General features: G+C 37.1%; 1 protein-coding gene and 1 long non-coding RNA gene across 6 annotated transcripts; both read left to right on the top strand.

The window, feature by feature from the left end:
- The first annotated feature begins 24,762 nt into the window (after positions 1 to 24,762).
- Positions 24,763 to 66,933, top strand: LOC136801348 (zinc finger imprinted 3-like). Of its 5 annotated transcripts, XM_067057986.1 has the most exons (5): positions 24,763 to 24,862; positions 25,169 to 26,604; positions 61,133 to 61,279; positions 63,654 to 63,876; positions 64,301 to 66,933. In XM_067057986.1, the coding sequence occupies exons 3-5, from the start codon at positions 61,154 to 61,156 to the stop codon at positions 66,361 to 66,363; spliced, it is 2,412 nt and encodes an 803-aa protein (XP_066914087.1). In that variant the 5' UTR covers positions 24,763 to 24,862; positions 25,169 to 26,604; positions 61,133 to 61,153; the 3' UTR covers positions 66,364 to 66,933. The 5 variants fall into 5 exon arrangements, with proteins under 5 accessions (XP_066914087.1, XP_066914085.1, XP_066914084.1 ...); XM_067057984.1 differs by lacking the exons at positions 24,763 to 24,862; positions 25,169 to 26,604 and adding an exon at positions 52,855 to 53,161; XM_067057983.1 differs by lacking the exons at positions 24,763 to 24,862; positions 25,169 to 26,604 and adding an exon at positions 53,171 to 53,301.
- Positions 66,934 to 67,255: 322 nt separating this feature from the next.
- On the top strand, positions 67,256 to 68,828 carry LOC136801347 (uncharacterized). The gene is made up of 3 exons (XR_010845843.1): positions 67,256 to 67,349; positions 67,714 to 67,819; positions 68,283 to 68,828. It is a non-coding gene; the product is annotated as an uncharacterized lncRNA (long non-coding RNA).
- Positions 68,829 to 69,791: the final 963 nt, after the last annotated feature.

The raw sequence follows: 69,791 nt of genomic DNA, 5'->3' as shown, positions 1-69,791 counted from the left end.
CCTATCCAATTGAAACTGAAGAGGTCTGTAATGTGTTACCAAGAACACTTGATGAGAGCAATGTTATTTTCATGAAGTTGAAACGCAAATTGTGTTACAATGGTCATGTATTATCTGAGGCTGTCAGACCTGACATTGTTTTTTCTATTTTGAATCACCTAAAAAGTGTCAACCCATTATATGAACATGTTAATGTGCAAGATATTTTAACAGAGAATGCTTTCAACATAAGATTTGTTGATGACAAAGATATTGATTTTTCCATTATTGGTCGTGAACAATCCCAAACATCTGCAGAAGTTATTTTAAGATTTATTGATGATAGCAATGTCAAGCAAATTCATAACTTTGAGGAAAAATCCAATGGATCAGCATCGGTTGACTTGTGTTGAAACAACTTTGATTTCGAAATGCCCTCATGCAATTGTTGATGACGAAAATATTGTTGTGGCTCCAGGTGAAGGAAAAGCTCCTTTGAATGTTTTGAAAGATGAAAAAGTGGAAGTATTGGCCTTTCCTGATTTATTCCCAACTGGAAAGTTTGGCTTATCAGAATACAGAGATGTTAAACTCACTCATACAAAATATTTCAATCAACGTCTCTTGAATTACACACAGCGATTTGCATCTGATTCTGATTACCTCTTTTTTGCTAACTTTGTTTCACAACAAACTAATTTGCTTAATCAAATGAATGTGGCAATGCGTAAAGTTTCAGGGAGAAATATCAGTGCAGGTATGCTAAGTAGCAATTTCAAAGAAAATGTGAAAAACTTTGTAGTTAATGAGGAAGCTTACACTTTTATGAATAGTGTCAAAGGTTCTGCTGCTTATTGGAAAAATATGTTATCTGATGTGTTAGCTATGGTCAAACAACTTGGAATTCCTTCATTTTTCATGACACTGTCCTGTGCTGACTTGAGGTGGAACGAATTGCCCTACATAATTTCTAGGCTAAACGGACAAGAGCTATCTGACGAGGAGATAATCGCATTGCCATATTTTGAAAGATGTGAGCTTCTGAATAGTAATCCAGTTCTTTTAGTAAGGCACTTTCAATATCGCGTTGAAGTTTTCTATAAACAGATTGTTATTAACGGGCCATTAGGAAAAGTGAAATTCCATGTAATTAGAATAGAATTCCAGTTCAGAGGTTCTCCCCATGCACATTGTCTCTTATGGGTTGAAAATATGCCAGTCTTAACACTAGAGAGTATTGAAGAATATACACAATTTTTGGATTCTGCTATCTCTGCCAATATACCCACTGAACCATCTAGGTTGAAAGAACTTGTTGAGCAGTATCAGGTTCACCGCCATTCGAAAACATGTCAAAAGTATGGAAATAAAGAATGTCGTTTGGATTCGGTAAATTTTTCACCCACAGAACAATAATCGCAAAACCATTACCTCCAGATACACCTGATAAGGATCAAATTCAATTGAAGCAAAAAGAAATATTTTCAAAATTTAAAAATTATATTGATGAATTTTTAAATCCTCAAAAAAGAAACTTTTTGTACCCTGAAAGACCAAACTATGAAAATATTCCAAATATTGACGAGGTTCTTGAGTCTCTAGATATTTCGCTTACTGATTATGAAGTTGCGTTATCAATATCCACAGATGAAAATGACTTTCAGGTTCACCTTAAAAGAAATACAAATTCTTGTTTTGTAAACAACTATTTTGAAGAGGGACTCTTGGCATGGCAAGCCAATATCGACCCCCAACCAGTTTTTAATCATTACAAAGCAGTGCAATATATGTGTGCATACTTTTCAAAAAATGAAACTTCCAGCTCAAATGCAATGAAGGAGGCTTTAGCAGAGTGTAAAGAACTTGAAAAAGATAAGTTTGAAACAATGCTAAAGTTAGCTCAAGCATACAGTGATAACAGAGAATGTTCTGTTCAAGAAGCTGTCTATCAGTTGATGCCTGAATTTTGGTTGCGCAAAGGATACCCTCAGGTCATGTTTGTAAATACTAATTTACCAGAGGAGCGTTTTCATATGTTCAAGTCTGAGGAGGAATTGGCTGAGCTTCCTGAGGATAGTGAAGATGTTTTGAAGAAAAACATACTGGATAGATATATTGATCGACCCAATAGAACTTTTTCAAACGGAAAATACAGAGAAATTGATAGTTTATGTTATGCACAATTTTGCAGCAACTTTGAACTTGATAAAAAAATTGATTATGCAGAACTTATAAATGACAGTCAGCCTAATGTGCTTGATGACACTGTTGTTGAAGAAAACCATGTTGAAAACCCGCTTCCTAAGAAAATTCCCCTAATGAATTCTAAAGAATGTATGAGATGTCGTAAAGTGAGAAAAGTTCTCCGAACATACACACCAAATCGTCATTTATACCCAGAGAAGTATGCTCATCACCTTTTGATGTTGTTTTATCCCTTTCGCAAAGAAGAAGATCTCAAATTAGATGGCTCATATATGCTGAAATTGTCCAGTCCTGATGTTTTAGAAAAAGTCAATAGAAACAGAGAAATTTTTGAGCCAAACTCCGAGTTGGTTGAAAGTGCCTTACAAAACTATCGGAGTGATTTATTAACAAATCAGAACGCTTTCGCCCAACAAGAGAATGACGAAGTATTTAATCTGCTAAATGAGGAATTAGATAACAATACGGATATTGAGGAAGAACTGCATATTGATGATGAAGCTTTGGAAATTCAGGAAATTAGAAACAAAAAATACACAGATACTGGAGGTATAACTTATCAACTTACTCTAAGAGTCGGTGCTCGAGTTTTGTTGACTACAAATCTGGACATAAATGATAGACTTGTAAATGGGCAACTTGGCACAGTTAAGCACATTAAAGTTTTGAATGGTAAATGTGAAAAAATATATGTCCTTTTTGATGATGTTAAAGCTGGAAATGAAAAAATGAAAAGTGATGACTTTGCACGCCGCAATGGTTATGTTCCAATTGAAAGAACTGAAGCTAAATTTGGTACCTCCAAAAGAAAAGAAATGGTAACAGTAGTCTGGACACAATTTCCTCTTATTCTAGCATATGCTTGTACTGTGCATAAAGTGCAAGGGTTGACACTTCAAAAGATTGTTGTCAGTTTTCAGCTACATAGGCAAAACCAATTTAAACCAGGTCAAATGTATGTTGCATTGAGTCGTGTTACTTCCCTCAACGGCTTATTTCTTATTGGTGATTATTCATCTTCGGCTATCAAATCTAGTAAACTTGCTGATGAAGAGTATGAAAGACTTCGATGTGAAGAAAATATTTTGGAACCACTCAATTCATTCCTTCCCTCAGAAGAGAATCTGGTTTTGACTTTTCTAAATATCAGATCGCTCAGAGGAAAATCTTCTTCACTAAAGCACCATAAAGAAGTTTATGATTCTGACGTTGTTTTCTTTGCAGAGACTCAAATCAATTGTGATTCAAATATTGAAGAAGTGGAATACAACATGAAACCTTTTACAATGATCTTTAACAATGATACAGACAAATTTAAAAGCTTGGCGATTGGATACAAAGAATCTATCTCTATTCTGGAACACGAGCATGTAATCTGGGTTTTCTTATTTAAAACTTAAGAAAAATACATACTGTGACAGGACTTTCAACATTCTTTTACTCTACCGCAGTCATCAAGAAACACTGACCTCTTTTTTTTCTAGTCTACACACAGTGCTATCTGAGTTACCAGATATCGATATTATTTTTGGCGATTTTAATATTGACCTGCTGAAAGAAAGTGAAGAAAAACGAAATCTATTATACTGCCTTCAAGATTTCAATCCACTCGTAGATTTTCCAACACATGTAGATGGAGGTGCCATTGATCATATTTTCCTCAATAGCTCCCTTAATGATGCCTTGGTGGATGGTCTTAAATTTTGCACATGCCTTTCAGATCACGATGTTTTGAAAATTGAAATTTTTTGATAGTTTTATGTTTTATTAATAGAAAACAGGGATTCAGATTTCCAATTTATGATACAATAGGGATGGGTGGGGGATGGGAGTCAAGGGACTCCTTTTAACGCAGTAGGCTTTTAAATGGCACAAGTTTGGGTATCTTCAAGAGTTTCAAGCTAGGACTTAAAAATACAGTCACTAACAACTAAGATATTTCAGTAGCTGCAAACTTATGCCATATAGAATCCTATCTAAACTTTCATCGTTAGGCACAAACCTCAAAGATTAAGGCAGTTTATTTTTGTATAATGAATGAAAGTGACATATAATGGTCATTTTGATCATTCATATAAAAATAAAGAGTTCTTTTATTACCATACAGTGAAATCTATGTTTAAATATTCTCAACTAAAGGCTTGTCGCTTGTCTTATTTAGCTGCTTAAATTTTGAGATATTTTCCAAGAATATAAGGGGCTTTGTGATAGGTCATACATGAATTAAAAAGATATGTTTTATTTGAATGAATTTATAAGATGCTAAAATTAGTATTTAGTTAATATTTTTGTAGAGTTTGTCTTTTGTTATACTGAATTTTAATAGGAATAGAAATCACTTGTAAGAAGGTAAAACGGACTAAACAGTATTGTTCAATGTTTCGAAAAGCATTTCTTGATTATGTGCTTCTTTCCTTTACTAATGAAGCATTTATTAGAGTCGATAAGATTTTTTAAGAATTTTTTTTAGAATTTTTAAATTATTGAAATAAACTTGTGTTATTTTATTATTCTAGTTTTGTATTATTTCTTTGTTTACTGATTTGATTTTTTCATTTAGAATGTCTTATTTTAGTCAAAACTTATATTCTGAAACCTACTGTAAAAATATAAATGAATTGATACTTTTCATGCACCACAGAATGATAATGAACAATGATTAAAAATGATATTTAACTTTAATAGAACAACAAATAAATATGGACAAAAGTGATATTATTGTTGGTGTTTGTCATGGTGAATTTGGATCAAATTTATTTCAAAGTCGTCATTCGGTATGATGTCACCCTCGACAGAAACGTATGAATAATACCTTGTCAATTATAAATCATGTTTTGGATATTGAATTGCATTACAATCGTGAGTATAACAAAATTTAACTATTCAATTTCTAGTCATCTTTATTCACTATGAAGAAATTGGAAAAATGGTTTTGAAAATTTCATAAGGGTATAAGGTTCCTTATTGTTCCGAACATACATCTTGAAATTTCTGTCTGCCACTTTTGATAAATTATATATATATTAAATCTTAGCTTAGTTGGGAGAGTAATTGCCCTCCAAGCGAGAGGTCGTAAGTTCAATCCTAACTCGATTCGTTACCTTTGAGAGAATTGGGAAGTACATTAGTGCGGAATCTATCGACTCTTATAAACGTTTATTTTCTTTTATCAAAAATCCTCTAATTTCATTGTTTGTTTTTTTCATTTTAAGCTTTACACTTAGATGCACATTCATATGTCACGAAAACTCAGCAAAGTCGAATACATATTACACGTTTATCAATCTTCACGAATCGTTATTCATTCTTCATGGTAAACATGCTGCATAAAGTTAAAAACAAATATCAAAATAAAGGTCGGATCTTGATCAAAATGTTGGGAAAAATGCTTGTCATACTGCTTTACATTTCTCCCGATAACGATGTATCCTGTTAACGATATATCCTGTATCCTAATTATGCTGTACCCTGTTTACACTATATCCCGCTAACGTTGTATGCTATTTACGTTTTATCATGTTTACGTTCTATCCTGTTTACAATGTATAATGTTACGTTTCTGGTTTTATTATCACTGGTGAATGTTCTCATGATTGTACCTTTGAATTTGATTGTACTTTTGGAGTAACGGAATTGTATGTTTTGTGGATGATTCAATGTTTGTTATCAGACACTATTTTGCATGGAGAATAATGGACATAAATTTTCACAAAATGATATGATTTTGTAAAGTTTTATTTCGGAATAAACCAGCCGAGGCTGGAAGGTCAGCCAATAGAGCTTAGCTAGATAGCTTTAATAAGTGGGTTAACAGATGTAAGAGATGTACATGTTTTTTTTTTATAAGCAAGTGTCTGCCCCTACATCAGGCTCGCATTATGCTTAGCATTCTATTGTTCTCAAACAATAGAGCCATTGTTTGGGTACCAAAAACTGAGCCTGCATATGCTTATAAACGTTATGCTTATAAAAGAAAAAACATGTACTGAAACAGAGAGTAGACTAATGAAAGAGAAACATAGTGTAATTAAACTTTTTGTTAATTTCATTCCATGTAGTTATATGATACATTTTTTCTGTTGGATGTAGACAATATCCATATCTGACCAAAGTGTTATACTAGAAATAAATAAGAAAATTGCCAAAACGTCAGAACCAAAATAAAGATATCCATCAAATATACATAGAAACTGTACTTTTTGTTTTACTTGATAAAACTCCAATAACACTTTAAACTAACAAGCTACAAACTTTAAGTCACAAAGCGCAAACTCCAGAAAAACACAATTTGCATCAAAAACTTTGCAAAACGTAGTTCATATTTATAACATTTCAACAGGAACTGTATTTTGGTAGACTTGGTCAAATTACAGAAACCATTTGTCAGTTGTCTGCAAAGCCAATGAGGTGCGTAAAAACTGACTGCTATTCAGTCAAAGCCAAAATTTGGCAAGGTCAGAAAACATAATTTGCGTCCAGAACTGTTGAACAAATTGTTTAGTTTTTTAATTATTCAAAGTCAAAAAGCCTTTTGTCGTAACTTTCTGCAATTCCATTAAAAACAAGTGATACATTTATGGACCTACCTTAAAGGAAGAAATTTTGGTGGAAAGAAAATTTGGCAGATTTGGTGGATTCGGCCAGAATCCGCCAAATAAAGTTCCCGCCAAAATTTCTTTTTTCCGCAATCCGCCAAATTAAATCCCCGCCAAATTAAACTTTTTGAAAATATGATCTCTTAAGGTGTTTATGCATTTTTTTTGCTCTTTTTACACCATTTTAAGGATAACTTTTTCAGCAAACGCCAAATTAAATTCCTGCCAAATTTAGTTTTTTCGTCCATCCACCAAATTAAATTCCCTCTAAAAAACTTTTTCGGCCATCCGCCAAAGTAAATTCCCGCCAAAATTTCTTCCTTTAAGGTACCTGAATGAAAAATTAACACGTGAACAATCCAGCAGTTCACATGATCTGAACATGTGGCAAAAGTGTTCTTGAAACAAAACAAAACAGTCCGCACTGAACCATATAAAAAAAACGTGGAGTGGATATACATTATATTATATTTAGCACATTGTTATTCTACCTCTCTATACAAAAATTCAGGAGAATCTGATGAACAGATTGTAGCGAGCCGCATGCTAATGGAGAGTAAACCGAAAACCAGTTTATCCACGGTTTCTCAATTTTTTTTAATTTCGGATAGGACCCTGCCGATGCACTGGACTGTCCGGTGGCAAAAAGTATCCTTCCGCTACACCGGACGCAATAAGTCAGTCCGGTGTTGCATACAGGGAATTTTGGACGCCGGACATTTTATGAAACAAAAAATTAAGAAACACCGGACGCACCAGACTGGTCATGTTCGGTGTTTTGATTGTCCGGTGGAAAAAAATATCCTTCTCCGACACCGAACATCCGACTTCCTTAAGTCCGGTGTAAAGATTGTCCGGTGGTAAAAAAAATTCTCATTTTACACCGGACTTCCGCGTGTCCGGTGTTCGTTAAGTCCGGTGTGTTGGCAGGGTCCTTTTCGGATCAGTCCACACGGATTCCCTTTCAACAAGATGTAGCTGCTTCTTAACAGAAAAATATTTTCGACCAACCGACCGGACGACCCCCACTTTTTAAAGTAGAAATGACGGGAACCAAACAATTTTTTGCGATTCGCCTTATCAAACTACAAACACATCCAAGTCCAAAAAAGCACAATTGCATCCAGTCTTTTTTATCAAATTTAGACAGTAGCTGTACTTTTGTAAACTTTATCAAATTCCAATAACATTATAACACCATCAATCCCCCTTAGAGGCAAACAAGAGATATATGTTTTTATTGCAAAAACTAATAAAAAGCAGCAATAAAAAGTATCAGAAAATTCAACATATAAACAAAAACTTGAGCAAACAGCTTTAAACCTTCAAAAGATGTAGAAAAAGAATCCCCTTGATGAAAATCGTGTGTTTGATTTGCCGAGTTAAAAAAATAAATGACAGAAATTGAAGCTTGCAACAGATTTACACTGGAAATACTTTGGTACAACACTGACTTATCACATCTGACTTATCGCCATCTTGAAACACCACATTATGATCTGTAAAAACAACGCACGCTAAAAGTACCCAAAAAGTTAACCCGATCGGAAGAAAGTTTCGAAATCAAAGTGAGATCGGGAAATCGGATTTTTTTTTTGCCGTCTTATGGAAGAACCGAATTTTACCTATTTGAATGCTCAGCTTAGGCTGACCAAAAATAGAAGTGGTGCATATTTTGTTTTTATGGGAATAAATGAAAGTTGTTAGAAACCTTTCATTACTTATTTTACGAATGGTTACATTTTTGTTAGAACTTGACTTGTGAAAATATTATATATTTATTATAATAGCTGTTCAAAAAATGCTTGAACTAAGAAATAAACAAAAAGTACCATTGAAATACATTTAGATTATTTGCTTCCTTTGTGATAGCTATTTAATTGATCAAGGACACTTGTATAGCAAATTGAGTTAATTTTTGGGGAAATTTTGGAAAATCTTTTTCGAATTTTTTAAAGCTTTTTTTTTTCTCGCTATTTGAGGCTTTTGCGGAGGAAATATTTATCCGCATCTTTGCGGCTCTTGTTTATTTTTCACCTGGGACATTCTTGTTCTAGACCCCCTGTTATTGAATTTAGAAAAAAATATCTAATAAACTTAAGGCTTGGGTACCAGTGGATACCCCTTAAAACCACATACCCCTTAAAACCCACAATGTTGCATTTTTGGCTTTCATAACTACCAGATTTAATTTTATGTGGTATGTTTCACTTTTTTACAACCTCTTATAAATATTCTTTCATAAAATACCAAATTTTAAGGATTTTAAAGATGCTAAAGTATCTTAAAATTCGAAGTTATTCAAAATTTCATCAAAAATCCCTTCAAAAAATCAGGTTTTTTGGACCTAGAAATTACACAATTGAATTTAAGGTCATAAAACCTATACTTTTTAGATACCTATACTTATGGTAGGTATGAAAAAATCATTTTCATCTTCGTGAATAGACCCCAACGAAAATGACAGGCCCTTAAAATTCTACTTTAAAGCACTTTTATGGTGATGATCAATAAAATCTGAAAATCGACTTTCTCAAAACCTGGTCATGTTGCATACCAAAATGTCACAAATTTGATGGAGATTTAGAAAAACATTAGAACCATAGGTCAAAAATGAAGCGAATGAAGGTTTTGGCCTTTCGTAGCCGTTTTTGACGAAAAAACCACACACAATTGCATTATGGGCATGAAATCCTGAAAAATGAAAATATTGTTGTGGGAATAAATTTCTAGCAAGTCTTTGAACCATTGAATCACGAAGCAACACCAAATTTGTATCCATCAGCTTGAGTATCCCGTTAGCAAGGGTCGGACTTTGTGGTTTTTAGCCTTATTTTTGTAGGTTTTAAGGGGTATCTTGATTTTAACACATATTTTTGAGATCATTTAGGTACTAATGGTATATTCATAACATTAGTAACTTTACAGTGAATCACTGTTCAAAATTTGAGGTCAAAAGAACTTTTTTGTAAAAAGTTATTCGAGAAAAACCATTTTGTAGGTTTTAAGGGGTAAATAGCTAAAACTGCACTTTTTCACTTCCTCGTGAGAAACTGAAAACTGTTTTCTACAAAACATCACTGCTAGGGAAGACAATCATAGACAACGTACTTTCAACACAAAAAGTTTCAGCCTTACACTCCAACTAAACAATGAGATAGAGGGTACCACTTTTTATTGTGGGTTTTAAGGGGTATCCACTGGTACACGAGCAGTTTTTTTCGCGTTGATGCAATGCAACATGCAACGATTTCAACGCTGAAACCCTTTTTTTTTCTACCAATAAAAGTGAAATCTCACTTTTGTCCCTGGTTGATTCGAATCAATTTTGCTTCATTGTCCCAGGGACAAAATCAGCGTGTCTTTTGGGTATTTCCCTCACTTTTTGTCTCGTGAAATAAAAAAAAACCATGGGACACACACTTTTTTTCTTGTGTTGGTGGGATAGAGCATGTTGCATTGCACCAACGCGAAAAAAACTTCTCGTGTCCCCGAGCCTTTATTCCTTGGAAAGCAGTATTTTTGGTTGTAAATAATGTAAAGTGTTCCCAGAATGTATATAAAACGTTGTTTTTACTTTGCTTTTTTATGAGAAAGAGAATTATCGTTATGTAAAGCTTTAAAGCAGAAATCTATTTGTTTTTTAATTCCATGGATAATTACCTAGGTTACTCGACCTCGGCCCATAGTTACTTCTTATATCCTCTGGATTATAGAGAAAGAAATAAGATCCTTATCTCTTAGTTCTCTCGATCTGTTGAAGACACGTTTAATGTTATCTCCTGTGTTTGGCGTAGCCTGGTTAACCAAGCCAATTTTTACAATGCCAAGATACGACTGACGACAATATAGCGTTATACGGTGCTTTAATGATTTTTGTGATGTATGAAATTTTAAGTTTGCCTTGAAAAACTGGATAAAAAAAAACAGATATTGAGTCACAACTTACCATCAGATTTTATCAAGTGATTGAATCAATCTGGCTTAGATTTCTAGGCTATTTTGAGATGAGTTGTAAAATCGATACGACTATTGGGTACTTTAATCGCAGAAATTTCAGCGAGACTAATTTTAGCGTTTTAGCGAGTTTTCCCTATTTTCACTAAAATAAATCTCGCTAAAACTACGCCGAATCACCAGATCGCTAAAATTTATCCGCGCGAAATTGCTGGTTATATTGCCTTGATACATTTTTATCAATAGGAAGGGTTTCAGTGCAAAGAAATGCTAGAAATCGAAAGCAATCAATAATGTAATACGAGTATTCGCTAAAATTTATCCACGCGAAATTTTTTGAAATCGTGATTCGTGACTCGCTAATATACGCTAAAATAAGTCTCGCTAAAATTTCTACGATTAAAGTATATGTATTTCAAGAATTCTAAGGGTGTGCGGCCGTTAATAAATGAGTAAATGACGGGTAGGTAGAAAACCTGGCCCACCTCTCTGGCCCGGGCCATATGGCCTACCCTTGGCCTACCCTTTGGCCCACCTTACAACTCTAAAAAAGATTTGATTCTTATCATTCTGAAAATCTGCAAACCAATTCTGAGGTTGGACTTTGGTTTTTCTGGCATTTAGAAAAACAACGAGACTGAAATAAACAATAAAAAATAAAAAGTTTTGAGTCTGCATTTTATACACCTGGCATAGATTAAGGGGACCCCCGGGAGAGGGTCTGGTTAAGTCCTGTACGGGTGCCAAAAACCCCCGTAGCGCTGTTTCTTCAACTTTTCAGGACTTCGGACCCCTTTTTTCAGAATCTTCACCCAAATAAACATAATGTATCAAAACCTGGCGAAAGACTTTGGCGTTCGCCCGAACCCGACTCGAACTCGAGATTCCTAGTGCAAGAGCACAATGCGCTACCATTAGGCTGACTTCTATTAGTATAGATTAGAAATTTTAAGGGTCTTATCCCTTGGTCAGATAGACAAGACCTACGTTAAAAATATTTCACCCTCAATTTTGGCACTTCTTAAGAATAATTGACCCTCTCATCCGAAGTACACTATTCTTATAAAAAATGCGTTTAATTCTTAGAGCATTTAGAAGATTTGACCAATTGTTTGTCGTAAAACGGCTGATTTAATAACGCCAACGCGCTTTATGATGAAATCATAATGAAATTATAGCGCATACCGACGCACACATATCATTATAACCTGGTTGTCCGAGAATAAAATCGGGGAAAAAAATGTTTGAAGGTGGGCCAAGGGTAGGCCATATGGCCCGGGCCAGAGGGAAAGATCTAGTTTCAATCACCAATTCCGCCCTTCTCCTCTTTTTCTCTATTTCCTATCTCTAACTCTGTTTTTTCTGATTTCTGGACTTAGTTTTTTCTGAATTTGACTATTTGAAGCTATTTTGCTAATTCTGAAACTATACTCCCACACCTCGGTTCGAACCACCAAATGCAAGCAACCTTGGTTTCCAAACCCGACGCCTTACCACTTGAGCTATCGTCGCACAGCAAAATCATGCAATTCATAACTATGGTGGCCGAGCTTTGTCAAGTACAAAAATAAAAAAAAAACAATAAAAAAAGTTTAAAAAAAGTAAAAAAAAGAAATTTTATTTTTTTTGGAAAACGAAATTTTGTTTTGTCTCAGCCGAGCGTTGTCACATAGAAAAATAAAAAAACTTACGCCGCCCTTCTTCACCACCCTCCGTGAAAACACGATTTCTCTCGTGGCCGAGAACATTCACGCCAACTTAGAACTCAAATCTCCTCAGGCATTTCCTCCAAGGCCGCCTCCGCCCCTACATAATGCAATGGCCGAGCATCTTCAAAATACTTCGAACCCAGACCTCCGTCATTTTCCCGCAAAAACATTATACATGGTTCCTTTCACGTCCGAAAATAACCTTTTGGTCGTGGTGGTAGGTAGTTGATTTATGATTTATTCAGTTATTTGTGATGGATTGGTGGTTGTTGCTGGCTTTGGTGGTGTTCGGGGTAGGTCTCGAGTAAAGGTTCAAACAACTGCTCTATAAATTAATACTGACAACTTCGAATTCTAACTAAATCTGAAAAAAGTTCAGGCTCAGGGGCAGATAGAATAAAAGCTCAAAATTTCCCAATTTTTAACTATAAATTCAGTGAATTTTGAGTATTAGTATAGCTAGACCATTTTAATAATTATCCAGGCTCGACTAATCGAGCTCCTAGTTCTGTTAGATTAGTTTCCATTAGCGAACTTATAATCGAATTTTAATTGATCGATTGGTTTGATTTTAGTCGGGCCTGGAATTATTGACTCCAGAATCAGAAAAACAACAATATGAACAATGATACAGCCATGCATCACACAGTAATTATACATGACTGTGCATCATTGGGCCATTCCAGTTTTTATTCGTTACCCCCCCAATGGACGACATGGAATTTCCATAGCAAATTGCTTTCAAGAAAGTCCGGAATTTCCGTAACAAATTTACAAAATACCTATCAAAACAGTGGAATTCCGTTACTGTAACCTAAAAAAATCATGGAATTCCAATACTTTAATGCAAAATTAAGTAAAATTCATGGAATTCCGATACTTTCTCTTTAAAGTTTGCCTGGAATTCCGTGCCAAAATTTATTTAAAAAATTGATGTCATCCATTACATTAGGGGGTAATTTTTTTTCTTCTGGAATGGCCCATTGTTTTTCTGCTGGAGTCCATGATTATTCACAACACAACAGGGTGTCGGGATGTCCCCTTTAAAAAAATGGTCTATTTGGCTGGAGGGCAGGTTTTCAAATATCCAAAAGTTCCTTCGGCGGGGGCCCGTTTTCAGAGCATGTCACATGGCTGCCCCCAAGGAAAAATTACAACATTAAAATCCTGCCCTTGAACTCTGTGTACCCACTCAAAAAAGCTGTTAAAAAGCCAGAAAAAGTGACAAAATAGGCTATTTTCCAGTAGTTTTGCCCCTGAGACTAGAAAATTATCAAAATTTTACCCCTGCCCTTGAAAATGGACACACTCTGCCCCCGAGATCTCGAGGATTTCTGCCATACCCTGCAAACTGGGGCGGGGGCAGCCATGACAAGTTCTGAAACCTTATAGAAGAATAATCAGGAATAATTAGGTTTATTTTCTGACCTTTGTAAAATCTCTTGTATATAAAGAGCAATATCTAGTTCGATTGTCAAACTAATAATGTTGCCTGGTTTAAGTTTCCTTTTTAGGATTTATTTTTAAAATGAGCAAACGTAATAATAACAAAGCTGTATTCAAGAACTACCAAAAAGACATGTCTGCTAAAGACAAAGGAATCATATTGTTGAAAGTGATGTTCCAAGTGAATTGACAGTTCAGAACTGTGATCCTATTGCAACAGGCAAAAAAAGAAAAGTTTTTGAACCTTTAGATGCGAGGGTTTATGTATCATTTGCTGAATACGATGAACTGAGCATAAAAAACATCAAATCTGCATGCGAAAAGCATTTTAATAAGCCGCCGGGTACTTGTGACGTTCTTGTTGATACTGAAGGGCCATCTGCCCAAAGGTATGATCAAATCAAGAAAAAGGACAATATATTAATCCGCTTTTTAAGCAATGGAAAATCTTCTTCAGATTCGGTAACACCACAGAGAGTTCAAGCCCCACCTCCCAAAGTTAAGCACGAAATGGCACAACCTGGAGACAACTCTATTCCTCATTCTGAGTTTGCTAAATCAATTTGTATTAGCGATTTGATGAAAGCAGGAAAGCTACAAAAACTTGAAAAGCCAAGCAAATTGGAACTGCAAGAATTTGATTTAGAAATTGGAAATTGGAAATTGTACAAAGACATTGAGTTGTATGTCGACAAAGAACCGTTTGCTTATGGTGGTTTCAGAGCTGCTCACAAAGCCCAAGAACGTCTTACAAAGAAGACCTATGTTGTTAAAAAGTATTTGAAAACTGCTGCCAAAAAGATGGAAACACTAGACATTGAGATAACCAATCACGCGAAAAAACAGTGCCAAATGCACACCGTGGCACGTAATATAACACAGAGATTTGAAAAATCAGTCCCAGAGGAGTTTGGGGATACCTTTTCTTTCGGAAAAGTCTACTTTGCTCTCATGGGTGACACTGAGCCTGTCACAGTCGAAGAGTATATTGAAGGTCAATTTACCAAATATGTCAACAACAATGGCTACTGTTTTAAAATTCCAAATGAATCCCACTTGAAACCCATTTATGAAAAAGCACAGGCTCTTATTCATTGGTCTTATGAACTATCTAAAGGAAAAATGATGTTAACAGATATCCAAGGTGCAGGGTATCAACTTTACGATCCAGAAATCGCAACTGATAAACCCCACGATGAGCAAGAATTGCTATTTTGTACTGGCAACTTATCATTTGCAGCTATTGGTAGTTTCAAACAAAATCACACTTGTAATTACTGGTGTAAAATTCTAAAACTGCGTGAGTTCCCTCCACTAGAAACACCCCACAACTCAACTAGTGCAGCAATCAAAAGTAATTGATCTGATTGAAAAAAACATGTTGAAATTTGTTCCAGTATTGAAATTTTTTAAAAGCTTAAACTTATTTTCATGAGCAAAAACTTGTGCAGATAGGTTAATACCTGTACACGCACTGTTTGTAGATTCAGATTCCTGTTATACTTTTTTGTTTGTATTTTTATCATTTTTTTGTCATACCAGGGGATAATTCGCTGTTGCTCAACCTTTTTGATGATGTCATTTTTGAAATCTACAAACATTTGGTTGATGAATTTTCTATCAGTACATTTTAGTACCCTGGTCAATGTTCGAAATCTTTAACCATTTTGTTTTGAGTAAGAGCTGCCCTATAGCTCATTTTAGTATCTTTTTTTCGTTATTGATATGTTTATTAGAATATTGATATAGTGATTTTATTAATCAGAGCTTTTTGTGTTCAATACTCTACAGCGATCTTTTATTCGACCTGTTGGCTGTAATACATTTATTAACACAAAAAAGGAAATATTTATTTGACCTTGGCAGAATGGCAGAAAATGATTTATATATTTTAGTTGAATATTTGTCTTTTTTGTCAACCAACCAACACTTTTATTGTAATAGTTATAGGATAGTGCAGTAGAAATGTTCCAATTCGTTTTATTTTTTGAAAAAACAACCCAAAGTTTTAAAATATGAGTAAAATTAAATTTTGATTTTGATCTAAGGAAATCAGACCCTGTCAGACCTTATTAAAGAGAGCTGCTACTGTCTCAAATTTATGACGTCAGCAAAGAGGCTACCACTGACCTGTTGTGACGTGTCCATTGCCTCAATAGAAAAACATTTTTCCTTAACTCTAAAATGTTGTATCATTTGATAAAACATCCAAAAACTTTAAAAGTATTAGTCAGGTAGAATTAGATCATAAACCACCAAAACCGGGACAAAAATGGTGCAGAGATGAAATTTTGCACATAGGTCCAAGAATATAACGAAATATAATGATTTAAAAATCGAAAAAAAGTGCTGACTCAGCAATAATAAGCGTTTTAACGATTTTTATAATCGTTATATCTCGCCAACGGCTGATCTAAACATATTGAACCATATATTTTTCTGAAAGCCCGTGATCAGGGCTACATGATGAGCATGTCGTTGTTCCAATTTATTGCTCTTAGTAAAAATGCTGACGTCATCAAAATCGTCATCTTTTTGGACTTTAGAGGTCATTATCTTGGGACCACGTGGTCCAAACTTCAAAAGTGACCCCAATTTTTTCATCTACTCATCAAGAGGGTGTTCCCTGTCTAGTTATTTTTGACATTTGAAAATCATTAAAAATCAGTTATCAAGGGTCCCCCCTTAATTAATTGTAGAAAAAAGTACAATGCTCGCCATTATGGATTTAAGGGTGTTGCCATCTTCTTGAGGGAAGGGCTTTTTTTTTGGTGAATCCTGACATGTTCCTGGACCTCTGTGCAATATTTCATCTCTACACCATTTTGTCTGGGTGGGGTAGTTATGTAATTCTACCTGACTATATGTTCACTGTATTTCGCAAGGAAAGTATTTCTTTTTTAAATTTCGCTGCCTCTCTGAGTCAAGTCCAGAGTACGCTTGAGCTGAGGTGAATTTTTTTTTTAAGTGAATATCTTGCATATAATATAGAAATGGGTTCAGAATGGCCCAATCAGCTGCGATGTTAGTTATTTCTCTTTAAAAAGACAAGACAAGTAATTTTCCTTTAAAAATACAGAAATCAGACGTTAGTTATTTTCCTTCAAAAATACAAGACTGAGATGAAGAAGGAAGGCAGGGAAACTGGTGAATTTTTTCCGTAATTATACCCTAACCCCCCCTGCTGGGAGTTCTACAAAGTTTCAGGCTATAATTTTTTGGGTGCTGGCAGGCATTATGGATGGAAAGATCCATGTCAAATTTCAAGCTCGTACCTTTCCTGGTTAGCTCACAAGTCGGCTATTACAAGAATACTAACCTAAGGTCTTTGACTTGGGAGGAGATGAAAAATAAGTATAGTAAAATTTTGTATCCCAGGGCCCTCCACGAGGAAATTGGAAACCTTAAATCAAAAATTAATTTTCATTTGATCATTTTCATTTAATCTTAATGACTAACCCTTGTTTTTTTTTCTTCATTCTTTCAGAATATTATAAAAAGTAATGAATACAGAGTGGAAAGATGATGACCAGCTTGGAAAGGATATTAGATCATACGTTGAAAGGAATCTCCAACGAACGGAAGTTCTTGACTATATGAGAAGGGATTACCCTCAATACCCTTGGAGTCTGTCGAGTTTAGACAGACGTATGAGACATTTTGGTATCAATTACATTGATTATCGTGTACCTATTGACCGTGTCAAAGAAGCTGTGAGGAATGAGTTAGAAGGTCCAGGAAAGCTTTTAGGGTATCGTGCAATGAACCAAAAGCTTCGTACATACCACAATATTCAAGTACCAAGGGACGTTGTCTATGCTGTAATGACGGATGAAAATCAGGAACAAATGGAAGCACGCCGACTTGAAAAGAAAAAGAAACCTAAGAAACGCCCTTTTCAATCAAACGGCTCGTGGAACTTGGCTTCACTGGATGGGCATGATAAATTATGTGGCTATCAAAATTGGATGTTTCCACTTGGAATTTACGGATCCTTGGATACTTTCTCAAGAAAAATTGTTTTTTTGACCGTAATCTTTTCAAACTCGGATCCAAACGTTATCGGTAGAAAATATTTCGACTTTTTATACACATATAGACACATGCCACGGTACTTAAGAGTGGATAGAGGAAATGAAACAGGAATTATGACTGCCATTCATGCTTATTTGATTGGTCAAGTTGGCGATTTTGATGATCCAATAGATTCTGTTATCTTTGGAAAATCGACTAGCAACAAAATCGAGAGATGGTGGCGAGACCTTCACGAGCGTCTCGAAGGATATTTCAAAGAGCAGCTAAAAGCTCTTTTGGACAACCATCTGTATGATCCAGAAAATGTACAAGATCGTAAGATGCTGGCCTATATTTTCATTCCAGTCATTCAAAGGGAGTGTAACACTTTTGTAAACATCTGGAATGAACATCGAATCCGAGAACAAAAAGACTTGCTTTTGCCAGTAGGTATCCCAGACCATATGTTCGACTTTCCGGAAACGTACGGTGCTTTTAAGGATGGGTTTCCTCTTACAGAGGAAAATTTGAGAGATACTGCTGAAGCTTCGGGTGTGCTAGAAGGATCCATAGATTTTCTTGAAGAGGACGAACGAAACTTATTTGGAACTGTTATCCCATTTCCAGAGACCATTAAATGTTCAGACGCGGTCAAGTCCTACCTCACATTGAAACGAAGAATTCCTTGATTCTTTCTGGCACTTGATTTATTGTTTTGATAATTTCGTAATTAGTTATTCAGAACAGGTGCTGAACCGGATTGATTTTTGTAGTCGAATTCTGTTCCTCAGGGTACTAAAAAGCTCTGTATTTTTCTTGAAACTTTGTATATATTTCATCCTGTTACCCTGTATTATTTAGTACATTATTTTATCAAGAAAGTAAGTGTACGTCAGTTGATATTTTTTATTTACACTCTCTCGATTCACTACTTTCCTCAACCAAATGATCCATTCCCAGAAATTGCTTCTCTTAAAAAATTATCGTTGTTGCCCGATTATTACTACTTTCTTCTAAAATCCTGATTAAAATGTCTTTGATGAATATAAACGTGCTACGATAAAATTTCAATGATCCTACTTATTTAATTTCATGGTCATTTTGTTTGATCCCTGTCAGATGTTTCAAGTTGATAATAAATCTTAATGTACTCTTCCGAAACTAATTCTAGAGGCAGCTAGAGGACCCACGGGGGTAGTACCCTTGTCGACCGAGGGGGTGTTCTGCTGAGGTTAAAAAAATGGACCCTAGGAGGGACTCATTTTTTGGGAAAAATAGCCGAAAAAAGCGACACGACTGAAGTTCAATTTTTCACCAAATCTTCCAAAAAAGACACCCTAAGTACGAGGGGCTGGTTTTTCTATCTCGTTGTTTTTGCGACCCTGAGACTCGTGAAGGTGAAAAATGGTACCCTGACCAGCGGCACATCCCGGTACCCCTTTGAGGGGAAGAAAGGACCTTATTCGCAGCAATCTAAAATCTTACAAAAACGAAGATTTTCAATTTTGTCAGTGGGTCCAATTGACCCTAAAGTGACTCTAAATGGGTCAAGGGCACTTAGTTGTGACTCTCGAGTCCAACCCTGACCCTAACTGGTAGTGACCCAATAAGCGACAAATACGTCACTAAAAAACGTCACTGTGACTCTCGAGTCCAACCCTGACCCTAACTGGTAGTGACCCAATAAGCGACAAATACGTCACTAAAAAACGTCACATCTAAAAAATGGATTTGGCCGTCCACAACCCCGACCGTAAAAGTGAGTCCACCCCTCCCTGATTATTTGACTTGGTTCTAGCCATTAAATATCCACTACCGGTTGAAAATTACGCATGCGCAGTATTATGAAATAGAATTGCGAGAAAGGTCCTTACTGCCTGTGCTTTTGGCCCAAGTACCCCCCGTAGGGGACCTCTCATTTCCATTTATTACCACTACCTCTTCTGTTAATGACTTTTCTAAAATGCTTCCCTTGTCGTATCATAACGATTTCCCAGTCGTTTTCTATTTTCAATAATTATTTTCGATGTGCTCTATTTCAAGGAAATTATTTTTGTCCACCGTGACAATGCTCGGCCATGTCAATTTTTTTTCAGTTATTTCCCGTTGACTTTTTTTTTTTTTTTTTTTTTTTGCAAAAAAAAGTTTTTTTTACAAAATAAAAAAATAAAAAAAATTTCAAGCGATGTTTTTTTTTCTTTTTTGCTTATTTTTAGCGTGACAACGCTCGGCCACCATACATAACATATTATACCAAACTGGCAAAAGACGGGGGTAATGTTATTATAATATGGGTAAAAGTACCCCTTTTTAAACCTGACTGAAATTCGAGCCGTTACTAGCAACCCTGCGGGGCCCAAGGCGCCGAGTATGCATCCGGCACAGTGACAAGCCGTTACTAGCAACCTAGCTGACCCTAACTGATAATCGAATCCTGACCCCCGGAAAATTACCACGGACTAGAAAGAACGAAAGAAATTGAAGGGGCGGAATTGCTGATTGAAACTAGTTTTCACCGGGCCAGAGAGGTGGGCCAGGTTTTCTACCTACCCGTAAATGACGCAAAATCGGCGTAATCCAGCATCATCGAGAAAAGCTTTGGGCGGGATCGGGCGGTCGCGGATAATTTCAGTAGGTTGCTAGTCTAGGTCAATCTAGCTTGGAAACTATAAATTTTATCCTTCAACAAAGTTTGGTGTGGCAACGTTGCTTGGAGATGCTTTTGATGTTTGAGGAAAGGTAAAGTTTCTATTTTTGTATTTTCTTGTGGTTTATTCAGAATTATTTAGTAAATTGTTCTCTGTGATGTTTTGCTGTTTTTATACAATCTTATTTTTTTGTTTTTTTTGCGAGCTGTTTTTCTTAAACTGTCGTTTAGGAGTTAACCTGACTGACTGAACACTGAAGTGAAGCGGCATAATTGCACTTGAGTCCCCCGGGGGGACTGATTTTTTCAGATCTAAATTGATGATCTTATTTGTGAAAAAATTGGAAAGAAATAAAATGAAAACTCACTTATTTGATGGCTACTATTACTCTTGATAACCTTCACTGTGCACTATAAAGCTAAACTAAACGGCAAATTAACGCTTTAGAATAACCCCTTTCTATAATGCTTTTAAAGAACGGACAATGATTGGGTATGGACCATCAGATATAAAAGTGTATCTTCCGTTCTTTAGAATAACCCCTTTCTATAATGCTTTTAAAGAACGGGAAATAATTGGGTATGGACTATAAGATATAGCAGTGTATCTTCCGTTCTTTAGAATAACCCCTTTCTATAATGCTTTTAAAGAACGGGCAATAATTGGGTGTGGACTATAAATTATAATAGTGTATCTTCCGTTCTTTAGAATAACCCCTTTCTATAATGCTTTTTAAAGAACGGGCAATAATTGGGTGTGGACTATAAATTATAATAGTGTATCTTCCGTTCTTTAGAATAACCCCTTTCTATAATGCTTTTAAAGAACGGGCAATAATTGGGTATGGACTATCAGATATAAAAGTGTATCTTCGTTCTTTAGAATAACCCTTTCTATAATGCTTTTAAAGAACGAGAAATAATTGGGTATGGACTATCAGATATAACAGTGTATCTTCCGTTCTTTAGAATAACCCCTTTCTATAATGTTTTTAAAGAACGGGAAATAATTTGGTATGGACTATAAGATATAACAGTGTATCTTCCGTTCTTTAGAATAACTACTTTCTATAATGCTTTTAAAGAACGGGCAATAATTGGGAATGGACTATCAGATATAATAGTGTATCTTCCGTTCTTTAGAATAACCCCTTTCTATAATGATTTTAAAGAACGGGAAAAATTGGGAATGGACTTTAAATTATGACAGTGTATCTTCCGTCTTTTAGAATAACCCCTTTGTATAATCCTTTTAAAGAGCGGGAAATAATTGCGTCCCGCCAAAACTATATATACTTGCAGTTTAGTCCCGCCAATTACTATATATATACTTGCAGTTTAGTCCCGCCAAATACTCGGCGGGACTGTATTTCAGTCCCGATAATTTAATGGCGGGACTGAATTTCAGTCCCGACAAATACTTAAAAGCCTTATAATTAGTGCGTATTATTTATAATTAGCCCCGTTCTTCCCTGTTTTCAAAGTTCAAGCCGCCAATCCTTCTTTTAAAGGGACTAAGCTAATAAAAGGAAAATTATTGTTCAGTTACTATATATATACTTGCAGTTCAGTCCCGCCAATTACTATATATATACTTGCAGTTTAGTCCCGCCAAATACTCGGCGGGACTGTATTTCAGTCCCGATAATATAATGGCGGGACTGTATTTCAGTCCCGACAAATACTTAAAAGCCTTATAATTAGTGCGTATTATTTATAATTAGCCCCGTTCTTCCCTGTTTCAAAGTTCAAGCCGCCAATCCTTCTTTTAAAGGGACTAAACTAATAAAAGGAAAATTATTGTTCACTTACTATATATATACTTGCAGTTCAGTCCCGCCAATTACTATATATATACTTGCCGTTTAGTCCCTCCAAATACTCGGCGGGACTGTATTTCAGTCCCGATAATTTAATGGCGGGACTGTATTTCAGTCCCGACAAATGCTTAAAAGCCTTATAATTAGTGCGTATTATTTATGATTAGCCCCGTTCTTCCCTGTTTTCAAAGTTCAAGCCGCCAATCCTTCTTTTAAAGGGACTAAACTAATAAAAGGAAAATTATTATTCAATTACTATATATATACTTGCAGTTCAGTCCCGCCAATTACTATATATATAATTGCAGTTCAGTCCCGCCAAATACTATATATATACTTGCAGTTCAGTCCCGCCATTTTTCTTCTTTCTTAACGAAAATTCTTAAAAATTTCGTCGGGATTGAATTACAATCCCGTGTCGGGACTCAACTACAATTATGCCAGTGAAGCCATAGCTGTCAACTCTCCCGCATTGAGCGGGAGACTCGTGAAGAAAATTCTGCCAAATCTCCCGCATTTTTGGGATTTTCTCCCGCATCTCCCGCATTTCCAAAAATTTTCTGATTTTGGAAAAACCAAACGGCAAAATTTCTGGATTTTGAAAGATCGGAACAAAAAATTCCCCAATTTCCTGAAAAAAATTTCCAATAAAATCGGATTTTACGAGAAAATTTCCCCGATTTCCCGATTTTCCGATTTTGAAAAATCGGATTATCGGGGAAAATTTTTCCGACTTGGAGCTCTCCCGCATTTTTGTGAGGCGAAGTTGACAGCTATGTAGAAGCTGACCTGACGCCGTGAAGGTATATTATTGAATACACAGTTTAGGAATCTATCTCCACCGTAGAAGCTGTAGGTAAAAATGCACACTTTAGTACTGTGGAAGGTTTGAAGAAAGTAAACATTGTCAATTTTTTTCTTTTCTTTTTTCAACTTTAAAAAGAATGATTTATAATTATAGATATTTGAACATGCATGATATCAATGTATATACAATGATAATTTTATGGATCTCTCTTGAAAATTTGACAAAAATTTATCTAGAGAAAAAGAATTATGATTTAAGGAGTTCTTTTTACCACACCCGGGGGGTACTTAGGCGGTATGTGCCGCCCTTAAGGGTACCTTGTTTGGACTTTGAAAGTCCCGCTAAGGGTTGGAAAAATCAGAAAATCAAATTTTAGTCCCACTAAGGGTCCGAAAAATAGGAAAATTTCAACTTTTTGCCCCCTGAAAGATCGAAATTTGGTCAAAATTGGTCAAATTTGTCCCGCTAAGGGTCGTAAAATTCCCCAAATGTTCCTTTTTTTTCTCCTTTTTAGTCCCGGTAAGGGTCCAAAGTTTGAAAGTTGGGCGGCACCCCCCCGTCAGCTCGCAACCCTTGTACCCCCCCCCACCCCCGGGCTACCACCATGCCATTTCTCTTGCTGGGTTTTCTTACGAGAACCGGAGACTATAAAAGGAACAAGTTTTGGTTGGAAAAATTTATATCGTTCACTGTACTGCACCAATTTTTTTATTAATGTCAGACGTGCGACAAACTGTGATATTTTTTGACTTGGCAAAAACCAGTTGAGTATGGCAGAAATCATTGAGATCTCGAGGGCAGAGATTGCTCACTTTTCAAGGGCATGGGCACAGTTTTGATAATATCTACAGTTCAGGAGCAAAATCATTGAAAACTGGCTATATTTATAACATGTTTTACTGGCTTTTTTTGTGGTGGGAAACAAATCTTAGGAGCAGAGTTTTATGTTGGAAATTTTCCTTGGGGGCAACCATGACATGCTCTGAAAACTGGGGCAAAAATATTGCCCTAAGTTTATTTATGTAAAAATTAGAAAATTTTATGAGGTTTTTGAAGAAAATCTTTAACATAACAAGAAAATGGATTCAATTAGCTTTCCAAAGATACATATACCGTGAAGTCGGGTAACCATAGTGGGCACCCCCCCCCTTTAAAAAGGGGGGGGGGTTGAGAATTTTACTGAATTTAAAAGAAGGGGGGCTTGTGAAAATTTCAAATAAAAGGGGTGGCTTGTACAAAAAGAGGGGGTTAATTTTTTAAGAGGGGGCTTGGAAGATTTGGCAATTTGCAAAAGAGTGTTTTCCATTCATTTTTAAATTTCTCAACAATCATTATATCATATATATTTGTATTCTTCATTTTAATAACCTTGGAATATAGTTAGAGATTGTAAGAGTTTGTGCGTAAAAGGTCGAAAAAAAGAGGGGGGGTTGAACTTAAACCTGGTTATATAAACCATAGTTATTATGCAGATCAATATATTTGAAAAAAGTAGATGATGATGTTTTCATTTTGCCAACATTTCATTTTGAAGCTTCAGTTTTTTTGTTAATTTGTTAATGTTGATAATAATTGTACATTGTTAATGAACTTTCTAGATTTGAAAAAGTTGAAATAAAAATGTAATATGCAGTATAATATTGGAATACTGCTGATAGTATGGTGCCTCTTGCAGCAGACAGGTATGTACCGTTGTCAAATGCTCTTGGATGCACCTCTGTTTGGAAAATTTAAATTATTAAATTTTACTTCAAAATCGACTTTCTGTAATAATTTATCATGAACTTATCAAAAGGCATTACCTCCTGATTGTGATTCTTTCTCTTCAAGAGCTTTGACAGATCTTTGTTTCTGAGTCTTGAAAGATCAAAATGATATTTTCACTATACAGCAGACTTAAAAGATTATCCAAAGCTAGACTTAAGAAAAATATTGGCCCAGTCAAATGTAAGATTCAAACACTTACTTTGAACACTGTTTTTTTTTAGTTTCACATAATCGAACAGTTTACAAGTATATCAGAGATGGGTGTATTCAATGCCGTCAAATCAACAGGGTCGTTGTTGAACAACAAACGAATGGTTTAAGAAGCTTCAGGTTGGATCATTTTCTCAAGCAGCTCCACCTTTATCATGATCATTCTACCGGGAAATTTTTCTCGCTTAGAAACACTTGCCGTAAACTAAATCAGAAGTTTACAAGACATAAAACTGTTTTACCTCCCTTGCATCCATTGAGTGTGGACAAAGAACAATCACCTTTATGGGATGTTAAAATTCTAAATCAAGTCAAAAATGAAAAGGTCACTCGGGAAAAGGACAGGCAACCTTCATTTTATTCACCACACTTATTGTTTTTGAAATTGACAAACTTTGTCAAAGATCTTTTCAAGAGAGAGGCAGTTTGTTTACAATGTGGAAAACATGGAAAGTTTGTGCCTCCTTACACTACTAAGACTTCCATGCTCAAGAAATTCATGCAGTTGGTTTTCGGACCCTCTACGAGAAAATATATGTGCAATACCTGTTTTCAGGACTGGAAAAACAAGACTTCAAAATCGACCATTAGCACCTGTTGAGCATGAAATTTTTCAAAAATCGCCAATATTTATCAATAAAAGTGTAGATAAACTCTCAGTGACAAACCTTTCTTTGGATGTAACTGTGCCTGTACTAACAAACACGACTTTCGCTGCACATAGAAAGTCTGTAACTCTCACACAGACATCTCTGCTGAGAAAAACGATCAAAAACTGGTGGAAACTATTTTCACTTTTTGAGAAAGGTCAATGTTTCGTTAGAAGGGATAACTTGCCTAAAGAGTCTGGATGGTGGAGCCTGGTGGAGCTCGTTCAATTTGTTTGGGAAAGATGCTAGAATAAAGGAGAGCCTTCCACAAAACTCTCATGATAAAAACATTACTGTTAAGAAAGTTCAGTATAACAACTGGTGGGCATTAGTTTCATTACTTAGTAAAGGTGTCTCGCCGTCGGTTATCAAAGACGTCGAATCGCCAATTGAACCTGTGGAGGAGGTACCAGCTATGAAAATCGTGGAAGAGAAAACGATAAAGAACGAAACAGAACCTGCATCGTTGGAAACCAATGAGACAGAACAGAATACTGAAGAACCAGTTCAGGACAATACAATTGAAGAGGAGAGTAGAAATTTTGATGAATCGAATCAAACTTCGGAACTACTTGTTCAAAGCAAAGACCTTCAAGCCTTTGAGGATGAAAAGGAGGAAGAATTCCTTACTGACAGCACACATGAACAACCATTATTAGTCACACCACAAGAAGAAACGCAAACTAACAACAACAAAAGCACATCAACGTCTATCGATATCGTACACCACACACTACACACCATACCACTCAAACCAAAAATGTTCATTTTGAAATGGCAAAAACGATATTACGGAGGTTAGTGAACTATTTTGTTGTTTTCTCCAATGATTTTCTTTTGCATCACCTTGTCTTGTGGTCCAAGACTTCAGAAGATTTGTATCGCTATATTTTAACATTATAAAACGTTGTTGACAGAACTTTCAACCTTTTACCCATCCACCCCCTTCTCACAGACCCGAAAGGATTTTTTCAGCTAGTGGGGGTAAAAATAACGGACCAAAATTCGATAAGGATTGATATTCCCATATTTTTTATGACCGGGGATTTAAATTCTTTTGTTTTCAAGTCAGAAAATTCAGTGGGGTGAGAAAAATAGCATGATATTTTGTGGTGAGGATTGGTTTAATTGATTATTTTCAGTGGGGATAAAAATCTGGGGATAATTCTCCCCCGGGGACGCTATTTTTTCCCAAATTTTCTAGGGGGAAAGGTTCCTAGTGGGTCTGTGAGAAGGGGTGTAATTGCTCCCGAAGGGAGCCTATGTTGCTTCACGAGGTGGGGATCGAGCTGGCGAAAAATTGTTCAAGAAAAAACGGGACGATGTAACCTAGTGACCGCATCTAAAAGATTGCCGTGTGGTGAGATTATAAGCTAGCTCGACCGCGCGAACAGATATTTTGCGTTTTTGGCGCTCCAAAGTCATAGTTTGGAATACAACAACACCGCGTGAACAGAAATTAGCGTCTTTAGCGCTCCAAACTGCTCCAAAGTCATAGCTTGGAATATAACAAAAAGCAACGAAACTTGGGACCAGTTGGTTTCAGAAAGTAGAAGGTATAATCCCACAGACTGTTCTGCAACTTTGATAGTAAGTATAATACTATTTTATCAAAAGTAATGTTCCAAATGTTTCAGATAGGATGTATGATTGAAAATTTTTTTAAAGAATTTCTTTTTGCTTTGTATCCTTGTTGTATAATCAGGCATCATCAGTTACTTTACTGTTACTTTTGTGTAATTATTATCAGAAATTGGGAAAAACTTTGCATACCACCATTAACGAACCTTCTGTTTATCTCCAGGCGATGTCAATTGAATTCAATTGATCCAAATTTTCGTAATTGAACTATCAAATTTTATCAAATAGAATCAAACTATAGGTGTTTGGTTACTGAACCTGATCGAAGACGACCCTGTCGAACGAAAGAAATATTTCTATCCATGTGTGATCGCCCAATTGTTTAAGTACGTCTCGCAGACCACGCGTTCAGTCCGGGTTAAGTCTCAAAAAGTAATATTAAAATCCTCGGACAGGCAACAAGAAAATCCCTGGAGTCCGGGTAATCGGCAGGGTCGTTCGAATATAACTCAACTTTACCAGAATCTTTTAGTTTCGTGACTGTTCGATTTGGTTGCGGTAATCTAACACCTATCGTTTGATAATTTTATATTAGATTGGTACCCGTGAAAAAGGGTAATTTGCATCATTTGAGGGAAACTTTACATTGCCTCCAAACTGCAGACCTTTCTTGGTCTGCACTTTTTCTAAGCTAAAATGTAAATTAAATGTTTTTGACTTTTGAATTTTTAAAATTTTATTACCAGAAAGCTCTACTATTTGGAGGCGATACCAGTTTCCCTCCAGTGATTACCCTTTTTCACGGTAATCAAACAGTCTGATTGACATCACCTGGATATATTTATTACAAATTATGAAGAAACTTAATGATAAAAATTAATAGAAGCATTTTTTATTTTTGTTAAAAATTTTTACAAATTATCTATTGACAGTTTCTTCTTCTCTATTCCTATTTCAGCTTTATGGTTTTGCCTTCCAGCCTTCGTTCATTCACCATGACAAATACCATATTAACCATTAAAGTAGTTTTACACGTTGGATGTACCGTCAACTGCTTTAAAGCCAGATTGACATTATATGTTTTTACGAGGTCTGAATCGATGCTTCAAATACGCTGAGTTTGCACAAAATAGCAGTTGTAAGTCCACGCACACACACAGACAAGAATTTGTAACGTTGATTGAATTGATATTGAGGTTCAAGTTCAAACTAAAAAATAAAATGAATGAAAATTCCTAAGTTTCTAATTAACAAAATAAATTGAGCCTTGAATTATAAATGTATTTGACAAGTAGAGCCTAACTTAACTTAACCTAAGGCCTGAACAGTCACTATGCAAAAAGAAACAAAGAAAACAGAAAAAGTGCAAACAAGAAACAAGAAAAACCTACCAGCTGGCCAAGAATGTGTGCTGGAAATGTGAGCCAGTGAAAATACAAAGTTGAAATTGAAGTAAAATTCTGATTATTGTCATTTGTCATTTGAAGTCATATTGATGTTGACTCTCTCATAGTCAAGTCACAAGTGACTGAGTAGCGAGTGAGAAAAAGTTGGCCTTTTTATAATAAATTTGATACAAAAAAACTAGTTTGACAAGATATAAAAACAATGAATATATAACACTCTTGAGAAATCAAATGATAATTAAATAAAATGCGTGTGAAATAATTAATTACTAAATGACTAAATGACAAAATGATAATAACTGACAAAGTGTTTGAAATAATTGATAACATAGATAAATGACTTTAAAACATAGAACAAAACAAATGACGCATGAAACACGAGAATGCACAAGAGAGAAAAGACGCTGAAAAAGAAAGCACTGGGAAAACAAAGGACGCTGGGGACAAAAAGACACTGACAAAAACAAGACACTGAAAATTGAACTATAAAATATTTTTGCTTTTTTAAATATACTAAAAATTTGATGAATCACATTACACTCCCACCAAAAAAGCAAACATTTACCATAATTTACGAATTCATTTACGAATCAAATCAACATATAAAGCCATTTCACCCAACTCTTTCATCATATCACAATCGTCCACGTGATGAATAACGACCAATGATCGAACAGCTCGCTTTGTTTCTCGAAATACGTTTTCATTTTCGTTACGATATCGAATGATGGCCTTACGTGCCACGCCATCACGACCGAATTCGAGACTCTTGACGATTCCATAGGTGTACGAGTTTGACAGAACTGATTCGTTTTTGGTGAACAAGATGATATCGCCAACGTTGATTTTGTCTGATGTAAACCATTTTGGCTGGTGCATGAGTTTTGGCACATGGACGAGAAGCCAAACTTCAAACCAGGCATTGAAGATGAATTGGTTCTCCTTGATGATATTTGATGGGTTGGTAGATGATAGAATGCCAGTGGGGCAACGATTATTGTTTCGTCCCAATAGTAAACGATTCGGCGTTATCAAGTCGAGACATTCGAAGTCTCCCACAATGTTACCAACAGCCAAGGGCAAGTTGTTAATTTGATTGCCAATAGATGATGATAACGTTTCCCACTGAAGGATTGAAAGACGTTGGTTGTGAACAGATTTTTCGATCGAACTGTTGATTTCACGAATTTTTCGTTCTACTTTTCCATGCATTGAGTGGCCTTGAACTGGACATAATTCGAACTCAACACGTGCTTGTTTCATCAGTTTGGATTTGATATCAATGAAATCAAGTCGCATTTCTTTGCAGGCTTTGATGAGTTGACCTCCTTCGTCACAAAGAAGTCGTTTCGGGTAACCGTGGTCACAGGAGAAGCGATTGAAAGCAAGGATGAATGATGTCGTTCCATAATCGTCCATAACCTTGATTTTGACAGCTGATGTAGAGCAACAGCAGAAGACAGCCAACCATATTTTAACTGTCTTTCGTTTATGATGTGGTGTGTAGCATACAAACGGTCCAGATAGGTCGACTTGGGTGTAGAAGAATGCTGGAGCTATGGTGATATTGCATCTGGAGATTGGACCCATAGCCATGTCGATGGTTCGTTTGGCCAAAAACTTGCAACGTTGACACGAACTTTTGATGGATTTGATAAGAATTCGACCTTCAAGGATGTAAACTTTCTTGAGGACATAGCGAAGTGTGGACTCTATCCCAGCATGACTGACTTCTGGATGATTCCAATGTGTGTCGAGGATGATACTATATGCAATTGGTGATCCTCTGTCTATAACTGGTACACAAAAGGATGTCGAAGATAAATCTTTCATTGATTTGGTGAAACGTCCAACTATGGATACTTGATCATCGGCGAGGATTCGACCAGTGTACACCAAGATTCCATTGTCGTTGAGTCTGGTGATATTTTCATATTTTGATTTTGGAAGGAATTGAATTATCTCTTGTGATGCTTTCCTGTAGAAATACGTCTCAGCAGCTTTGATCTCGTCATCGTTAATGAGAATGGTTGATTGTTTCATCATGGTGAGTTGGGAACGAGATTTATCTTTTGTACGTTTGATTAGAGTGTAAATATACTTGAAGACGATTGCCATGATACGAATAACTGTAGAAAACTTGTGTTGATTTGGGTTCAGAAGGTATTGAGAGAATTTATACCTTTCAGATGTTTCTTTGAATGATAAGATGTGATAACTTTGAACGATAGTATGTTCCTTGTTGATTTCAACCATCTGTTTGTTGGAGATCGTAACTTCAGATGCTGATTGGATGGGAAATGATGACTGTGATTGCTTCATCCACTGATGTCCATTGATCCAATTAGATGATTGGTCGATATCCTGGAATGTGGCTCCTCTTCTGGTGCCAAGGTCTGCAAGGTTTTGATCTGTTGGAACGTAGTACCAATCTTTCTTGTCCGAGAAACGAAGGATTTCTAAGACGCGACTTCGAACCCACTTTTTCAAAGGTTTGTCGTCATTGCTTATCCAGTACATTGCAATTTGGCTATCGGTCAGCTTGATAGATGAATCATGAAGACTTTTCAATGATCGTTTAACGATTTCGCTTGTGTGAGTGTTTACAAGAGCAGCAAATAATTCTGCCCGAGGTAGAGTGTAATCTTTTGGTACGACTTTAGTTCTGGCGAAAATGAGTTGTGATGAAAATTCCCCATGAGGTCGAGGAAAACGAGCGTAAATTGCAGTGCAGATGAGTGATTGAGATGCATCCCCAAAATCTACGGTATTGACTTTTAATGAAGTTGCATCTGAGGGAATAACAGCACGTTTGAATTTGATATTTGGAATCTCTTGCATCATCTCGAAATGATCTAGCCAGATTGGGCGAAGTTCGTCTGGAATCTTATCATCCCAGTCGAGTTGTCGAGTTGAAAGTTCGTGGAGATTGAGCTTGAGAGTAGCAACAATTGGTGCGATTCGTCCGGTAAGGTCGAAGATTTCTGCGACTTTAGAAGCACAGTGACGTCTTGTCAATCGTTCTGGGATGATATTGATGGTTTCAGTTGATTTCTTCCCTCTACGTTTCTTTGAAAAATTCAATTCGGATATATTGATTGAGAGCTCATCGGTTTTGGGGTGCCATATCATGCCTCCGACGCCAATTGTGACACCATCATCCGTTAGCTGTTCTGGTGGATCAGATCCGGAAAACGTGATTCCTTTTAGCTTGAAATTACCATGACTCAGGACGAATTCAATTTCATCAGCTCTTTGGTGTGCATCTGGAATAGTTGATGCACCTGTTATACAATCATCAACATAGACGTCGTGTTGGAGGATTTCGTCAACTTTGGGATATTGATCTTTGAAGGATGTCGAGATCGAACGAAGGGCGTATTCGGCTTGATTGCCACTTGGACGAATGCCATAGATCAAAGTCTTTATGATCTTTTCTTTTGGAGCTTTGGTTGAGTCAAGTGATTCTTCCCAGAGGTAACGTTGGTAACACCAATGGGATTCGTGGAGTCTAATGGTGTTGTACATTTTTCTAATGTCAGTATGAAAGCCGATGGGATGGATTGTCCAACGGATGAGTATTTCCTGGAGTTTATTGAGACTATTGTGACCTTTAGCCAGTAAATCGTTGATGCTAAAGCCAGTTGATGTTGGGTGTGATCCATCGAAAACGATTCTACAAGGAGTTGTGACAGATGAAGCCTTCCATACGACTCTCCAAGGTATGAAGTTGTGGATCGATGTGTCCTTGAGCATTGATTGTTGTTGAGCATTAAGATTTTCAATGTAGTCCACAAAACCAAGATCTTGAAGTTTTGCTTCAGATGAAATGATTTCGACTTTATCTGATGGAGAGTTGTTGAGTTTTCGAAGCTGTTGGTGATATATCTTCAGGGCGATGCTCTTGTTTGGTGCCAACTTGGTGAGAGGGTCTGCAACAAAGGGTAGAGTTGCAGTGACAATTTTCGTATCAGGGTCGATTTTAACAGAAGAATCAATGATGTTCTGCTCATATTCTTCTTTGATGCTGATTTCCTCTGGGATGTTTGAATTCTTACAATCGTTGCATTCTCTGCACTTGATGCACCGATAAGATATGGTTGAACCAGTTGATTCTATCTCTTCGAATTGCTTGATGGGATACGATGAGTAAGAAAATAACTTGTTGACATCTGGATTCACTTGAATTCCAGTTCGGTACAATGATAATTGATCACTCAAAAATCCAAGGAAGTTGGTTTGATTGAAGAATGTTTGATGAATTTTCGTGAAAATCTCATGAGGTCCTCCAATAACCCCACGACCACCATCTTGGTTGTTGAAAACTGATTCATAGATCGTCAGTCCTGACGCAAGTTGATATACGACTTTTGGGTGATATCGTAAATAGCTAATACCAACCATGAAGTGGACATCTCCTCCGATACTTGAAGGTACAGATGGAAGTTGAGTTGAACAATGATCGGATGAGTGGTAGCTTTGAGCAATCTCCGTGTAAACATCAGTGAGTGGATACTGTGGAAAGGTAGCGGTTATCGTATCAAGTGATATGCCATTGAATGATGCTAAATTGCCATCGTGCATTGGGATTTTGACGTTGAAGGTTCCAAATGACTGCAATGATGTTTGACCAACTCCGCCGATGGACGTAACTTGGGATGACATTTTTGTAGCTCTTGAACCAAGTGATTGAATGGCTGAACGTTTGACGATAAAGTCACTACACCCTGTGTCATAGAAGATAGTGTATGGGGTGTTGTCAATTGAGATTGTTTGTAGCATGTAGATACCACGCTGGTCAGTTGATTCTTTATCACCAGATGTCGGAGTCGTCTTGAACGATTCATGTGCATGAAATGATAAACTGATGTTTTTGGAAAATTCTGGCAGATTGGAGCTTCGGACACAGCGTTGTTTGTAAGTTGATAACAAATCTTTGTTGACTTGATCCTCCTTGTGGTCGTTGCAAACAAGGACGTGTTTTTTGATTGGATACTTCTGGTGGATAGGATTTGGGCAGGTGCTTTGTGCTTGGGTGATGAAGCATCAGCACCTGGAAAAAGACACTGAAAGCAGTATCTTTTGCTTCTTAGTAATGAGAGTCTATCAGCTGGACTTAATTCTACAAACTTCTTGCAGGTGTAGTACTGAAGAATCCTGGTGCCTCCAGGACCAAGAGTGGATACATGTTCATCAGTTCCGTCTTTTGCACCACAGATAAAGCAAATGGGCTCAGATTGAGGTATGGAAGGAAAAGAAGAAAATCCATACCTCTGAGTCCCGTTGTTCTTTGATGAGTCTTGATTTGATCCGGTTCGTTTGGATGAATCTTGGTTGTTTGGACGTTTGTTATCGGTCTTGTTGTCTCGAATGCTTGATTTCACTGTCAGCTTCTGGTGTTGGATTTTCAGCTCATCTTCGAGGAAGGTGCACAGTTTTGACCAAGTCTCCTCAGGTTTAAGAGTGACGTTTGATATCTGTGTTAACCATCTTGATAGCCTGGCATCACCAAGCAGGTTATAGACTTTGTTGATTGCACCACCGTAATACAGATAATTCTCGACGTGATGTTCCCTTGCCAAAGATGTAAGGTCCTTGATGAGGTTGACAATATTGGTCATTGATTCAATGATTGATCCAGTGTCTTTGGAGCGTTGAATGGAACTTGATGACGTCAGTTGGTTGATTTTTCTTTGGAGGATGAGCATGACGTTCCCATAGGCTTGATACAGTCGATCCCAAATTTCGTCTATGTCATCTTGAGTTTTGACACAACTCAGGGCTGGTTCCTTCAGATAGTTATTCTTGAGTAAATCAGCAAGTAGATGTTTCGGAGTAGTTTTGAGGTGTAGCTTTTCAAATTTTGACTTGAAGGTATAAATATCGATACTATCTGAATATCCAGAAAATTTCTCAAGTTTAATGTTCAGGTTCGATTCAGAAAACAACTTTTGCTTATAGACTCTTGACGATCATCGATTTCTTTATTGAGATCTCTGATGTACACAGATTTTGATAAAGTCAAATGATCATACCGTTCCAATAGACGTTGGATTGCTTCTGTAGTAGTTTCATTGTTGGTTTCAGCTGAAGAGATGGATTCAAGACGTTTTGAAGTTTCATTGACTAAGTTGATATGTGATGATAGATTTGATTTCATGTCCATTAACTCCTCGTTGGAACAGTCTTTTGGTTGGCGTGAGAACTGAGTAATTAGCTCCTCGATAGAATTTTTAGAATCTTTTATTGAGAATAGAAGTGATTTTTCCTTACGGTCAACAGCATCACTTTCCTGCTTTGCTTGTACCATTTGAAAATGACGTTTGGATTTGGTAGCATCCTTGATGTAATTCTTCATCACGTTGAGTGTCTCTAGGATGGTTGTTGTCAAGATTGGATCGGGGGTTTCAGTAACGAGAGTTTGTTCATTGGATCGAATGGATTTACGTAACTCGATTAACCTCTCGATGACGTCTTTGTAGTCAGCTCCAGGTTCGATAGGATTTTCGTCAATAGTGTCAGCTACCTCCTGGATAAGGACTTTGATGTTGATTGCAGATTGAGATGGCATTTCGTTGAATGTTGATTTTGTTGAGTAGATTTGAAACTCAGTTGAAGACTCCTTTGACGTGGCAACTTTCTCGACTAGCTGCCCAGTAGAGTTGAGTATTTTGTAATCGATCCGACGAAGATTACGTCTTGACATTCACGTAAATTGAGTAACGTGAACAAGTTGATAATAAGTTGAGAGATTTGACTGATTCAGTTGGAAGAATGAATTGAATTGATTGAAACGATTTGCTGCACGATCAGCGGATGTTGAGATGGGTTCTGTTTGAATGTAAGTCCACGCACACACACAGACAAGAATTTGTAACGTTGATTGAATTGATATTGAGGTTCAAGTTCAAACTAAAAAATAAAATGAATGAAAATTCCTAAGTTTCTAATTAACAAAATAAATTGAGCCTTGAATTATAAATGTATTTGACAAGTAGAGCCTAACTTAACTTAACCTAAGGCCTGAACAGTCACTATGCAAAAGAAACAAAGAAAACAGAAAAAGTGCAAACAAGAAACAAGAAAAACCTACCAGCTGGCCAAGAATGTGTGCTGGAAATGTGAGCCAGTGAAAATACAAAGTTGAAATTGAAGTAAAATTCTGATTATTGTCATTTGTCATTTGAAGTCATATTGATGTTGACTCTCTCATAGTCATAGTCACAAGTGACTAAGTAGCGAGTGAGAAAAAGTTGGCCTTTTTATAATAAATTTGATACAAAAAAACTAGTTTGACAAGATATAAAAACAATGAATATATAACACTCTTGAGAAATCAAATGATAATTAAATAAAATGCGTGTGAAATAATTAATTACTAAATGACTAAATGACAAAATGATAATAACTGACAAAGTATTTGAAATAATTGATAACATAGATAAATGACTTTAAAACATAGAACAAAACAAATGACGCATGAAACACGAGAATGCACAAGAGAGAAAAGACGCTGAAAAAGAAAGCACTGGGAAAACAAAGGACGCTGGGGACAAAAAGACACTGACAAAAACAAGACACTGAAAATTGAACTATAAAATATTTTTGCTTTTTTAAATATACTAAAAATTTGATGAATCACATTACACTCCCACCAAAAAAGCAAACATGTACCATAATTTACGAATTCATTTACGAATCAAATCAACATATAAAGCCATTTCACCCAACTCTTTCATCATATCACAATCGTCCACGTGATGAATAACGACCAATGATCGAACAGCTCGCTTTGTTTCTCGAAATACGTTTTCATTTTCGTTACGATATCGAATGATGGCCTTACGTGCCACGCCATCACGACCGAATTCGAGACTCTTGACGATTCCATAGGTGTACGAGTTTGACAGAACTGATTCGTTTTTGGTGAACAAGATGATATCGCCAACGTTGATTTTGTCTGATGTAAACCATTTTGGCTGGTGCATGAGTTTTGGCACATGGACGAGAAGCCAAACTTCAAACCAGGCATTGAAGATGAATTGGTTCTCCTTGATGATATTTGATGGGTTGGTAGATGATAGAATGCCAGTGGGGCAACGATTATTGTTTCGTCCCAATAGTAAACGATTCGGCGTTATCAAGTCGAGACATTCGAAGTCTCCCACAATGTTACCAACAGCCAAGGGCAAGTTGTTAATTTGATTGCCAATAGATGATGATAACGTTTCCCACTGAAGGATTGAAAGACGTTGGTTGTGAACAGATTTTTCGATCGAACTGTTGATTTCACGAATTTTTCGTTCTAATTTTCCATGCATTGAGTGGCCTTGAACTGGACATAATTCGAACTCAACACGTGCTTGTTTCATCAGTTTGGATTTGATATCGATGAAATCAAGTCGCATTTCTTTGCAGGCTTTGATGAGTTGACCTCCTTCGTCACAAAGAAGTCGTTTCGGGTAACCGTGGTCACAGGAGAAGCGATTGAAAGCAAGGATGAATGATGTCGTTCCATAATCGTCCATAACCTTGATTTTGACAGCTGATGTAGAGCAACAGCAGAAGACAGCCAACCATATTTTAACTGTCTTTCGTTTATGATGTGGTGTGTAGCATACAAACGGTCCAGATAGGTCGACTTGGGTGTAGAAGAATGCTGGAGCTATGGTGATATTGCATCTGGAGATTGGACCCATAGCCATGTCGATGGTTCGTTTGGCCAAAAACTTGCAACGTTGACACGAACTTTTGATGGATTTGATAAGAATTCGACCTTCAAGGATGTAAACTTTCTTGAGGACATAGCGAAGTGTGGACTCTATCCCAGCATGACTGACTTCTGGATGATTCCAATGTGTGTCGAGGATGATACTATATGCAATTGGTGATCCTCTGTCTATAACTGGTACACAAAAGGATGTCGAAGATAAATCTTTCATTGATTTGGTGAAACGTCCAACTATGGATACTTGATCATCGGCGAGGATTCGACCAGTGTACACCAAGATTCCATTGTCGTTGAGTCTGGTGATATTTTCATATTTTGATTTTGGAAGGAATTGAATTATCTCTTGTGATGCTTTCCTGTAGAAATACGTCTCAGCAGCTTTGATCTCGTCATCGTTAATGAGAATGGTTGATTGTTTCATCATGGTGAGTTGGGAACGAGATTTATCTTTTGTACGTTTGATTAGAGTGTAAATATACTTGAAGACGATTGCCATGATACGAATAACTGTAGAAAACTTGTGTTGATTTGGGTTCAGAAGGTATTGAGAGAATTTATACCTTTCAGATGTTTCTTTGAATGATAAGATGTGATAACTTTGAACGATAGTATGTTCCTTGTTGATTTCAACCATCTGTTTGTTGGAGATCGTAACTTCAGATGCTGATTGGATGGGAAATGATGACTGTGATTGCTTCATCCACTGATGTCCATTGATCCAATTAGATGATTGGTCGATATCCTGGAATGTGGCTCCTCTTCTGGTGCCAAGGTCTGCAAGGTTTTGATCTGTTGGAACGTAGTACCAATCTTTCTTGTCCGAGAAACGAAGGATTTCTAAGACGCGACTTCGAACCCACTTTTTCAAAGGTTTGTCGTCATTGCTTATCCAGTACATTGCAATTTGGCTATCGGTCAGCTTGATAGATGAATCATGAAGACTTTTCAATGATCGTTTAACGATTTCGCTTGTGTGAGTGTTTACAAGAGCAGCAAATAATTCTGCCCGAGGTAGAGTGTAATCTTTTGGTACGACTTTAGTTCTGGCGAAGATGAGTTGTGATGAAAATTCCCCATGAGGTCGAGGAAAACGAGCGTAAATTGCAGTGCAGATGAGTGATTGAGATGCATCCCCAAAATCTACGGTATTGACTTTTAATGAAGTTGCATCTGAGGGAATAACAGCACGTTTGAATTTGATATTTGGAATCTCTTGCATCATCTCGAAATGATCTAGCCAGATTGGGCGAAGTTCGTCTGGAATCTTATCATCCCATTCGAGTTGTCGAGTTGAAAGTTCGTGGAGATTGAGCTTGAGAGTAGCAACAATTGGTGCGATTCGTCCGGTAAGGTCGAAGATTTCTGCGACTTTAGAAGCACAGTGACGTCTTGTCAATCGTTCTGGGATGATATTGATGGTTTCAGTTGATTTCTTCCCTCTACGTTTCTTTGAAAAATTCAATTCGGATATATTGATTGAGAGCTCATCGGTTTTGGGGTGCCATATCATGCCTCCGACGCCAATTGTGACACCATCATCCGTTAGCTGTTCTGGTGGATCAGATCCGGAAAACGTGATTCCTTTTAGCTTGAAATTACCATGACTCAGGACGAATTCAATTTCATCAGCTCTTTGGTGTGCATCTGGAATAGTTGATGCACCTGTTATACAATCATCAACATAGACGTCGTGTTGGAGGATTTCGTCAACTTTGGGATATTGATCTTTGAAGGATGTCGAGATCGAACGAAGGGCGTATTCGGCTTGATTGCCACTTGGACGAATGCCATAGATCAAAGTCTTTATGATCTTTTCTTTTGGAGCTTTGGTTGAGTCAAGTGATTCTTCCCAGAGGTAACGTTGGTAACACCAATGGGATTCGTGGAGTCTAATGGTCTTGTACATTTTTCTAATGTCAGTATGAAAGCCGATGGGATGGATTGTCCAACGGATGAGTATTTCCTGGAGTTTATTGAGACTATTGTGACCTTTAGCCAGTAAATCGTTGATGCTAAAGCCAGTTGATGTTGGGTGTGATCCATCGAAAACGATTCTACAAGGAGTTGTGACAGATGAAGCCTTCCATACGACTCTCCAAGGTATGAAGTTGTGGATCGATGTGTCCTTGAGCATTGATTGTTGTTGAGCATTAAGATTTTCAATGTAGTCCACAAAACCAAGATCTTGAAGTTTTGATTCAGATGAAATGATTTCGACTTTATCTGATGGAGAGTTGTTGAGTTTTCGAAGTTGTTGGTGATATATCTTCAGGGCGATGCTCTTGTTTGGTGCCAACTTGGTGAGAGGGTCTGCAACAAAGGGTAGAGTTGCAGTGACAATTTTCGTATCAGGGTCGATTTTAACAGAAGAATCAATGATGTTCTGCTCATATTCTTCTTTGATGCTGATTTCCTCTGGGATGTTTGAATTCTTACAATCGTTGCATTCTCTGCACTTGATGCACCGATAAGATATGGTTGAACCAGTTGATTCTATCTCTTCGAATTGCTTGATGGGATACGATGAGTAAGAAAATAACTTGTTGACATCTGGATTCACTTGAATTCCAGTTCGGTACAATGATAATTGATCACTCAAAAATCCAAGGAAGTTGGTTTGATTGAAGAATGTTTGATGAATTTTCGTGAAAATCTCATGAGGTCCTCCAATAACCCCACGACCACCATCTTGGTTGTTGAAAACTGATTCATAGATCGTCAGTCCTGACGCAAGTTGATATACGACTTTTGGGTGATATCGTAAATAGCTAATACCAACCATGAAGTGGACATCTCCTCCGATACTTGAAGGTACAGATGGAAGTTGAGTTGAACAATGATCGGATGAGTGGTAGCTTTGAGCAATCTCCGTGTAAACATCAGTGAGTGGATACTGTGGAAAGGTAGCGGTTATCGTATCAAGTGATATGCCATTGAATGATGCTAAATTGCCATCGTGCATTGGGATTTTGACGTTGAAGGTTCCAAATGACTGCAATGATGTTTGACCAACTCCGCCGATGGACGTAACTTGGGATGACATTTTTGTAGCTCTTGAACCAAGTGATTGAATGGCTGAACGTTTGACGATAAAGTCACTACACCCTGTGTCATAGAAGATAGTGTACGGGGTGTTGTCAATTGAGATTGTTTGTAGCATGTAGATACCACGCTGGTCAGTTGATTCTTTATCACCAGATGTCGGAGTCGTCTTGAACGATTCATGTGCATGAAATGATAAACTGATGTTTTTGGAAAATTCTGGCAGATTGGAGCTTCGGACACAGCGTTGTTTGTAAGTTGATAACAAATCTTTGTTGACTTGATCCTCCTTGTGGTCGTTGCAAACAAGGACGTGTTTTTTGATTGGATACTTCTGGTGGATAGGATTTGGGCAGGTGCTTTGTGCTTGGGTGATGAAGCATCAGCACCTGGAAAAAGACACTGAAAGCAGTATCTTTTGCTTCTTAGTAATGAGAGTCTATCAGCTGGACTTAATTCTACAAACTTCTTGCAGGTGTAGTACTGAAGAATCCTGGTGCCTCCAGGACCAAGAGTGGATACATGTTCATCAGTTCCGTCTTTTGCACCACAGATAAAGCAAATGGGCTCAGATTGAGGTATGGAAGGAAAAGAAGAAAATCCATACCTCTGAGTCCCGTTGTTCTTTGATGAGTCTTGATTTGATCCGGTTCGTTTGGATGAATCTTGGTTGTTTGGACGTTTGTTATCGGTCTTGTTGTCTCGAATGCTTGATTTCACTGTCAGCTTCTGGTGTTGGATTTTCAGCTCATCTTCGAGGAAGGTGCACAGTTTTGACCAAGTCTCCTCAGGTTTTAAGAGTGACGTTTGATATCTGTGTTAACCATCTTGATAGCCTGGCATCACCAAGCAGGTTATAGACTTTGTTGATTGCACCACCGTAATACAGATAATTCTCGACGTGATGTTCCCTTGCCAAAGATGTAAGGTCCTTGATGAGGTTGACAATATTGGTCATTGATTCAATGATTGATCCAGTGTCTTTGGAGCGTTGAATGGAACTTGATGACGTCAGTTGGTTGATTTTTCTTTGGAGGATGAGCATGACGTTCCCATAGGCTTGATACAGTCGATCCCAAATTTCGTCTATGTCATCTTGAGTTTTGACACAACTCAGGGCTGGTTCCTTCAGATAGTTATTCTTGAGTAAATCAGCAAGTAGATGTTTCGGAGTAGTTTTGAGGTGTAGCTTTTCAAATTTTGACTTGAAGGTATAAATATCGATACTATCTGAATATCCAGAAAATTTCTCAAGTTTAATGTTCAGGTTCGATTCAGAAAACAACTTTTGCTTATAGACTCTTGACGATCATCGATTTCTTTATTGAGATCTCTGATGTACACAGATTTTGATAAATTTGCAACGGGGGTTTTGTTATCTACCGGGTGACCCACAAAAAAGTTCGGACGTTTCTCGGCGTCTCGAGGCCGAACAAATGTCCCAAAGTGCTCGGAATTTTGGTATTTAAAAAGTAGATATCCGAACTTAAAATTTGAGCTATCACTTTTTAAATTTGACCAACTAGTTCTCTACTTATGACCTTTTAAACTCAAAATTCACTTTTCGGAAAGAGTAAAAAACACGTAAAAAAGAGGTATTAAATTAATGCAATCAATTAGAAAATCTCTTATAAATTGACTTATTTAACGAGTTTTATGACATTAATAATTATTAAAAACACCTTTGAAAGAAGTTTTTGTTTAAAACAAGACTAGTTTTTATCAAAATTGGCACTTTCAAGGAATTTTCTCAAAAACTGTATATCAAAAACGTCTAAAAATACCTAATTTGATACCCCTTTTTTACCTGTTTTTTTACACTTTCCGAAAAGTGAATTTTGAGTTTAAAAGCTCATAACTAGGGAACTTGTGCGTCAAATTTAAAAAGTAATGGCTCGGATTTTAAGTTAGGATATCTACTTTCTAAATAATAAAACTCCAAGCACTTTGGGACATTTGTTCGGCCTCAAGACGTCGAGAAACTTTACTTCTCTCTACTTATGAGCTTTTAAACTCAAAATTCACTTTTCGGAAAGTGTAAAAAACACGTAAAAAAGCTGAAAAAAGAGGTATTAAATTAATGCAATCAATTAGAAAATCTCTTATAGATTGACTTATTTAACGAGTTTTATGACATTAATAATTATTAAAAACACCTTTGAAAGAAGTTTTTGTTTAAAACAAGACTAGTTTTTATCAAAATTGGCACTTTCAAGGAATTTTCTCAAAAACTGTATATCAAAAACGTCTAAAAATACATAATTTGATACCCCTTTTTTACCTGTTTTTTACACTTTCCGAAAAGTGAATTTTGAGTTTAAAAGCTCATAACTAGGGAACTTGTGCGTCAAATTTAAAAAGTAATGGCTCGGATTTTAAGTTAGGATATCTACTTTCTAAATAATAAAACTCCGAGCACTTTGGGACATTTGTTCGGCCTCAAGACGCCGAGAAACGTCCGAACTTTTTCGTGGGTCACCCGGTAGTATACCATGATTTGGGGTTACTCTGTGTAGCGAATTTTAAAGCCTCTAAATCAAAAATATTTCTGGTTCCTGACTTATCTATAAGTCAGAAAGCCAGAACATAACTTGCTTATATCATAATCTAGCAAACTATTGTGTAATTTCTAAATTACAGACCAGAAGTTAGTGCCAGCTATTGAAGGCTATGAAAGTTACTGTTTGCTTATGAAAGTAACTCCAATAGACATTTTGCAAATCATGATATTTCATGTTGAATAATAAAAAAACTACAGCATCAAAACAATGATAAGAAAAAAAATGGTGCACACTATGATAATTATGCATTGATGTGTCATTACTTTAGGTTGAATTGTTTAATTATTGAACATGACACCCTGATAAGTAAGAGGCCGATTTTGACGATAGGTGTTTTCTGATTATTCCTATTTATAAGCACTGATTTCAAGTGTACCTTGAATCAGGCCAAAAAGAGCTATAAAATGTGCTACAAAAACTTAAAATATTGACTGATAGTTTTTTTCACAGTTATTGTTTTGAAAATACCATGAATACATCTTTAGGCGGGGAAGTGACAATCTAATGAATAACAGCCATAATTTACCATAACTGCATAACAAATCACTGACGGCATAAAAAAAGATGCTGGACACTGGAGTCTAAAATCCCACCAGCACGGCTGGCAAACAATATCATCCACCAGGATGCATCCTCTCTTATTTCCCCTGTATTTTCTATTTCCTATCTTCTATCCTGATTTTCTGACTTTTCAAAGCTGTTTCTGAGTATTTTTCTAAAATTTGCCTGTACCGTTGAAATAGGTCTCTGACCTCAGCTTGAACCACCAAACAATTAGTGGAAGTACTTTGATTTACGAAGCATCTTTACGTCACACAGAACAAAAGAAAATAGCAAAAGAACAAAGGAATTACCCATAGTACCATTTTGCAGCCATGAATAGCTGTCAACTTCACCTTTCAAAAATGCGGGAGAGCTTCCGAATTGGAAAATCGAGGGAATTCCCCCGCTATGAATTGTTGCTATGACTTTTAGTTTTAATGACTTGTTCTCTCACTTGTTTGGTTTCCGTAGTAAAAAAAAAGTAATTATTGTGAACTTTGAACATGCTTTTAAATGGAGGTATTTCCACTGTCTAACTGCCAAATGCAAGCAACCTTGGTTTACAAACCCCAACGAGACACAACAGAAAGCTGTCATTCACAAATACTTATAGCGTGTAATTTACAGAAATTAATTAAAAGTCTCAGAGGGTACGGAATGCCCCTAAGAAGGCCTTCAGCCTTATATAGACCTTTTCGCCTTTCCATATGCAAAAATTATGGTGGCTGAATTGCCGTGGTTAAATACCCTTAGAAAGTATGCAAAACATATGCAAAAAGAAGGTATTAATATAAAACTTACATGCATAATTGGCATTATATTAAAGTGTAATCTTGTAGAAGAAAGATTAAATTTGCTTCTTTTGAAAACTAGAAATTATCAAATTCGCTCATCTCTTAGAACCAAGCACTTCAAAAAACCATAACATTAGACATAAACTCAAGCTGAAAAATCACCCGCGAAGGTACAAATATAATCCTTATTCGGCTGACGGTAAATTATTCTCCTGGGAATGGAACCGCCCAAATGGATCAAATCAAAACATTGTGACGTCATAATTACTGCTTTCAGATTGCGTGTTGTGTAAGTTTGATGTGTGTGTTCCATACCATGTTGTGTGTTCCATACCATGTTGATTGCCCGTACCATGTTGACTGAAACGGCCGATTGTACCACGTTGACCATTTGCGTACCAAGTTGACAGGTGCCGATTTTTATCCACAGCTCGCTCATATTTACTTCTGATAACTAATTTGGTTCCCCAAGTGATACAGTAAGCTTGGTATGAACAAAAACATTGTACCATGTTGGCCTGAGATTACTAAGTGTAAGTTAGCTCATATATGTGACACAGTCAACTCGGTATGAGCAAAACCGCTGTACTATGTTGACCTGGTTGGCTTATATGTGACACAGGTTGCATACCTTTTAATGTTCAAAACCAAAAAACTGAAACTGTTTCACTAAACTGCAAATGGTTTGGGTTTGTTTACCTAAACAAAGAAGCTGTTACATTGCTAATTCGATTTCTAGGATCTTGCCTAAAGTCACAGCAACGAATTTCAAAATGGTAGCCCAGCGGAAGAAAACATTAAAGCTTAGGGCATGTGCATGCGTGCGCTTAGTGAACCAGCGTAAACAAAATGTAGTGCTTGGTTAGAATAATGGTTTAGCAAAACAAAAAATCAAATGGTGCAGTTTGTTTGCTAAACCCTTGGTTTAGCGAACGAAGAAAACACAGAAAAAAGACTGTTGGCTTTGATGGTCTGTTTAGGTAAACTTTTAAATGAATCAATGCGTTCGCTAAACCCTCTGTTTCACTTTTTGGGTTTTTGGCTAAATGGTATGCACCCACAGTCAACTTAGTATGGTCAAAAACGCTGTACCATGTTGACCTGGGATGACTAAGTTAGCTTATAGGTGACACAGTCAACTTGGTTTGTATAAAAACACTGTGCTATGTTGATCCGGTTGGCTTAAATGTGACACAGTCAACTTGGTTTGCATAAAAACACCTGTACCATGTTGACCTAAGTGACTAGATTGGCTTATATGTGACACAGTCAACTTGGTATGAACAAAAACGCTGTACTATGTTGATCTGGTTGGCTTATATGTGACACAGTCAACTTGTATTGGCAAAAACGCTGTACTATGTTGACCTGGTTGGCTTATATGTGACACAGTCAACTTGGTATGGACAAAAACTCTGTACTCGTCCCACTATCCACTAAAACAGTCAGGGATATCCCTCAATTGCAGTATACTGCAATTGCAGTAGTTTTCATTCGTCGTTAGCCTATAAGGCTTATAATGGGTACATATAGCGCTGGTCGACAAAGATAAACAAACATCGACTGTAAAAAATCATACGAGAAGAGAGTTTGTCTTTATTAAAGGAATCTGATCTACGGAAAAAATATTTTGCCTGTGCGTTAAAAAGATATGGTCAATTATGTACAAAAATTGCCTGTTTTCCTTGAATCTCAAATTCTGTTTTTAGAATAATCTGCAATTGCAGTAAGAAAAATGTCAATTGCAGTATACCGCAATTGAGGGATATCCCTGGCTATAAAAGTGTCCCACTATTAAGTAAGGATACCATTTTTTTTTTAGCCTTACCATGTTCATTGAAAGTATACCAAGTTGACCAAAGAAAATTTTTATCAAAAACAGTCAACTTGGTACGGCAAAACACACGGGATGGAACAGTGTGTATATTCCGTCTTCGTGGATTTTTCTAAAAGGCTTTTTTGTTCTGTAAATATTTCTTTTTGGATTAAGAAGAAATTCCATCTTTTATTGTTCTAATGATTATGTATAATATTTATTTATAACCAGACTATCTCAATCGAACGGAATTGATGGTCGAACCAGTCTAACCAAATCAAACACAATCGACCGATCGAAATTCGATTGTCGAACACAATCGAATCTCAATTGAATATTACTGCAATTTTCAGATTCGATTGATATTCGTTTGCGTTTGATTGATGTTCCATTACGTTCGATCGTCGATTCATTGACCCCCGGATTGTTCATCGCATAATTTCTACGGGAAATCGAAAGTAATTTCATTCGGCTTGTGATGTTTGAGAGCTTGGATGTTGGGAAGCTGCAAGAATAAAGCCAGACGATCTCAATCGAATGGAATTGATGATCAAACCAGTCGAACAACAATCGAACCAATCGAATATTACCCAGAATTTTGACGTTCGATTGCGTTCGCCAATCGAATTTCAATCGGTCGATTGCGTTCGATTGGTTCGATCATTGATTCCGTTCCATTGAGATCGTCTGGTTATAAGATGCTTTGTTGTCATTTTAATCTTTGTGTAAACTTGCATATGTTTTGCATACTTTCCAACTAAATCCAACCACAGCTTTTTTGTTCCTGTATTTTTGCATACAATTCAAGATGGCGGATGGAAAGGCGAAAAGGTCTATTGACTCTCTCAAGCTCCAACCACCAACCCTAACCTTAACTGATAATAACCGAGCCCCAGCCTAGGTTCTGCAGATTGAAAATCCTGGTGGGTGATATCGTCTGGTGGATGATATTGATTGTCTGCCAACCCACCAGCACCCTACCCCTAGATGGTTAGGTTCCTTTTTTTTTTTTGGCAACACTTGCTCGAATCATCAAATTGAAATAATACTCGTGGAAACGGTTGGCAAGATACCTATGGATTCATTTAGGGGATATTATATTTCCAATCAATTCAAATAAATATGACATAGGTATACCTGTTTTGCAGTCCAGTCAGCCTTCTTTTAGTCCTAACTTTGATATTTCTTGACTGCTCGTGTGTATGTAGCCTGGGAATCCAAGCGTTAAACTTTTTTCACAGTCTAGTTTATGTTATTTTTGCTGCTGGTTTAATTAGAGCTAAGCATTAGCTCATGTTAATTTCGAGGAAGCGACTAACGCTACGCCCATCACGGCTCTTACGCCCTTACGCATCAAACACACGCCCGCTTGGTGGCCATCTTGAATTGTAGCCTATAAACCGTGACCGAAAATCGAAACACATTCTTTTAAAATCATAATGTTTTGGAATTTGATGAGTGAAGTCATGTGGATTCTTGGAAATTTTATTCTGTAAATTTAATCAAGCTGTTGTAACTCGTTGATCCTGTCGTAGTTGGAACCATCTTTGTGTAAATTATTTGGCATTCTGTCGTGCATGGTATCAATCAAATTTTGGGATACTGAACATTGCAACTTCCCTTTCTTGTGTGTTTACATTCGACCTGGTTGATTTGAGAATCAGCGAAATGTGGTGACCTTTCGAGACCGTTCCCAATCCATTTGTGGCCGTAACGTGGCCTTGGCTTGCCTGTCAACCTCCACAAACCAATCAGCGGAGTGCTTCCTGCCAGTCCTGCCCTGTTGTGACCTAGATTCCATCAACAACTCCAAGTTTGCTGGGTGAGTCGTTTCCTTTTTAGAGTTTGTTGTCCCATCTATACGTGTCCAGCATTCCCACATGCGTCTCTAATAGCACACTGACTATTATTATGCCTCACCCTAGCTGGATTCCCTGCACTAGTTTCAACATGGTTCAACTATCCCGTTTTTTATTTAGACTTTCTCAACTTCAGTTGAGCTATTTAGAATTAAAGTGTGTCTGTCAGTGTGTGGGTGTACGTGGGTGCATGTGCAGATGTTGGTCGTCACCTGGATGCATGCTCAGGACCTGGGGGTCGGCTGATTTTGTTAAAGTTTGTACATTTAAGTTCCTTGGGTGAGTCCTTGGAGCATTCTTTATTCTTCTTGGGAGTTGGCTGATTTTGCTAAAGTCTTGTACATGTAGTTCCTCGAGTGAGTCCTTGGGGCATTCTTCTTCTTCTTTTTTTTTACATTTATCTTACATTTAAGTTCCTTGGGTGAGTCCTTGGAGCATTCTTCATTCTTCTTGGGAGTTGGCTGATTTTGCTAAAGTTTTGTACATTTAAGTCCCTTGGGTATAAGTCCTTGGGGCATTCCTCTCATTTTAATTGAATTTAGATGGGAGGGACGTACTCATAGGTTCTGGCATTCCTTGGTCAATACTTTGAAGTAGTTAATATTTTGCATGCTTGTTCCTTGGAATCCTAGGAGTGTTCTGTTATTCCCCCTAGAGGTTGATTGGTGTGAATTTTGCACACAAGTTCTTGAGTGTATCCCTGGGCGTGCTTCATACTCTATTAGATTTTGGGGATGGGGTTACTGGTTTGTCCTAAACTTGGTACAAAAAGTGGGCAGGCTGGAGACCTCGAAATTGTCCGAATCCGCTTCAATTTCGAGCATATTGCGCTTCAGGTGAATTCACTGGGGCGTTTCCCCACTTTTCAGTTTTGCAATTTAGTTTTAGGGTCACCAATTAAAGGCTGAGAACTAAGTCGAAATTTGGACATACTTGGGATCTCTGAAGTGTTTGAAAGGCAAAAATTTGCAATCATGGTCCTTGGGCGAATCCCTGGGTAGTTTGTCTTCATTTTCAATGTAATATGATTCAAGGGTGTTGTCACACCCCATAACGCCAATATATAACACCATTACTCAGTTTACTTAGTTTACAGGATACTTTAGAGTGAGTCGATTTGGCTGGAATTTTGCACATTTGCTCCTTGGGTAATTCCTCAGTCTTAATTAGCATGTGGGTTTACAATTGGCCTCTGGGAGACTATGAAGATGCCGAAGCTGAGCTGGTGTTGTAAGCACTTCCAATCTAACTAGGGAAAACTGTCCATTGGGGGATAATTACTGTGCTCATAGTCAGTTTAGAGGCATATTACATTTTGTCGCTATCCTTTTTATGCGAGAGTCTAATTCATGAATAAACTTGATTACCACAAAACTTTTCATTTTCGTCATGCTGTCCCACAGCTCAAATTTTCAATTTCATGCCGTCCCGCGGTTAAAATTGGGCTGAAATTTTGCACACTTGATCCTTGGGCAAATCCCTGGGGGTGCTTTTTTCATTTTTTTCAAAATTTTGAATTTTGGGGCCTGGGGACGAGTTTTTCGCCAAAACGGGGCTAAAACTTTGGGGCAGGTTGGAGACTTCAAAATTGGTCCGATTGGGTCGAAATTTTGCACACTTGATCCTTGGGTAAATCCCTGGGGGAGTTTTTTCATTTTTTCAAGATTTAGATTTTTGGGGCCTGGGGACAAGTTTTTCGCCAAAACGAGGCTAAAACTTTGGGGCAGGTTGGAGACTTAAAGATTGGTACGATTGGGTTGAAATTTTGCACACTTGATCCTTGGGCAAATCCCTGGGGGAGTTTTTTCATTTTTTCAAGATTTTGAATTTTGGGGCCTGGGGACGAGTTTTTCGCCAAAACGAGGGTCAAACTTTGGGGCAGGTTGGAGACTTAAAGATTGGTCCGATTGGGTTGAAATTTTGCACACTTGATCCTTGGGCAAATCCCTGGGAATTATTTTTTCATTTTTTCAAAATTTTGACAGGTTTTTAGCCTAAACGAGGCTAAAACCCAAAATGCTATAATTTTTCTTAAGCCATTAAGTTTACAATTGGGCCTACGAATGATTTCAAAGATACTGAAGTTAAACCAGTGCGGTTAGCATTTGACAGTTTTATCATCCTACCCTGTGGCTTGAACTTTCATTTTCACCACATCGTCTCGCAGCTCAAGTTTTAAAATTTTCATGCCGCCCCACAACTTAGATTTTCAACTTTATCATGCCGTCCCGCGGCTTATCTTTTCAATTTCCATGCCAAAAATTTAATTTTATCGTGATGTCCTGCAGCTCAACTTGCCAACTTTATTATTATGCCGTCCCGCGGCTTATCTTTTCAATTTCCATGCCAAAAATTTAATTTTATCGTGATGTCCTGCAGCTCAACTTGCCAACTTTATTATTATGCCGTTCCGCGGCTTAGCTCTTCAATTCTCATGCCGTCCCGCAGCTTATTTTGCAAATTTTATTATGCCGTCCCGCAGCTTAGCTCTTCAATTTTCATGCCGTCCCGCGGCTCAAAATTTCATTTTATTATGCCGTCCTGCGGCTTAGTTCTTTATTTTCATGCCGTCCCGTAGCCCGGGGTCCATTTAAAGCTTTCGATAGACTGGATGGCGCGATTAAGTGGCCCGGTAGTATATGGTAATATGCTTTTGCTTAGGCGGACTGTAAAACAGTCCGCCAGATTTTAGTTGTTTTTGGAAGATAAAAACAGTATGAAGCAATGTTTTTATTTGAGAATAAGGGATTGCAAATCTGTTATTGATGTTTGTTTCTCATTTTGATTATATCTTTCAACTCCAAGTAGTTTTTTTTGTTATTTGGATTTTAAACATTCTTTTTCATAATGGCGACCTCGCCAAACGCTCCTAGTCTACTTCACTGGACTCAGCGTCATCAAAAATCATCAAAAAGCAAAGTTCAGCCAGAAGTTGACTCTAGTCTAGCCGTCCCGCGGCTTAATTTGCCAATTTTACTATGCCTTCCTGCGGCTTAGCTCTTCAATTTTCATGCCGTTCCGCGGCTTAATTTGCCAATTTTACTATGCCGTCCCGCGGCTTAGCTCTTCAATTTTCATCCCGTCCCGTGACTCAAAATTCAGTTTATCATGCCGTCCCGCGGCTCAAGTTTTCAATTTTCGTGCCGTCTTACGGCATCATGCGTTCTTTTTAATCACCCTTGGCGTTACCTCTGGTTTAGGCAACGACCCTAATCATCTTATCTACTCTTAAGACCTGTCTCGGGACCCATAGCGATCATAAACGTTCTATGCGTAATGGCGATCCTATGTTAGATTTGGCGGTGGTTTTGGGGGTGTGGGTTACTTCGTAACCCCTTACACTTATAGTTAGCGGCTAGTTTAGATCAAGTACACACTGCCCTTCGGGCACACACGACAAGTCCTACCGGGACTTTAAGGTCACGACATACCGTAGTCCCAACGGTATTAAGCTAAGGACACTACACTGCTACGCAGTACCCGCTACGAGGTCGCTCACAGCTTCCGGCTACGCACCTCAGGCCGTCCGCGGCTTTCTCAGTGGCTGTCCCGCAGCCCTAGGCGTTTAAGTTATCATTTATATTGCATGGTACATCCCCAACGTCACCCCAAATCCTACATCAAGACGCAGCCACGCAGCAACGCAAAAACTTAAATTACATTTTCATTTTACATTCAACTCGTTTCGACAATAAATATTTCAGAACTCAATACTTTGTCTCTATTTCTCTTGTTTCCACTTTGCTTTTTTATTCGATAATTATTGAATCAAAAAACTCTACATTACGGCCATCTGACGTAGAAATTAATTAGAGCTAAGCATTAGCTCATGTTAATTTCGAGGAAGCGACTAACGCTACGCCCATCACGGCTCTTACGCCCTTACGCATCAAACACACGCCCGCTTGGTGGCCATCTTGAATTGTAGCCTATAAACCGTGACCGAAAATCGAAACACATTCTTTTAAAATCATAATGTTTTGGAATTTCCCACCCGCCCTTACTTGCCCAAAATAAGGATAAGCACCAGCTCTTACCTTCTTTGCTTTCTTTCGTTTTTTTTCTTTCGTTTTTTAGGTGACGTCGACCGGCCAACGACGACGGCCAATCAACGATGTCAAGGCGCTTTTTGGTCCCAAGGTTTTACCTCATTTTCATACGCGGAGGATGTTTAGTCCAGGGACCGCCTAGTTTGGGATGTGCCATGTATCATCAGGGGGGTGTGGGTTACTTCGTAACCCCTTACACTTATAGTTAGCGGCTAGTTTAGATCAAGTACACACTGCCCTTCGGGCACACACGACAAGTCCTACCGGGACTTTAAGGTCACGACATACCGTAGTCCCAACGGTATTAAGCTAAGGACACTACACTGCTACGCAGTACCCGCTACGAGGTCGCTCACAGCTTCCGGCTACGCACCTCAGGCCGTCCGCGGCTTTCTCAGTGGCTGTCCCGCAGCCCTAGGCGTTTAAGTTATCATTTATATTGCATGGTACATCCCCAACGTCACCCCAAATCCTACATCAAGACGCAGCCACGCAGCAACGCAAAAACTTAAATTACATTTTCATTTTACATTCAACTCGTTTCGACAATAAATATTTCAGAACTCAATACTTTGTCTCTATTTCTCTTGTTTCCACTTTGCTTTTTTATTCGATAATTATTGAATCAAAAAACTCTACATTACGGCCATCTGACGTAGAAATTAACGCTTGGTGCAGGTAACTCGCCTGCAGGGAGATTTTTCCCTGCAATGCAGGTTCGGCCTGATTGGCCAGCTTTTGGCGTATTACTTAGCAGTACTTTCGCGCGCATTTTGATATTTTCGATGCGCGCGCATAATTTATGGAAAAAGCTGACTCTGCAGAAAAAAGGAAAACAAATGAAAATGAAAACATAGATTCATTTCGAAACAAAATGGCTGTTGGCTGGAAGTCTAAATACATGTGGCTGATGTTTTGATGTGGTTTTTAGTAGTTTTGAAAGTCTTTAGAGCTTGTGAAAGAGTTTTTATGGTAAGTTGATTATGTGTGTTTGCCTGGGTTTCCAAAGTTCAGAAAGTCTGTCAACAAGGGTTCACACACAGACTGTTTATAACATTCTGTGTCAGACTAATCTACCTGCACCAAGCTCTATAATTTTAGAACTTTGTGAGGTGAGGTATTTTTTGTTTTTTCTAAAATTATGAGCTTGGATTCCCAGGCTAGTGTGTATGGAACCTTTTGCAATTACGGGCTTCATTGCTGGGGGTCTTTTAGCCAGCTTCCAACAATTTCTGCTTTTCGTTTAGATTTCACTTTGTGATATTTTAAATCAAGCATCTACTGGCTAATAATACAAGCGCCGTTTTCCAATTTTTCATTTGCCAAAAAAGTTTCGCTGGCTCCACGTACAAAAGAATGTCTGAGCAAAGAGACCATAAGAATAAACAGTAAGTGTGCCCACAACCATCGACAAGGGCAAGAAAGTTGAAGAAAATGGCGGACGCTCTCACAGATGCACTTCAGTCTCTCGAAGGCGATTCTCTTTTGACAAAAGCCAGTCCGGAGAACAATTTTATCGACGAAGGGAAGTCAGAAGATAATTCTCAGTATGCAGTTGATGACTCTCAGAAAGGAGGGTTTGATTTTGAAGTAAACCTTCAACCAGAAAAAATTGTAGAAGTTGCCAATTTACCGGTAAAAAATTTTAAGTTCATTCTTTTATCCATTTTATGCCATGTTAAACTTACTGCTTTCACTAAAATACAAATAACATGGGATGATAATTTCAGTTTTTAACATCATAATTGTTATCTTACTCCCATGAAATGAAAATGAATAGACACCTTCTGTTGCGTGCATGTTGAGAAATCACACAGGGGGCAGGGTCCTCCAGGGAGTGGCTTCTTTCAGAAATGACTGATTCCTACAGTATTGTCAACAATATTGTTAGTTCCATGACCCTGATTTTTCGAGATGAGAATAATACCTAACGTTAACATTCTCTGTCTAATAGACCTTTTCGCCATTAATGTCATTTTTATGCAAGCAGCCATGCCATTTTCCATAGCTACTTTAGATTGCCGAAACAGATTTGCATATTTTAAATTTTTTTTTCAAATCAAGATTTACATAGTTTTGCATATAAATGACAGTTAGTGGAAATACCTCCATTTAAAGCATGTTCAAAGTTCACAATTTTCGACTTTCTTTTTATTACGAAAACCAAACAAGTGAGAACAAGTCATTAAAAACTAAAAGTCAGCACTCCGTGGTTATGACGTAGGTTTTGTAATCGATTTTCAAAGTTTCTTAAATCTTACTTCTACGTCATTTTTTAAACCTCTTAGTAGGAGAATGTGTCATTCTATAAGGAATTTTATAACACTTCATGGCGGTTTAAAAAGACAATTAGACATTTTTGCATTTATGGGGAAGAATGTAATTTTCAGAAGATACTTTATTCGTTTCTGTAAAATTGCGATTCCCCAAGGTTGTGAAATGGTGGCTATGGGTTCCTTTGTTCTTTTGATATTTTCTCTTGTTCTGTGTCACGTAAAGACGCTTCGCAAATCAAAGTACTTCCACTAACTGAATGACATCATTTTCAAAATGGTTCATCTTTTTTAAATCTATATGATTTCTATGAAAAATGGCTATGCTTGCATTATAAATGATATCAAAGGCAAAAAGGTCTATTGGGCAGTTCCAGAAAAAAACCATTACCCCCTGTGGACAACACTGTTTTATGGAAATTTTTTCACTTGGAAATCCTGAGAAATTTTGAAAAATGTTCCAGAAAATTCCGGATTTTCCTATTTGTTCATTCGTATCAGGTGCAAATGCAGACAGTTTTTTAACCCCAAGTACAGAGTTCGACTATTTTTTCCTCAAGTGCAGCTAATTTTAGCAATTTTTGCTTTTTTGGGCCAATTTGCGAGGTATATATAGGTGCACCTTGTACGGACCAAAATTTATCAGGTGCGCTTTTCAAGTGGGGAACTTGGTATTTCCAAATTTTTCCTCAAGTGCAGCCTTGCCATACTCTGGAAACTGGTCTGTCACCCTTCTTTAGAGGAACAAAATATCTTTTTTGTACAGTAGCCAGGCTGGAAATGATACACAGTATATATTCGACGGGAGGCAGTAATTACTTTTGGTGTATTTGGCGCAAGGAACAAATATAAAGTAAGACAATGGCATGAATAAAAGCTTTTCAAAATGAGAGGAATACCGCCATTTCAACAAACGATTTCATGACTCCAGGTCTAGCGCATCCACCTTAGAAGCACCGGCAATACCAGCTATTTTCTAGTCTTTTTAATTTAATCATAAAAACTGAAAATATAGCAAATTCTGAGCAATTTTTAGGCGTCAGAAGTTACAATATCCCAGGGCTTTCTTTGCCCCCTGGACCCGTTTGCTTACTCTTAGGTTCCAAATAAACATCCCCCCGGTTGTTAATTTTTTAAAAATTTTCCAACCCCCGGACCTTATCAGGGCCCCCCGTTTATCAATTTGGAAGAATTATTTTCAGCTTATTTTGCTCTAAATAGCCTGATTTTACCTTATTTTTGGGTTTTCAGAAGTACAATTCCCAACCCCCGGGCAATTAGGTCCTCCCCGTTTATTAGAATCTCAAAACTTCTCCAACCCCCCTCGTTTATTTGGAACCTAAGAGTATAGCGCACCCAAACCCCCTGGGTTTTCACCTACCTGTTGGGCTGTTACGGCATTTTTTTGCCGAAGCAAATGGCTAAATTTGCTGTTGCCTCGACAGAATAGGATTCTGCATCGGCATTTTTCCCAATTTAAAGGGATGTCGGGGGACGTTACACTCCTGGGCAAAGAGTGCCTCTCGTGAACCCTAAACACGAGTGTAACTTAACTTAGATTTGCCTCGGCATTTTTTTTTGCCGAGGCAAACACACTATAAACAATTTTCGTCAGCTTTTGCCTCTGCATTTGCCGTATGCCGATGCAAATTGCCAGGACTGCTTTACTAAAATGTGAAAGACCGGGCGGAAATGACCGGGAAACAATCTAGACATAAAGAGGAACGTTTGCTTAACGATCAAGAAAAGAAGAGAAACAATAAATGACTAGGAAACAAAGGGAAATGGGTGATTTGCGCAAAATTGTTCTGAAATGAAAAATGACACAATTTTTATTGATTTGTTAGTTTTGATTTCAGTTGGGAGGTTATTCCATAATTAAGAGCCAGAATTAATAAATGTTCGATCAGTGAAACAAGTCTTAGATAAAGGCACCACAACATTGTTTTCAGCAGCAAACCTTGTTCTCTGATGTCTGCCACTGACGAGATTCACCTCGTTACAGTATACAGAGGTAGCTCGGTTCAATATTGGGCCAAATTGAAAAGTCCCGTTTCTGTCACGGAAGGAAATCAGAGCCTTTTTTGGTCTATTTTTGAAAAATGGTAAACTTAATGAAAATAGTATTAGTCCTGAATTAAAGCCTTCATAGTACTACTACTTCCAAACCAAAATAAATTTCATAAAAGTTTTTCCTCGTTGAATAATTGAACTTTTAAGGTTCTGTCACGGAAGGAACGGAGCAAAGACATTAAAAAAGACAAAAGTATGCTGATTCAGATTCCTGTGAATTTAAAGAGAATTTTAAAACCAAAATACCACAAGAAGAAACTTATGTCTATCTGCTTGTCATTGAAAAAAGAACTGAGTCAAAAAAATTAATTTCAATGGCTACAGGCCTTTGCAACTGAGAAAGGTCAGTGTCACGGAATGACACCGTCACGGAAGGAAAAAATTCCTATTTTTCAAAATCAGCAATAGCGTAAGAAATGTTGACTGAAACTAGTGGAGTGACACATCATATCATGAATCATAGCCATTTTTACTATTCAGTTCATTTCAAAACCTTGGAACTGTATTTTTATTGTTCAACCATAATGGTGATAATAATTAGGAAATTTTACAGGAAAGATTATATTTTTTAAGCAAAAAACGTAAAAACGCGACCTTGCAAGCGAGTGAGCTACTTCCAAAGGCTCTAATTAGCATATTTCTATGGTGCTGAAGCGTTTTAGAGGGTTTAGAACCGGCTAGGAACAGTAGTTTTGCCAGAAAACCAGTTTTTAGGCTTACGCTGTAAGCTTACAGCGCCGTACTGAAGCCTTAGTTAAGCTTATTCTGAGCTCCATACAGGGTTGAGCTGGTTCCCAATGGTTCTAAACCTTGTAGGACACTCTCCTGCAATGGATTAGACCCATTGAAGTCCAAGATTTCTAAAAATAACAAGATATTTTTAATCTGTCACGGAAGGACAACGTGAAAGTGTCACGGAAGGACAATGATTTCAGACCTTGTAAGTGAATATGAAGGAGGTTGCTTTGGAATGTAATTTCATTTTTTGTTAGGGGGTACCAATAGTTAGAACTTGCAATAATATCAAGAATAGTGTACATGCACAAAACTGGTGAAAAAACTTTTTGTCTTGAAATTGTTACGGAAGGAATTCAATATTTGAAAAAAGTTTCTGCTTGCAGTACTTTTTTGTTGTTTGACTTATTTCAAAATGAATAAACCTATTAAACTAACTAGGGTGTACTTGTTTTAAAACAACATTTCATCTTTGATTAATCATTTTATTTTTCAAAAGAAGGTCCATTATATTTTAACACTTGTCCTTCCGTGACAAACCTCACTAGTTGTGTTTCGATATAATCACCTGATTACAGAGTCTAAAAGTGCGACTCGGTTGATTTAGAAATTGAAATTGGAAAATTTAAGGGTTATTTAAAAAAAAAATTACAGTTACTTATTTTGTTTGTAAGATTTTTGATTTTGTGTTTTGGTTGACCACTTAGTTGCGCGGCTGAGGTCGAAAAAAGTGGCTAGAAAATGATTTTCGTGATACACCTCTTAGATTCCACTTTTTTCGATGGAAACTCTCGAATTAGTATATGTAGATTCCAAAATCAAAAAGTTTCCACGATATTATCGTGCAAATAACGAGTAAATGGCGTTTTTTTGCATTTCCAGGCAAAATTGCAAGGCCTGGAAATTCATGATTTTTGGGGGGTCTTCAAATTAAAAAAAGACCTATATCACATGATAGAGCTCTTCAAACTGAGCAAAAAAGTGTATTACACCAAAGTCCTAACTTCTCTAGATCAAAAGTTATGGGCCTATTTGTGGTAAAAAAGGTGTTTAATTTTGCATAAATTAATGCAGATTGTGGGGAAATTCCCTGTTTTCCATCAGTTTTTACCACAAATAGGCCAATAAATTTTGATCTAGAGAAGTTGGGACTTTGGTGTAATACACTTTTTTGCTCAGTTTGAGGAGCTCTATCATGTGATATAGGTCTTTTTTTAATTTGAAGACCCCCCAAAAATCATGAATTTCCAGGCTTTGCAATTTTGCCTGGAAACGCAAAAAATCGCCAATTACTCGTTACTTGCACGATAATATCGTGGAAACTTTTTGATTTTGTAATCTACACATACTAATTCGTGAGTTTCCTTTGTTTTTTTTGGAATCTAAAAGATGTATCACGAAATGAAACGTTTTTCGACCTCAGCCGCGCGACTAACTTTTCAATTTGACCCTATTGTGAATGCCTTTGAACATCATAATGGCTTTGTTAATCTCTGCCATTTGTTGGAAAGTTCTGTTTAGAGGAGCTATTCAATTAACGTTACGCATTAAAGATTCGAATCATTTATTCCGATTTGCAGCTGACATAGCACTCCAAGGGTTGGAACAGTAATTGACATGAGGCATGACAAGAGCGTTGGTTAATATGTACTTACTTACTTACTTACTTAATAGCTTTTTAGTATCATCTTGTAGAAGGCCCTTAGAAGAGATGAAATCCGTTTTATCCTGTTTAAGGCAAGATAAGCTTTGCTTCGGACCCTTTTAGCCTGCTCATCCCAGGTCATGTTCTCGTCAAAGACGACACCAAGATATTTCACCTCCTTTTTAGAGTCTATAGCATCACCTAGAAATCTGAGAGGAGGAATAGACTTGCATTCCTCAACTTTCTTGGATCTACCGAAGAAGATAACTTCAATTTTAGAGGTGTTAACTGAGAGTTTACATCCATAGAACCACTGACTAAGATCTGAGAGTTGACGCATCAGACCAGAACGTAATAAGTCAGGGTCGTCAGCACTCTTGATGATTATTGTGTCGTCAGCATAGAGATGGTAAAAAGTGTCAGAGTTAATAAATGCAATCTCCTATATCATTTATATACAGTAAGAACAGAAGAGGTCCTAGTACTGATCCTTGGGGAACACCAAAAGGATTTTCTTTTGATAAATCAGACATGGTGTTTTCAAGAAGGGTGCACTGGAGTCTGTCACTAAGATACGATTGAAACCATTCAAGGGAGACATCCCGAAATCCGTAACAGAAAAGCTTCTTTAGGAGTATTTGGTGGTCTACAGTGTCGAAGGCCTTTTTGAGATCAGCGAGTACAGCTCCGACATATTTACCCTTTCCTAACTTTTTAAGGATAAAATCTGAAACGCAAATGACAGCAGTGTCGGTAGAATGACCATGCCTGAAGCCACTTTGCGATGATGAAAGTATGTTAGATGAATCTAGAAAATCAGAGACCTGGTAATGCACAACTTTTTCAAACACTTTCATAGCGATACCCGATAGGTAGTATAGAAATTGGACGATAGTTGTTAACATCATCCGTATCGCCGGCTTCTTAAAGACTGGTGTCACCCTTTTTTTCTTCCATGATTTAGGAACACAACCAGAAGACAGAGAAAGGTTAAAAAGATGAGTTAGATAAAAATAAAGAATTGGCGAGCCAGCTTTGAGTGCCCGCGCCTGGCACTAAATATGCCAAAGCTTGGAAAACTTGAACTAGGTTATGATATGGTATGTTAAATTTAAAAGGAGTGAATTAAGGGGAAAATGTTTACCAAGTTGTAGGAAAAAGTTTTTAATAGCCTTTCCAACCTGAAAAGAAAGGGTCTGAAAAGAAAACCCCCTACTGGTAGGGCTTTTCCACCCTAATTTGAAGCATAATAGATAAGAATACAGCAGAGCTTTTAAATTTTCGTTTAAAAATGAAATGTCTTATAGCGTTATGTATAACCCTATAAAGTTCCAGCGCTAGGACTTACCTACTTGAACTTTTATGGGCAATTTTCCTAAAGATTAGCGTTTTAAGCAGATTTTTTTTCAAGTTTGCAATTTTTAGATGTATACCTTAAAATTAGCTGTCGAATATAGCCAAATATTCTTTTTTTTTAGGTAACTTTACTTTATGGACCAGGGGGGGGGGTCGGTAGTAAAATCTCAGACATATATGAGTAGTAAAAGGATTTTTATGAATTTTTACATACCACCACCCAGCCTCTTGGAAGAGGTATTTTACTACCCTGGTAGTAAAAGTTTTTGGGACAATTTGTCATGGAGACCACCTATTTTTGGTTGCTTTTCGGACTGATTTTACAAAACAAGCTAAAAAATGATTATTTCTGTGACACATTTATTACTGTGCAAACATTAATGTTTTGCCCTTAGAATTAAAGTCTTTTTTATATTGACAAAAAATTTCGAGAATTTCTAACAGAAAATATTTTCAAATTATAAAAATTTTCAGATTTGTTCAGAAAACTCGTCCAAAAAATTAAAAGAAGTACAAAAATAGCTAAAATTTGCTAATTTTACCAGTTTTAACTACCCAGGTAGTAAAATTTTTTCAACATTTAACACATAGATACCACCCATTAGTATTTAACTAACCTGGGTAGTAAAAATTATTTTCGATTTTTCGTCACACCACCACCGTAGTAAACGTCATTATGTCTGAGATTTTACTACCGACCCCCCCCCCCTGTATGTCGACCAGTGCAACACACAAAGATTAAAAATATTGGCTTAAAGGTTTAAGAAGAGTATGCATTCATAAATTAGGGAGAAAAACACCTTCCGGTAGGTGTTTTTCCGTTAGAATTATCATTAAATATGATTACTGTTTTATTTTCAGGATGGCAGTCGTTCATATCGCATGAAATGGAAAGATACTTGGATACACGAAGGATTAATGCCTGCTTACCAAAACCTGGTGGATCAGTTTTGGACGGAACAAAAGCATGCAAATAAAGAAAAGCAGGTTGATGAAAGTCCAGAAGAGGTTTGTGAAATTAAAAATGACATTTTCAGGGCTGGCCAATCGTTTTAAAAAGGGGGCTAAGTAATATAGTGACAAAGGAAGCCACCATGGTAGAGGCCAACGGTTGGGAAAATTGGCTTAGAAGTGGGATAGCGATACAGATGTGTTGATGACTGAAATCAACCTTTCCAAAAGAATTATATGATAATGTTTAACAACTAAACCCTAAAAAACCAGCTGCGCTGGAAGCTCCGGCTTAAGAGATCAAAAGATGTGAAAGATGAGTTTATTGAGTTAGTTGTGTTAGAACCTTGCCCACAAACTACTAAATCAGAACAGATCAGAAAGCAAAGTAATAATTCTATTGCAGAGCGAGTATGAGAAATAATCTTAATGAATAAATAAACCAGCTGGAAGTTTAGTTCTTCTAAGTGATTACACATGCACTTTCTTGCCTAAAGAACCAACCCCACCCCCGCCCACTCATCCTCGACTAAAAAGTTCAAAATTGGAGCTAAAGGAGATAAACATTTAGAAGTCAATATTTCCAAGTTCTTATAAATTTATTTTTTTCTTAACTTGCCAATAGCAAAGCCATGATGCGCCGTTGATTTGATTGTCCGGATAAAATTTCGGGAGAAAAATAGCCACAGAGGCCACAGCTTTTAGCTAAGCATTATTTTTTCTGTTGGGATAATACCTGGAGGAGAGTAGGATAAACCAAATAAAATGGTACAATAGTGTATTTAGAAAAAACCTGTTTTGGAACGGTCGCCCCAGCCAATGAAATTACGACAAAGTCCAAAAAATATAATTTTCAGTTATAACACTGTGAAAATTTCTCCGGTCTTGTTCAAATTTACACAGAATTGTGTTTTCGTATCCTTTACTGAATTCTCATAGTGATATGTTTTTAAAAAATCTGTGTCACGTTTGAAATAAATCAAAAGGAATGGTCGCCAGCCGCGATGAAATTACGACAAAGTCCAAACACGATCATTTTCAGCCATAACACTGTGAAAATTTCTCCAATCTTGTTCAAATTTACACAGAAATTGTGTTTTAGTATCCTTTACTGAATTCTCATAGTGATATGTTTGTAAAAAATCTGTGTCGCGTTTGAAAAATCAAAAGGAACGGTCGCCAGCCGCGATGAAATTACGACAAAGTCCAAAAACGATCATTTTCAGCCATATAACACTGTGAAAATTTCTCCAATCTTGTTCAAATTTACACAGGAATTGTGTTTTAGTATCCTTTATTGAATTCTCATAGTGATATGTTTGTAAAAAATCTGTCGGGTTTGAAAAATCAAAAGGAACGGTCGCCAGCCAGTCAACAACGATGAATACAAAACAGGATCATTTTCAGCCATACACATATGACATGACACCACAAAAAATACTCAGATCGTTTTCAAATTTGCACTGTAATGTTGTAATTTTAGTATTCTCTTTTGAATTCCAATGGCTGTGTGTTTGAAAGTTTCATTGTCAAGTTACAGAGTTTTATGGTTTTGTGCGTCTAGAAGAGAAGTTAGCCATATGCAAGATGCACTCGATCAGCTGACGATTCATGGCCAAAATTTCTCCAAAGTCTTTCCACATTGTTAGAGAACCAGTTATGCATCAAACTTCTCATAAATCATGTCCAAAGCATCATGAATAATGATGAAAATGATCAATTTTTTACTGAGATTTGCCCATTCGCTACACAGTCAGCTAGCCCACTTTCGGCAGCCATCTTTTTCTAAATACTTTCGGCCGATCAAATCACAATATTATCGGAATCCAGATAATCCGTTTTTATTGAATCGGAATAGATCATCGGATTAGATAAACAAAAAAAAATGTCTTGACCATTGTCGGAAGAGAGAATTAAAGGCTCCTAGGCCGGAGCAAAAATAGCAAAAACAATCTCAAGTAAAAATATAAAACAAACAGGCGTACCTGTTTATTATCAATTAGACCTTAGGTCGGTGTTTTTTACACTTTACACTTTGGGCAAAAAAGTGAAAATTTGACCACCGTTAGAAAATGAGTCAATGTTATCTCACTATATACCTTAGTATCAGGCTTGGGAAAAACTCAAAATTCCCCTTCTTGAGAGAGAAACAGAAAATCTTCATTTTTGGAATATCTAATCCCTCTCCGCTCGAACAAAAAACAATCACATATGTACAATCCGATTTTGCGTCTTTGTGGAACTTTTCATCCTAAAATGCTCATTTTTCTTTATTTCATACCAAAAAAACTGTTTTTGGCGAGAAAAAAAGTGTCACGTTTTCGCCCAAAGTGTAAAAAACACCGACTTAGGCACTTGAGAGTAATCATTCTGTCCTTCCCGTTTATTGTTAAGAAAGTAAACTAATTTTCTTCACACCTTAAATTTTCAGCTGGATTTCACCATTAAAGCCCTGGATACACCACCAGAAGAAGACAAAACAAAAGATGATGAACAGGACAAGCAACAAGCCAAACTGGAAGCAGAAAAGCAAAGCTTGGTGGATAATATTGAAAACAGCATCAATATGATTTTACTGCCTGACAAAGATGAAGAAAAACCTGAGGAGGTGAAAAATAATGAAGAGATGGAATCCAAAATAGAATCCAAAATTGGTATATACGAACTTTAGACTGTTTTTTGCTCTTCCTTTGTATTAGAGTTGGAGATTTGACGCTCTCTATTTCGATGTTTGTTCAATTTTGCTCATAAGATCTTTCAATATTTCTACTGATACGTGTTCAAATGAATAGGGTTTCACCCATATTTTTCTCTCCAGCTCTATAATTCCATATTTATCTTGTATTCCATACGCTGCCATATTCGATGAAATTTCTCTTTTCTCAATTCTTCTTGACAATCGAACTTGACAAACGGTAACCTATGAGGGAATACTATTGTTTCCTTAAAGGGATTATCAGGCTATTTGATGGACTGGTAATTTGTAATTTTGGAATTGAAATAAATTCTTTTTGAAACTTGAAATGCTAAAAAGTAATTCGTTAAGTTTCCTTTTAAAAAACTTTTTTTTTATTTCAGAAGAGAAAATTGGACGGAAACGCAAAATTCAAAAAGTTGCCAGGTCCAAGAAAGAACCAAAGAAAGTGAAAGTAAAAGTAAAAGACACCAAGAAGGTTGGAGAAGGAGACGAAAAAGAAAACGAAAACAAACCTGATGGTACTGGCGATTTTGACGACTTGGTCGATAAAAATGTCGATCACTTAACACCCCCTGATACTGATATCACATCCATGGAAGGTGAGGACGAGAAATTCGCTTATCCCGAAGACAAGGGTCCATGTACGTGTAATATTTGTGGAAAAGTCATCTCTAATAAATATGGTTTGCGTGAGCATCAAAGTGTTGTCCATTTCAAAAATGGGAAATTTCAATGCGAAATCTGTGGTAAACGTGTCACCAATAAACGCGCTTTGACCCTTCACATGACGTCACATTCCACCGAACGGAAATTTGTTTGTGAGCTGTGCGGAAGCAGCCATAAAACGAAAGGAAACTTGAATTACCACATCAAGACTATGCATACAATGATCAAAAACTTTCGTTGCGATATTTGCTTCAAAACATTCAAAGTGCAAGCTGAGTTGAAAGAACATTGTTTTACAGTGCATTCAAACGAAGGTGTTATCACTTGTATTGTGTGCAAAAAGAAATTGACCACAGCTCTGTCTATTTACACCCACAGTGTGATGCACTCGGGTGCACGCGAACACGAATGTACTGAATGTGGGTACGCGTTCAAGACGGCGACCGGCTTAAAAGAACACATGGTCACTCACTCAGAAGAGAAACCAGTTCGACAATGTCCTCATTGTGACCGAAAGTTCTATTCACGTTCTCAGTACAATGCTCACGTGATGAGACACACCGCAGACGGGGGTTTGATCACCTACAAATGCCCAGAATGTGACGTCAAATTTCAACACAAATCAAGTTACAATCGCCACGTGATTCGTCACCAACCTGGTGGGGATTTAGAATTCCCGAAGAAGAATCCTTATCTGCTTTTGGACGAATCAGAACTACCAGAAGGCGTTTGCCACAAATGTCGAAAACATTACAGCTCCAAGTCAGGCTTCTATCTTCACTTGAAGAAATGTAGGGATGGTATCGTACAGCAATTCCAATGTCCATTCTGCGAGCGTGGTTGCTCAAACCGTTCTAGCTTGAAACGTCATATCCAACGTCGTCACAAAGGAATGGAATTTGAAGGGCAGACAGTGCGTGGCCGTGAGCTTCAAACAGATGATGTGGACGATACAGGAGGTACACAACAGGCACAGGCTGTACTCACACAAGATGGTATTCAATACCAACAATATTTCGACCATGGTTATGGTAACCAAATTACCACAGTTGATGCGTCGCAACTCACCGCAGTGGATGTTCAACTGCTCATCGATACAGCAACGGCACAAGGAGATGGCCAGGCTGCTCAAATATTGAGCAATGTGAACCAAGTTGCTCAGCTAACACAAAACGGTGATAACACGCAAAGCCTTCATATCGTCAGTGAGAATGAAGTAGCTCAGTTAGCGGCTCACTTGTCTCAACACGGTGTTATTGTGCGTAGTTCGAACAATGTACCTTCCAACGAAGCAACAGTACAAGGACATCATCTCATCGTCAGTTCCACACAACTGGACGCGCGCACCGGCCAATTATTAATGAACGAAAATCAAGCCACACAAATCATCACTGATGCAGAAGCTCTTCAAAACCGTGCGCAACTCGATAGCAGCGAAGCGGCCGCTCTTGGTATCCAAACGACGGATCAAAACAATTTATTGCGATCAGAAAACGTTTTGCATTTCAACAACCGTACAGCGGTCATCCAAATCCAACACAATTCAGATGAAGTTATCACTAGCCAACAAGTTCTAACACTTCCTGAACAGCAAGTCAACCAGCTGACCACGCAAGCCATCCAATCAATGAAAGACCTTCAACCGACAGCCACTATCACTGAAATCACAGACCAAGATACTACACAACAGTCTTTCATTCAAGAAGAGCAGATTGTATCGAACATTACAGAAACGGATGTAGATGTAGGACAAGCTTATCAAGATATTAATCTTTAGATTCCTTATTGTGTACACAAATAATTTCATTTTGATACAGGTGGAACATTCTTAGTTTGCAGAAGGTTTCTGTCCAATCAGAATTTTGCACTTAGCAGATTCGTTAATTTTTTTTCAGAAATTATCGTGCTTGCTTGCCTTTTCGAAGGAAGAGAAAGATGTTCGATCTGACGTACACGTTGATTTTTATTAGACCCTCCTAATTTGGGCTGTGCGTGGGTATGCTTTTTTCACGATTTTATGCCTAAAATGTAATATACTGAAATTACGAAAGATTCATTCTTATGAATTCAGATAATATTGAGAAAATTTGGCTGATGGCTTCAATTCTCAGGCTGGTGACGTTCTTATTCTTCCCCAAATTTCAACCTTTAAATGCTCTTATAAACGGGGTTTTAGTTAGAAAAACGTGTGCAGTTTACTTTGATTTGTAAATAGCCGAGTTATTTGATAAAATTAGAATACTGAATATGAACCTTAGGTCCTAGATTATATTTATGAAAAGATCTCTTTCACGGGATCTAAATAATAGTCTTTTATTTTGAAAAAATATTTGATTCTGTTCCCGACCTCCTCCTTCACCCTCTTGAACTACTGAAAACTTTCAATTTTCCTCTCACTGTAACTTAGTCGTTGTTTTTTGAACAGTGTCTCTAATTTCATGAAATTGAATACTAAGAGTAAGAGAGTCTATTGGTTGTATCTGATTCCTCGTTTCCACATTTTTTTGCCGAACCAAGAAGCTAGTAGTTTTTTTTTAACATAAGTTACATCATTCAAGTGAAAAAAAGAGAAGAGATGAAGCTGTTAACAGTCTACTGTTATTCCTACCCTTTTGATGTGCCCCCTGCATGCTGGTTGTTTTCTCACCTATTTTCCATTCTATTTTTAGCGCAACTACTGAAAAATAAAAACAACAACTAGGAACTTTGCAAACTAACTAAAAATTTTGGCAGATGAGTTGTTTTGTAACTTTAGAAGCTTAGGTAACTATGGTGATTTTGATACTTCATGTTTTTAACATTGATTCGGCTCAAAAAATGTAATTTTTTTTTAATTTGGTGCCTTTACTATCAGTAATATTTTTAAAGTTTTTGATAACTCTCTGAAATGAGTAGGCCTCGCGGACGAGAGTCATGGCTCTATCTATGTCCAACTTCACCCAGTAATGGGTAGTTGTAAAATCATTATTTATTATTAATAGTATGGCTCCGTAATAACTTGTATGTATAGACGTCATTCGCTAATATACAGGAAAACTAACGAACCTTCTCCGAAAGACATCAAGCTTAGATCTAAAAACTATATTTGGAGCTTTCTATGAAACATTTTTGACTGTCATTATTGTAGGCACAAAAGCTTGATATCGAGACGAGACCACCCTCAACTTGACAACAAAACTGCTCTGCTGGTTGCTACCTCACTCACACACACTCTAATCTGCCCAATTATTAAGGTACGTTTACACTATACACTCTTTATCGCTCTTTTCCCTATTTATCATTATTCAGCAGTTTTTTTTCTAAAGTTACGGAATCCGGTAATCATATTCGCGAGCTATTTAAATAATTCATGGATTGTTCTAGTGTAGATAGGGCCTTAAAGATTGTTTGAATAATAAACGAACAACTTTCTCTTTGAAACGTGAAACAGTGCACGGTTTCAAATAAAAAGACGTGAGAAATCGCACGCATAAAATCTCAAGTGCTGAAACATATAATTTCATTTTCCACAGAGATCTTACTGAAGGAAGCCGTATCAATTATTTCTCACTACTGCTAGTGGTTTATATATATTTCTGTGTGTGTGTCTCTTTAGATACCATTTTGATATTTTCAATATTTTGGAAGAGAGATCTTCTCTACAGTACAAATATATAACTTGCTTATTTTTTCTACAGTACCGTACTTTTCTTTTAGACAAATGGTGGTACAATGAGAATCCCTTTGATGGCCGAACCTCAGCATTGTGAACGAGGTAGCATCACAGACGAAGAAGATGACCAGGCCGAATCAGCGGAGAACGAGCAACATGCTGTTCGGAAAACACCTCCGAAGTCAACAGTCAATAAACGGGTTCGCGTCCCTGAACAATACTATTGCTTATCAATGGATGAATTACGAACGTATGAAGGTTTTCTACGAAAGCTTTTGTGTTCTTCTTTAAAGCGTGTTGGTGTTTGTGTTCTTAAAGACTTTCTACCTTCATCATTGGCAGAGTTAGTTCACAAAGAAACTGAAAATCTATTCTCTGATAGCTGTGGCAATGATGATTCAACCAAAACTCAAAAATCGAACCCTAATTTTCGAAGCGACGAAGTAGCTTGGGTTGGAAGTAAAGACACTAAAATACGGCTCTTAATAAACTGAACTGTACTCTTCAGAACCTTGTAGTGTCTATGGGTGGTTTACCAGAGTTGCAACAACATCGTTTTAAGATCACTCATAAATCGCATATCCAGGTCTCCAAGTTTCCGAAAGGTTGTGCAGTCGGTTATAAACCTCATATTGAGAATCCAAACAATAACGGACGATTGTTATCTGTTGTTTATTACACCAATAAAAATTATTCGAAAATTGAAGATGAAGGTCTGGTTCGATTTTACCTGAAAAACAATACTCGTTTTATTGAGGTAGAACCATCTTTCAATACTGCAGTTATACATTGGTCTGACCAAAGAGTCATCAAAGAAGTTTTATCTTCCAACACTAGAGATATGTACCATATAACGAGTTGGTTTTTTGGTTCGTGTACTTTGAAGTAACATACATTATCCGTTTTTGTTTGATTCAATATCATTTGAGTGCTTGGTGAATGGAATCAATTCCGGCATTCTCTCAGAGTAAGGAAAACCTCAAATATTTTCCACTGTGACAAACCTATGGAATGGGTGGTATTGGATAAATAGAGAGCACTTTTTTGCTGAAATTTTGCAGATTTCAGGGTTGTGATAATGTAATATAAAGCATTTCGAGCAAGAAATCTATAACTACCTTTCATGTCATTTGAGTAGTAACCTTAAAACAGACCTGGTGGTGCCTCCTTAGTCAGTATATCACTTTCAAAGTGAAGCCGCGGTCCCTGGGTATTCTATATATTGGATGTAGCCACCAATTTCTTTTGAAAATTTTATAACGTTATATATAGGTAGGTTGTAAATACTGTCGATATATTTGAAAAAGGATTTTATAAATATTTTATGCTCGCTATCTAAATAATTAAACTAAAAGACAAAGTTTGATTCGAACTGATTTCACTAACAATAATCATGACTGTTTTATTCATTTTCTGTACTCACGTTTCCAGCATGGGAGGGGTGTCTTTGTTGATCACTAGGTTGAAATATTCACTCTTTGTGGAGTCAGTTAGCAAATTAGAGGATCCAAAACTTAATTTTAACACCTAGTTAGGGGGGGGGGGTTCAGGGG

Source organism: Clytia hemisphaerica, unplaced genomic scaffold (genome assembly GCF_902728285.1).
Source record: "Clytia hemisphaerica strain Z4C2 unplaced genomic scaffold, Clytia hemisphaerica genome assembly, whole genome shotgun sequence".
In the NCBI taxonomy this organism is placed as follows: Eukaryota; Metazoa; Cnidaria; class Hydrozoa; order Leptothecata; family Clytiidae; genus Clytia; species Clytia hemisphaerica.
The sequence above is the reverse complement of the archived record's forward strand: the minus strand, read 5'-3'. Positions and strand labels throughout refer to the sequence as shown.

Coding starts and splice junctions, on each gene's coding strand:
- LOC136801348 (XM_067057982.1), top strand. CDS start 53,624: ATGGCGGACGCTCTCACAGATGCACTTCAGTCTCTCGAAGGCGATTCT. Junction 61,280..63,653: donor TTGATGAAAGTCCAGAAGAG/GTTTGTGAAATT, acceptor TTAAATTTTCAG/CTGGATTTCACCATTAAAGC. Junction 63,877..64,300: donor CAAAATAGAATCCAAAATTG/GTATATACGAAC, acceptor TTTTTATTTCAG/AAGAGAAAATTGGACGGAAA.